This window comes from Diabrotica undecimpunctata, chromosome 8, assembly GCF_040954645.1.
Source record: "Diabrotica undecimpunctata isolate CICGRU chromosome 8, icDiaUnde3, whole genome shotgun sequence".
In the NCBI taxonomy this organism is placed as follows: Eukaryota; Metazoa; Arthropoda; class Insecta; order Coleoptera; family Chrysomelidae; genus Diabrotica; species Diabrotica undecimpunctata.
Window position 1 is genome coordinate 87,051,077 of NC_092810.1, and position 72,089 is coordinate 87,123,165.

General features: G+C 33.1%; 2 protein-coding genes and 1 long non-coding RNA gene across 3 annotated transcripts; 2 read left to right on the top strand and 1 right to left on the bottom strand.

The window, feature by feature from the left end:
• Positions 1 to 12,516: 12,516 nt before the first annotated feature.
• Positions 12,517 to 13,595, bottom strand: LOC140448472 (uncharacterized). The gene is made up of 2 exons (XM_072541555.1): positions 13,068 to 13,595; positions 12,517 to 13,010 (listed from the first exon to the last, which is right to left on the bottom strand). Exons 1-2 carry the CDS (start codon positions 13,456 to 13,458, stop codon positions 12,535 to 12,537), a joined length of 867 nt encoding a protein of 288 aa, XP_072397656.1. The 5' UTR covers positions 13,459 to 13,595; the 3' UTR covers positions 12,517 to 12,534.
• A 26,329-nt stretch (positions 13,596 to 39,924) lies between these two features.
• On the top strand, positions 39,925 to 40,590 carry LOC140448473 (uncharacterized). The gene is made up of 3 exons (XR_011951719.1): positions 39,925 to 40,122; positions 40,397 to 40,459; positions 40,518 to 40,590. It is a non-coding gene; the product is annotated as an uncharacterized lncRNA (long non-coding RNA).
• Positions 40,591 to 40,748: 158 nt separating this feature from the next.
• On the top strand, positions 40,749 to 41,398 carry LOC140448230 (uncharacterized). The gene is made up of 2 exons (XM_072541336.1): positions 40,749 to 40,869; positions 41,097 to 41,398. Exons 1-2 carry the CDS (start codon positions 40,821 to 40,823, stop codon positions 41,396 to 41,398), a joined length of 351 nt encoding a protein of 116 aa, XP_072397437.1. The 5' UTR covers positions 40,749 to 40,820.
• Positions 41,399 to 72,089: the final 30,691 nt, after the last annotated feature.

The window sequence follows — 72,089 nt, forward strand, 5'->3', positions numbered from 1 at the left end:
AGGACCCAGTACATCCCGATTTCAAAATACAACTCTAATATAAAATTCTACAAATAACATCATTACTTAACATGATTTAAAATTCAGACCTAACTTAAGCATGCATACATATATTTTATGAAATTTTATTATCACTAATCATGTAAACATATAATGTTAAATTAACTTTCTTGTAAATAAGCCTATAAAGCTATAATAAAAATTCAATACAGATACAAAAACAAAAAATACATGTGAGCTACAAGAATTTTTCAAATTTAATTTTTAATCAGTTTCTTTTTTTATTGGAAGGAAAATATTGCTGCTTTTCCATTTTTCGCTTCTTTGTAATATCCTTAGAGACTTCATAAAATTTTTCCTTTGCCTTACGCTTTGCTTCTTCAACATCTGTCATAAATGTTTCTTTTAATTGTGTATAACTTTCATCATCTAAGTCAACTAAGCTGTCTATGACATTTTTCAAGTGTTGTATGTCTTGAAGACGTTGTTGGATGGTGTTTTCCTGGATCACATTTCTCTGTTCCAGCTTCTGTGTGATAAATTCATTAAGTTTCTCCTCATGACTTGATTTGATAATTGAATTTTCTCCCAAACACCTTGCAGTATCATCTAAAACAGAATTAGTACCCACACGCTCCTCATACATTCTTACCAAGTGCACATGCTTACACAGGGTATCCCTCACCACATATTCAGCACAATCACACTGGTATCGATAAATACAAATTTTACACACTCTACAAAACAATGTCTTACACTCATTTTCATACAGTTGTCTTATACTTACATTATATAATTTATTAGGATTCCTAAAGGATTTTACCTAAAATTGCCCGTACACCTTCACATTCTTCTTAACTTTCACTTTTTCTTTCATCATTTCTGCTATTTTGTGTGCTTTCGCTATAACCTTGTCTTGATAGTTGTTGGCATTTGGTCTTTCCATGTCTATAATTCTCTTCCACATTTTGATATCCACTAAATCTTCGATTGTGTCCAATAATTTTTCAATTCTCACTGCAGCATTTCTTCTTAGATGGTTCGTTTTTAATAAGTTGTTGAATGATTCGATCGCCATATTGGTGTTGATTCCTGAATTTCTTCTGTAGCAATGGGCCCACATTTTAATCCTCTCTTTATTCTGAAAGTACTACCTACAAAAAAATATACTGAAGGGTGACTTAAAATGTATGATTTCATATATTTATTTACCCTGTCATATAATTTAAAAAATGGCTCATTTGCTTCTTGTAATTTGTCTTGAATATATATTGCATAAGTCTATAAATCGAGCTTCATTAGTTTCGGTAATAATTCTCTTCATTTCATTTTTCAATTCTTTTTTCAAATTTGGATCCTGTATTTTCCTCGTCCTTTGAATGTTCCAACTTCTTACAACATGCCAGGTGCATAACAGCCTCCTTGGTCGATTTCCCATTATCTTCACCCGTGCATTAGAATATTTAGTATCGTCGTCACTCATGAAATGGTTTGGCTGAATCTAGGTCTGCATCTTATTCTTGAGGGCACCTAAAGGGTTTTGAAAATTATTCTTACCAGTCATAAACTGTCACTAGGTACTCATATAATACATAACTTAAAAAGACTTCTTGAACTTGTTGTTCCAATCTGTTTGATAATAGGAATGCAACAGGAAAACCCGCATTTTTGTCATCCTTAATGAGAACTATTGTCAAGTCCATCCCTCTCTTATTAGTTCCATGTGTTCCATCCATACAAATTACGCTAGAGAATTTTCGTAATTTATCTTCCATTACAGAATTCATAAATCCTAAGACAAAATCTTCTTTTTTGAGTATTTCATGTTGTTCTAATAAAAATAAACCACCAAAATTATAGTTTACTCAAAATTTATAGTTTAGAGATAATTCAAGATAATTGTTAAGAGACTGAATTTTTTTTTAATATTTTGATAATCATTACTTCTATTTTTTAAGCTTACTCTGTCAATTACAATATAAATTACATTTTAAAGTAGATAATTTAAAACTCTCATAATTGGAGTTACCTAGTTATAGTACTGAGCCCATGATATGATAGATTTGAGGACAAATGTAGATTCAGAACCTTCTGAAGACAAAACAAAAGAATCTTCAACAACAGACTATAAAATAAAGCAAGTCATGAAAACATAAATGAGAAAAAGTAATCCTGTAAAAAAGCTATAAAATATGCATTCAAAAAGTATTAGGCATGGAGGAAAAACAAAGAAGTGAATGGTATGAAGAAAAATAACTGAAAGAAAAAAACAGAGCATATAAAGCAGCAGTGACACAGGACCAGGTAAGTAAAAGCAGAAGACAAACAGCTATGAAAGGAAGAGAAACAAGTCCACAAAAAAGGAGGGAAGTATAGATAGACAACAACTTCAAGAGTTACAAAATCTAAGTAAAAGAGTAGTGGCAAAAAAGTCCTACATGAAAATAAGCAAATGAAAAACAATATTTAAACTTAAGACCATGATGTACTGAGATTACAAGCATTACATTGACAGAAAAACACGAAATAAAAAGATGGACAGAACATTATAGGGAAAAAATTGAAGAAAGCAGAGATGTTAACCATATAAATTACATTTGACCAATTAGATAACAGAGAAAAAATATCCCAACAATGGCTAAGATTTGAAAGCAAACCACATATTATTAAAAAACTAACAATGACCTGATAAATGGAATACTGTACCATTACAAAAAGGAGAGACTAGTTGGAATACAGAAACTACCACAGAATCATGCTTCTGAACACAGCATGCAAGATACTGTCTAACATAATTTATGAGATCATATGCAGAAAAAAGTTTTAGGCAAGTACAAATGTGATTTCTGACAGCAAAAATCAATAATAGATCAGATATTTTTTTCTACAGTAAATTCTCAAAACAATTAAATGCAATATATCAATAAACGCAATCTTATCATAGATGTTAAAAGTGAATATGATAACCTAAATGGAGGGTAGGTATCTAATCCAAGCAATGACTCAAGGAAAAAATCTTAAACCGCACATATAAATAAGTAAAAAAAAATTAATTGAATTGAATTTGTTTCGAAACTATCTTACCGATTTTTCTAAAAGAATATTGTATACTAGGATCTGAATATCATAACATTTATACAAATAGGACAGCTTCAGTAGAAGGGACATGTGGAAAGGATGGAAGATGAAATACCTTAAAAAATTAATGTCAGCTGGACATAAAACAAGAGGAAGACTGAAGAGTATATATAAGGAACAAATAAAACATTACATGGCACTTTTAAATATCAAAAATTTGACGAACATACAGAACAGAATCGGGAGGTATTCTTAAATAGACAAAGAACCAAAAAAAGTTGTATCAATGATGATAATAAAAAGAAAGTAACTTTAAACTCTATAGTTAGTTAAGGGGTGAAAGTTGTTGATTTTGATAAGTGAGATTTATTACATGAGGGAGGCAAAGGTAACAAAGCAGTAAATTTGACCCATAAACTATCACCACCTCCACAATAAAATTAGATATGTAAAAGGCCAGTAACTACAAACTTAGCAGTTATATTATTTAACCTTTAACTACGGGCTACGGTATACTCAGTACACCAGTCGCACTAAATTGGCCGCTATTTCTGATAAGCACTGGTTGCGCACGTGTCCCTTTACCTAACCTATCTCTGATGTGTCAGCTATAAACCACAACAGTTGTAAAATTGATTGCTGCAGAGATAGACTGACGGTTGGAAAAATTCAGGAGAAGTTTACCAGTGCTGTATGTAGTACACCAAGCACCTAGTTATGTAAGTAAATTTTGTGAGATTTATATTACGTTTATCTACTAAAAAATAGCATTATTAATGTATAGCGACTTATATGTAACAAAAGCTAGACATTTTGCAACGTTTTGAATAAAAGAATTTGTAATTTGTTATTAAAATTTTAATAAAACTTTCATTTTATTATAATAAAACTAGTTTTATGATAATACATTTGATCAAATATTTTATTTTGGCATTTTCTCATAACTTAATATACCGTTATCTATTTGGATATTTGTGAGTACCTATTATTGGACTATTTAACGACCTTCTAGTTGTTTTTGTGGTCTTGTTTTTTCATGTTCTTTCTTCCATAGCAATACGGTCATGTCTCTTTGAAATATTAATTAGAAATAAATAATAAAAATTACAAACGTTGCCTCTATCAAACAACCGGAAGGGCCCTACAAAAAATCTAACACACCAACGGATATTACCCATCGCCTGCTTTAACCTTGGAAAGGTAAAAACCGTAATTTAACATGCGACAATTGGTATACGAGTTATCCGTTGGCAATTGACCTTTTGAAGGAAAAGATAACGATGGTTGGCACACTTAAACGAAATAAAAGGAAACTACCTCCAAAGTTTTTACCAAGAAAAAACACACCAATTGGATCATCCACTTTTGGTTTTCAAAAAGAAGTTACCATTGTATCCTACACACCAAAAAAAAATAAAGCTGTCATTCTCCTATCTACCATGCACAGTAATTCTACAGTAGATCCCGAAACAGGAAAACCAATGATAATTTTAGACTATAATTCACATAAAGGAGGCGTAGACACTGTAGACAAAATGTGCAGTACCTATTCGGTATCCCGAAGAACGCGAAGATGGCCAATGGCATTGTTTTTTCAACTCCTGAATATTGCCGGAATTAACAGCCAGATCCTGTACAATGCTGCCAACATCGACAATCCTCAAAAATATAGAAGAGTTTTTCTAAAAGAATTATCATTGGCATTGATAAGACCTCATCTTTCTGAGAGGGCGGAAATACAGAGTTTACCTCTGGATTTAAAAATATTCTTGAAGAAATACAAAAACGTACAAGACGACCACGATGAAGAACCACCAGCAAAAAAACGGGGGAGGTGCCATTGTTGTGGAAGGAGCAAAAATAGAGTTACAACAATATCTTGCAACAAATGTAATAGAATGGTTTGTAAAGAGCACTCTGTTACAATTTGTGCAAATTTTAATTTAGTAGACGCAAACGAGGAAGAAAACGAAAGTGAATAGCACACATATTCTCAAATATGTTCATTTGTGAATGATTATTTACTCCTAGTTTTTAGATTTATATACTAGTTTTATAATATTTTTAATGTTAAGCTAATATACAAGAATCTCAAGAAGGTTATTTTTAGAGAAAAAGAAGTGGTTGAGTTTTTGTTCTTATATTTGTTGCTAATCTTTATATTTTCGTTATGTATTATTTTTTGTTAAGACATTCTCTTAAATATATGCCTACATTTATTATATCCTCCTGAGACCTGATGTCCAATTAAATGGACATTTACGTTTTATATATTTTTTTGGAAAGAACTAAATTTACAGCGCCGAGTCCCACGGTCCATCGTAGTGTATATACAAGTGACCCTGACAACAGCGCGCCGTATTACTGTGACCACATTATAACTTAGTTAACCTGTTAATCTCAAGTGACAAAAATGGCGGGCAGTTATAGAAAAACAATTGATGGTAAGTAGCTAATTTTATTAGATTATTAACCTAAATGTTGCTTAGTCTAATAACTTAGGATATTATAAATGCATTCATGCGATGTAGTTGTCTTATCAAACCATTTTTAAATTGTTTTTTATCTAAAACGGGGATGTCCTTTTTTATGGACGTCAGGTCCTTAGGCATACATAAAATATTATATTAGACTTTTTTGTTTCAGCTGTGTTTGGTAATAAAAAATATTTAAGACCCGAAGTTGACATTGAAAGACTTCTTGAATGCCTGGAAAATTCAGATATAGACGTTTCAGATTCTGAAAACTCTGATGACGGCTTTGATCCAAATGAAGAATCGTATCAGCCTCAGCAATCAGATTCGGCCCAACATACAGATGATGAACAAGATACAGAAATGCCACCCGAAGATGAATTAGATAACGTGCCACTCAGTGAACGAAAAAAAAAGGAGAACCGAAATACATGGAAAAAAATGGGTGTTTTTGTCCCTCAGCATATAGACTTTACTGGAATTGTCGATACAGTCTACGAGAGGCAAAATTGGAAAGTTGAAAACTATGTCGGTATGTATTTTGATGATTCAGATTTTGAGAATATTTGTAATTGTACAAATATTAAATTTTTGCTAGTATCGTCGTCACTCATGAAATGGTTTGGCTGAATCTCGGTCTGCATCTTATTCTTGAGGGCACCTAAAGGGTTTTGAAAATTATTCTTACCAGTCATAAACTGTCACTAGGTACTCATATAATACATACCTAAAAAAACTTCTTGAACTTGTTGTTCCAATCTGTTTGATAATAGGAATGCAACAGGAAAACCCGCATTTTTGTCATCCTTAATGAGAACTATTGTCAAGTCCATCCCTCTCTTATTAGTTCCATGTGTTCCATCCATACAAATTACGCTAGAGAATTTTCGTAATTTATCTTCCATTACAGAATTCATAAATCCTAAGACAAAATCTTCTTTTTTGAGTATTTCATGTTGTTCTAATAAAAATAAACCACCAAAATTATAGTTTACTCAAAATTTATAGTTTAGAGATAATTCAAGATAATTGTTAAGAGACTGAATTTTTTTTTAATATTTTGATAATCATTACTTCTATTTTTTAAGCTTACTCTGTCAATTACAATATAAATTACATTTTAAAGTAGATAATTTAAAACTCTCATAATTGGAGTTACCTAGTTATAGTACTGAGCCCATGATATGATAGATTTGAGGACAAATGTAGATTCAGAACCTTCTGAAGACAAAACAAAAGAATCTTCAACAACAGACTATAAAATAAAGCAAGTCATGAAAACATAAATGAGAAAAAGTAATCCTGTAAAAAAGCTATAAAATATGCATTCAAAAAGTATTAGGCATGGAGGAAAAACAAAGAAGTGAATGGTATGAAGAAAAATAACTGAAAGAAAAAAACAGAGCATATAAAGCAGCAGTGACACAGGACCAGGTAAGTAAAAGCAGAAGACAAACAGCTATGAAAGGAAGAGAAACAAGTCCACAAAAAAGGAGGGAAGTATAGATAGACAACAACTTCAAGAGTTACAAAATCTAAGTAAAAGAGTAGTGGCAAAAAAGTCCTACATGAAAATAAGCAAATGAAAAACAATATTTAAACTTAAGACCATGATGTACTGAGATTACAAGCATTACATTGACAGAAAAACACGAAATAAAAAGATGGACAGAACATTATAGGGAAAAAATTGAAGAAAGCAGAGATGTTAACCATATAAATTACATTTGACCAATTAGATAACAGAGAAAAAATATCCCAACAATGGCTAAGATTTGAAAGCAAACCACATATTATTAAAAAACTAACAATGACCTGATAAATGGAATACTGTACCATTACAAAAAGGAGAGACTAGTTGGAATACAGAAACTACCACAGAATCATGCTTCTGAACACAGCATGCAAGATACTGTCTAACATAATTTATGAGATCATATGCAGAAAAAAGTTTTAGGCAAGTACAAATGTGATTTCTGACAGCAAAAATCAATAATAGATCAGATATTTTTTTCTACAGTAAATTCTCAAAACAATTAAATGCAATATATCAATAAACGCAATCTTATCATAGATGTTAAAAGTGAATATGATAACCTAAATGGAGGGTAGGTATCTAATCCAAGCAATGACTCAAGGAAAAAATCTTAAACCGCACATATAAATAAGTAAAAAAAAATTAATTGAATTGAATTTGTTTCGAAACTATCTTACCGATTTTTCTAAAAGAATATTGTATACTAGGATCTGAATATCATAACATTTATACAAATAGGACAGCTTCAGTAGAAGGGACATGTGGAAAGGATGGAAGATGAAATACCTTAAAAAATTAATGTCAGCTGGACATAAAACAAGAGGAAGACTGAAGAGTATATATAAGGAACAAATAAAACATTACATGGCACTTTTAAATATCAAAAATTTGACGAACATACAGAACAGAATCGGGAGGTATTCTTAAATAGACAAAGAACCAAAAAAAGTTGTATCAATGATGATAATAAAAAGAAAGTAACTTTAAACTCTATAGTTAGTTAAGGGGTGAAAGTTGTTGATTTTGATAAGTGAGATTTATTACATGAGGGAGGCAAAGGTAACAAAGCAGTAAATTTGACCCATAAACTATCACCACCTCCACAATAAAATTAGATATGTAAAAGGCCAGTAACTACAAACTTAGCAGTTATATTATTTAACCTTTAACTACGGGCTACGGTATACTCAGTACACCAGTCGCACTAAATTGGCCGCTATTTCTGATAAGCACTGGTTGCGCACGTGTCCCTTTACCTAACCTATCTCTGATGTGTCAGCTATAAACCACAACAGTTGTAAAATTGATTGCTGCAGAGATAGACTGACGGTTGGAAAAATTCAGGAGAAGTTTACCAGTGCTGTATGTAGTACACCAAGCACCTAGTTATGTAAGTAAATTTTGTGAGATTTATATTACGTTTATCTACTAAAAAATAGCATTATTAATGTATAGCGACTTATATGTAACAAAAGCTAGACATTTTGCAACGTTTTGAATAAAAGAATTTGTAATTTGTTATTAAAATTTTAATAAAACTTTCATTTTATTATAATAAAACTAGTTTTATGATAATACATTTGATCAAATATTTTATTTTGGCATTTTCTCATAACTTAATATACCGTTATCTATTTGGATATTTGTGAGTACCTATTATTGGACTATTTAACGACCTTCTAGTTGTTTTTGTGGTCTTGTTTTTTCATGTTCTTTCTTCCATAGCAATACGGTCATGTCTCTTTGAAATATTAATTAGAAATAAATAATAAAAATTACAAACGTTGCCTCTATCAAACAACCGGAAGGGCCCTACAAAAAATCTAACACACCAACGGATATTACCCATCGCCTGCTTTAACCTTGGAAAGGTAAAAACCGTAATTTAACATGCGACAATTGGTATACGAGTTATCCGTTGGCAATTGACCTTTTGAAGGAAAAGATAACGATGGTTGGCACACTTAAACGAAATAAAAGGAAACTACCTCCAAAGTTTTTACCAAGAAAAAACACACCAATTGGATCATCCACTTTTGGTTTTCAAAAAGAAGTTACCATTGTATCCTACACACCAAAAAAAAATAAAGCTGTCATTCTCCTATCTACCATGCACAGTAATTCTACAGTAGATCCCGAAACAGGAAAACCAATGATAATTTTAGACTATAATTCACATAAAGGAGGCGTAGACACTGTAGACAAAATGTGCAGTACCTATTCGGTATCCCGAAGAACGCGAAGATGGCCAATGGCATTGTTTTTTCAACTCCTGAATATTGCCGGAATTAACAGCCAGATCCTGTACAATGCTGCCAACATCGACAATCCTCAAAAATATAGAAGAGTTTTTCTAAAAGAATTATCATTGGCATTGATAAGACCTCATCTTTCTGAGAGGGCGGAAATACAGAGTTTACCTCTGGATTTAAAAATATTCTTGAAGAAATACAAAAACGTACAAGACGACCACGATGAAGAACCACCAGCAAAAAAACGGGGGAGGTGCCATTGTTGTGGAAGGAGCAAAAATAGAGTTACAACAATATCTTGCAACAAATGTAATAGAATGGTTTGTAAAGAGCACTCTGTTACAATTTGTGCAAATTTTAATTTAGTAGACGCAAACGAGGAAGAAAACGAAAGTGAATAGCACACATATTCTCAAATATGTTCATTTGTGAATGATTATTTACTCCTAGTTTTTAGATTTATATACTAGTTTTATAATATTTTTAATGTTAAGCTAATATACAAGAATCTCAAGAAGGTTATTTTTAGAGAAAAAGAAGTGGTTGAGTTTTTGTTCTTATATTTGTTGCTAATCTTTATATTTTCGTTATGTATTATTTTTTGTTAAGACATTCTCTTAAATATATGCCTACATTTATTATATCCTCCTGAGACCTGATGTCCAATTAAATGGACATTTACGTTTTATATATTTTTTTGGAAAGAACTAAATTTACAGCGCCGAGTCCCACGGTCCATCGTAGTGTATATACAAGTGACCCTGACAACAGCGCGCCGTATTACTGTGACCACATTATAACTTAGTTAACCTGTTAATCTCAAGTGACAAAAATGGCGGGCAGTTATAGAAAAACAATTGATGGTAAGTAGCTAATTTTATTAGATTATTAACCTAAATGTTGCTTAGTCTAATAACTTAGGATATTATAAATGCATTCATGCGATGTAGTTGTCTTATCAAACCATTTTTAAATTGTTTTTTATCTAAAACGGGGATGTCCTTTTTTATGGACGTCAGGTCCTTAGGCATACATAAAATATTATATTAGACTTTTTTGTTTCAGCTGTGTTTGGTAATAAAAAATATTTAAGACCCGAAGTTGACATTGAAAGACTTCTTGAATGCCTGGAAAATTCAGATATAGACGTTTCAGATTCTGAAAACTCTGATGACGGCTTTGATCCAAATGAAGAATCGTATCAGCCTCAGCAATCAGATTCGGCCCAACATACAGATGATGAACAAGATACAGAAATGCCACCCGAAGATGAATTAGATAACGTGCCACTCAGTGAACGAAAAAAAAAGGAGAACCGAAATACATGGAAAAAAATGGGTGTTTTTGTCCCTCAGCATATAGACTTTACTGGAATTGTCGATACAGTCTACGAGAGGCAAAATTGGAAAGTTGAAAACTATGTCGGTATGTATTTTGATGATTCAGATTTTGAGAATATTTGTAATTGTACAAATATTAAATTTTTGCAAGAAAAAGGAAAACCTTTGAACGTTACTCTAACGGAGGTGAAAAATTTTTTTGGAATATCTATTCTAATGTCCTGTCTGAATTATCCACAAATTAGAATGTTTTGGGCTAAGACAACAAAAGTCAACAGCCTTGCACAAGCCATGACTCGTGATAGATATTTTCAAATCAGGAGCAACTTAAAAGTAGTTATTGACGCTGATGTGCCTCAAGATCAAAGAAATGCTGACAAATTATTTAAGATCCGGCCTTTAGTTGACAGAATACGAAGAGGTTGCTTGACACTTCCAAGATACAATGAGGTTGCTGTGGACGAACAAATGATATCTTTTACGGGGGTGTGTAACATGAAACAATTTGTTCGAGGTAAACCTAACCCAGAAGGATTAAAAAATTTTGTCTGTGCCACTCCCAAAGGATTAATATTAGACTTCGATATTTATCAAGGGAAAAATACATTTCTGCAGAATGATGGGTGTTGGTCCATCCGCAGTTATTAAGTTATCTACAACGTTATTAGAAGGAACACATGTGTTCATCGATAGATATTTCACCACCTTACCTTTACTTGAGTACATGTTAAACAAAAATATTTTTTAACTGGTACAATAATGAGATCCAGAATACCCAAAGCAGTTCATGTAACATCGGATAAGGTGATGACTCGATTGGGTCGTGGTTCATCTGAGCAGGATGTAAGAGCTGATGGAAAAATTAACATAGTCCAATGGTATGATATGAAATGTTAGCGCCAGTTATGCTAGCGTCAACTGCATTGCAAATAGAACCTTCAGATGAATGTAAGCGGTGGTCAAAAAAGGACTTCCGATATATTGAGGTACCTAGACCAAACATTGTTAAAAAGTATAATGAATGCATGGGGGGAATAGATTTAATTGACAGGATGATAAGTTATTATAGAATGGGAGCTAGAAGTAAAAAATGGACAGTCAAAACCATTTTTCACTTATTTGATCTTGCGATTGCCAATTCTTGGATTCTATACAGAGATGACCATAAGCAACTTGGTGATGCTAATAAAACCGTTATGAAGTTCCTGGAAATTAAAATAGCTGTTTCCGAGTTGCTCCTTAAAGACAACATTTCTGAAAATTCTGATTTTGGGAACACTTCAACATTAGTAACTAGAAACAGTTCCAATCCTAGACCATCACTTCAAACTTCTACTAAAAGAAAGATACAACACATTCCTGCAGTGGCATCCGAGTTAAAAAATTCTGTTAGATGCAAGCTTCCAGGTTGCAAGGGTAAAACAAAAGTTTATTGTGAATCATGTGACATATTTTTATGTTTAACGGGAAATAACAATTGCTTTAAACAGTTTCATTTATAATAATTTTGTATTGATGCGATCCTGATGTCCTTTTGAATGGACATAATTTTTTTCATATTTAACAACAAAATAAAAATTTAGAAAAATTTACATGTGTTTTTATAATCAACATCATACGAATTTTACTATTTAATCAAAAAAAAAACAAAAAGAATCAGCTCAGGTCTCAGGAGGATAAACAATATATGTACTAAAAATAACTAGTTGTGGCTTTTATTTGCGTTTTTAGTCGGTGGTGTACAGAATACACCGCGCACGTAGTTATGACTAATGGAGGGGCGCCCGTAGTTAAAGGTTAAAAATGTTTATCACTTTTATAAAAAGGATTGTTACATGAGCAGCCACACAAGATTAATTATTATAAATGTGGTAGGTATTAAAAATTTTTTGGTGTTTACCTTCTTTCTTGAATAAGAAAGCATAATTCTTGTTGTTAGCGTTCCATTCCTGAAACTTTAAGGCTGTTGCTACCTTATCATTTTGATCCCGTTGTTTGTGTATATTATACTTTCTGGATAAATTTGTGACATCTTGACTTGTTAATAGGGCAAGTCTTTCTAGTTTTGGTGTTTCCAATTTTCTTGAATCATCTAAAATTCTGCTGGGTGACACCTCAGACATTAACTTCTCTACAATCGTTTTTTCTTGTGCTTTTGAGAGATGCATGGTTCTTAATTCTTCTTTATGTCCAGCATGTGTTTTCCAATAACTGACAGAAACTTGTCCTTGATCTCTCTGTGTACAGATCAGCCTGGAAGGGCACATTCCTTTAATTTTAATTGATCCACCAGATTTCTCTGTCCTAATTTTATGGTTGGGCTTATATCCTAAAGATAGACAAGTATAAGCTTTAATTATTACAAGTAACAAAGTATTACACCTACCGTTGATATTACTTCTGTTACACTCATAGTATAATATCTTATAATCATTTCCCTTAATCACTCTACTCATTGCATAACTTGTCTCAATTTTCTGCATATCTTTCCATGTCTCATATTCTTGTTTACTAGAAAATTCTAAAGTTATTAGTTCAATACTCACCTGGTGGTGGTCCTTGAGATGTTTTCGTAACTTTTCATGACTTTCACAATGAGTTTCTTGCTCACATAACGGACAAACTATATGATTCATTTTCTTCTTGGATACATCTATGTTATGCATTCTTTTGATATGACGATTTCGTAATTTTACATTTTTAAATGTTTTGCTGCAAAGGTAGGCCCCTGAGAGAATTTCAGAGCTTGTTGAAGTAGATGGAGTACAGGAATCCATAATTTCTTGCTAAAACAAAGACTTGGATAATTAAATATGGTGTTCTAACGAACAGATTCTTAAAACAATTTAAATGAAAAAGTTTTAAATTGAAATTATTTATGTAAGCTTGGAGTTGGAATAAAACCAGCGCCAAACAGAACAAAAAAAATTTTTATGTGCGTTTGGTGTTAAATGAGCCAATATAAGACACATAACCTCACAAATCATATGTCGATAACGATCAATCACAGCAAATGTACCTTGTTATTTTCAGTGTAGGAAAATTAAAGACATTTCAAATAAAACTGTAATAAGTCTGCTTAATTTAATCCTAAAATACGAATATTATCCTCTTCCTACCAATACCCCATTTTCAGTTCAATAAGCATGAAACCCGCCAAATTTTAAATTAAGAAACGCCCACCCACCAATCACAGCAAATGTACCTTGTTGTTTTCACGGTAGTCTCTTGTCGTTCAAATGATATCGTAGCCATACGGCTTCGTGTTCATTCAAGCACTAAAGAGCTTTGGAATCGTCTCTTCGCTTCGACGTCTTCTTGGATCGAATAAATGTTCACTCAGGTAATAATAAAACGCAGAATCGTAGTAAAGGCACTCGGCCAACCAGGTCTAGAAGAGGCTAGTGATGTAGACAACACTTTGTGTTTGCAATTTAGTAGCGATCTTACGCCGGGAGACCAATGACAGCGCAGTAAAACTGTTTGTGATTAGCCGGCCAGAGTGACAATCTGCGTCGTGATTGGTCACTTCTGGCGACAAAATTTATAGTTCATGCATTTTTTTACTGTTCTTCCTTATTCTTCCTCTGATTTTATTTTAAATATTGCCGTTTTTATTACAGATTACACCTAAATATTTTCATTTTCTAGGTTTAAGTCACATTGACCACTATTAGATATTTATATTTTGCAAGATCCGCATCAAATTCTCCTTGTAGCTCTTTCACAATCATTATTTGGTAATCCTCAAAGTACAGTGTAAATAACATATCTTTTTCCACTGTCATTCCCGTATTCCGACATTTACTCGTCCATTACCCTAGAGATTTGTCCAGATAAATTATAGAGAAGGTGATATTTTGTGTATTAAAAAAAACTTAAATATATTTGTTTAAATGGTTAAATATATTTAATGGGAAATATTAATAAATAAAAAAATTTATATAAATATAAATTTTTTACCACGAAATAAAAATACAAGGGTTATTGGCGATGTCAAACGAAAGAGGCGGCGCGGTGCGGTAAAAATTTGAACTAGTGCACGTAGGATAACAAAACATTTTGTATTTAGTTATACACACATAACATAGTTATAAACATAAAAATGTTAAAAACTAAATGTAAACAGTATTGGCGATGTCAACGAACTATAGGGGGCGCTTTGACAGATGATCAGCTGATCACGCACGTAGGAAAACAAAACAGAGCTTCCATAATCTTTGTAGGTGAATCATTGTTGTGTGTAAAAATTATCTGTATTTATTATTTTTTGTTAATGCAATGGCAAATAAAGAAATTGAAGTTAGTCTGCTCGATATTTTGAAATATATAGGAGACACAAAAAAACCTTTAAAAGAAGGCGAGGCCTTGTTAAAGGCTGGCCACGTTTTGTTGTGTGGCAAATATGATATATTATTTCCTAAATACATATAAATAAAACACTTGGTTGTTTTTATATCACTATTATTCCAAAATGGTACAATTTTTTTATGTTTGATTAGCATAAAAAACAAGCAATATTACGATTTGTTTACTGATCGAATAATAAGTAATTTATTTCTAACCTAAACTAACTAATTTTTTCTAATCTAAAGTCTTACTTAGCAGTTTGTCTTTAGTTACTATGATGACATTTAATATATTTACATATTGTAAATGTCCTAATAGTAACTAAATTATACAACATTATATTTACATTTTACTACTGATCACTTCTGTACAATAGGAGAACTTAACTTTAATATGAACATTGGTAAAACAAATATTAATACATTTAAGACTTGTTACATTAATTACAACAAATTAAGAAACTAAAATTGTGGCACTTCAAAATAAAATAAAAGAATGTACTTATGAAAAAAAAAACGAAGGAATGTCATGTACCGTTCGCGTCATAAAAAACTGGTACAACTCTTATAACCAAAAATCGTGTTTTTTAAGTTGTGTACGTTGGTCTTGTCACATGTGTCATTCTAATTTCTAGGGCACCGTTGCCAGTTCAACGAAAATATTATATGAAACCAGCTAAAAACAGAGCTGTGCGACAGACCGCCAGTTTTGAGTGTACTAAAAACTAAAACATCGAGCGTTCTCGATCAGTCAATCACATTAAATTTGTTTAAACATGCATCCTAAAAAATTCCCATATTACTTTTGTAATTTTCCATCATCTCAATTAAATACCCATACGTTGATTTGTGTCATTATAATTTATGAAAATATTTCGATTCAAAAATTATTATAGATAATCAATCTAGACATAACTTTAAATTATTATAATAAAACATTACAGTCGGATATTAGATTGTAACTGTCACGTTTTGAAAAGCGTTTTTTCGCCCAGGATATTTTATAGTTTAAAATACGTAGAATAAAGTATATTTTTTTCACATTTATCGTTCTTAAACTAAATAATCAATTAATTTTGGTAGTTTGCCTGTTAGTAAACTTATTAACACAAAATACAGTTCGTGTTCGGTAGGCCATTGAAGTATAAAATTACAGTAGACGCATTCCAATGTTCCCTGTGCCAATACAGATCCTTCAAACATTTTGGATATTAACTCAACCCTATCTCTGGTTATTAAATTAATTAGATACGGTTTTTTGTTGTTAATGATAAAAATAATACCTATCTACATTACAATACAATTACAATAATACATTTTTGAACGTTATTTTTTTTATTTAGATTTAGTGCAATTCCGTTATCTGTGATGGCAACAACGAATTGATTCACGAACCATTGTGTCCAGTCTGAACACCGGTTTACATTGGGAAAAAAAAGTGTACCAGTTTTATATGACGGGAAGTGTACGATCTTGTAGATTTTTGTCATGAGGAAAAAAGTGCATACTTATTCTTTCCGATCGATAATTACTGCATTGCGGTGCAGAACAATACTTTTTAACATTTTGTTACCTTATTGTGCTTTATTTAATAATATTTAAAATGTTTATAACTATGTCATGTGTGTATAAATAAATACAAAATGTTTTGTTATCCTACGTGCACTAGTTCAAATTTTTACCGCACCGTGCCGCCTCTTTCGTTTGACATCGCCAATTGTTCTGCACCAGCACCGCAATGCGGTAATTTTTTCCTCGTGACAAAAACCTACAAGATCGTTGGGCACAGGAATTAAAAATTGGGAAATCGATATCAAGTGATATGATGGTGTGTTCACAACATTTTTTATCAACAGATTTTTTTTCAAGCAAGTTTGCTGAACAGAATTGCAACATTTATTATATATAATGTGCCTACCTAATCTAACCAAATATATACACTAACATAGATCTTAATTAAAACTTCTATTACAGCTGCAGCAGGGAAAAAGAAACTTTTAAAGAAAGGTGTTGTTCCCTCTCAATGCCTTCCTAAAGGAAAACACAAAAGAAAAATCAATGAGGAACTGGTGAATGCTAGACTAATGCGTAATAAAACACGGGAATTATTAAGGTATTTGTTTTGAGTACACATATATGCCCATAAATAAAATAATCTTGTTTTAGGACACAACTTAAGAGAGAAGTTGAAGAGAAGAAGTGAAAAAAAAAATCTTACTTGCATGGGCGTTACAGTAGATATATTCGAAGCCATAATTAGAAATATTTTACCACATTTTCCAGATATAGAATGTTTAAAATTAAGGACAAAAGTTTAACTTCATTCCGTCTTATTTTTTTTACATAAGTACATTTTTTTATTTTATTTTAAAGTGTTACAATTTTAGTTTCTTAATAGTAGGTACCTACTCTTAATTTGTTGTAATTAATGTAACTAGTCTTAAATGTAATAATATTTGTTTTACCAATGTTCATATTAAAGTTAAGTTCTCATATTGTACAGAAGTGATCAGTAGTAATATGTAAATATTAATTATAATATTGTATAATTTAGTTACTATTAGGACATTTACAATATGTAAATATAATAAATGTCATAATAGTAACTAACGAAATACTGCTAAGTAAGACTTCAGATTAGAAAAAGTTAGTTAGTTTAGGTTAGAAATAAATTACTTATTATTTGATCAGTAAACAAATCGTAATATTATTGCTAATAATAATAATGATATAAAAACAACCAAGTCTTTTATTTGTATGTATTTAGGATATAATATATTATATAGCTCTTATAGATCAGTGGTTCAATAGTAAAAGCAAAAGGTTTGATAGTAAGGTTGCTAGCCTCACCAATCATTGCTCGAGTCCCGTCTTGAGTGTTAAATTATCCAATCATTATCCAATCTACTATGAACAATAGGTGACAGAACACATCCCTATCTAACTCCTTTTTTAGTATTTATTTGTTCGGATAGTTCACCTTTGTGCTCAACTCTTGCAGTACATTGGTCGTAAAGGAGCCTTATTGTAATAATATATTTGTCTGATATTCCGTAGTGTTTCAGTATATTCCACATTATGTTTCGGTTAATCGAATCAAACGTTTTTTCAAAGTCTATAAAATTAATAAAAATATCTCCATTTTTTTCGTTACCTCTTCCAAAATGATTCTTGAAGTGTTTGCATGATCTATACAAGAGTTGTTCGGCTGAACTATATTGAGTTCCATGTCTTCATCATACAATTCTGCACAAAATTGAGTCCATCTATCTGCTACTTTTTTTGTCTTGTAAGTATATCTCCTTCTTTTTCTTTTATTTTTGTAGTTCTTTTCAGTCTTTTTGTTATTGCGTGTAGTATCTGTGTGTCATTTTTTGCTCTATGTGCAACCTTTTGTCAAATCTAGCTCGTTTTTTACTTACCTGTTTTTTTCTTTGTAATCTTCTAGTACTCTTTATGTTATGGGTAGGAAATAATGGATAAAATAAAAACTCAACAATTTATTATTTCTATTTAATAATTAGCAAGTCATCTTTATTTTTTAACAATAATGGTAAATATAAATCAAAATAAATTATATTTAATGTATTAATTAAATTAAATATGAAATTATCATCCCTTGAAACTTCAACAATGAGACAATAATTGTACTCTTGCTTTGAATATATGCATAATTTTGCTGTTTTCAAATTACACAGTGCAAGTCCTAATTGTATTTGCCCATAATAGGCATGTTTAGTTTTCAAGCATATTTTTCTTCATCCACATACAGAAAATTTAAAGTGTTTAACTCATGAATTCTACTAGTTTTACCTTGTAAAGGACACTTTATCTCTATCAAGTGCATCTCTCCATTTTCTTTAATAAATCCATCTGGACTAAATGCCAGATGAGGGCTATTAGAATTAATTATTAACCCTGTTTCATGTAAAATGAAATTATATTTTTGCTTTAAATATTCTTTAGCAACTTTTTCACAATTTTTACCATACCTGGTAGCATGATTTCCAGCGAATTTAGGAAACATTATTTTTAATAATTGTGTTTCCCAGGATGTATTCTTGCCGCAATAATATGTATATAAATTATTCTGTTGCCTTGTATTTTTGCAAATACTCCCAGCTTCACACTGTTTAATACTTACAAATTCGTTATAAAAGTTTATAGTTGATTGTTCACAAGCACTTAATAACATTAATTGTTTTATATCATCGGATACTGGTATAAACTAATTAAACAATGCAGCTTCAAAATCAGTTATCCTTGGCCGTCTCTTAATACATCCACAGTGATTTCATGTGGGACACTATTTAAATTAGTCATTTGCAGACACAAACCGACTAATTTGTTATTATATTTGCCACACAACACAACGTGGCCAGCCGTTAACAAGGCCTCCCCTTCTTTTAAAGGTCTTTTTGTGTCTCCTATTATTTCAAAATATCGAGCAAACTAACTTGAATTTCTTTATTTGCCATTGCGTTAACAAAAAATAAATGGAAGATAATAAATACGGATAATTTTTAGACACAACAATGATTCACCTACAAAGATTATATTATGGTAGCTCTGTTTTGTTTTCCTACGTGCGTGATCAGCTGATCATCTGTCAAAGCGCTCCCTATAGTTCGTTGAAATCGCCAATAGTCACAAATAGTAAATTGATTTGGATAGATCTGAAAAAACGGTGAGTTAATTAAATAAAATGAAAGACCGGTATAAATAGAGTCAAAATGTTAAAGACTTAAAAAGTATAACGATAGAAGATTGAAAGAAGTATGCACACACGAAAGGGATGCAAAAAAAGCAATAAAGGAATGTAGAGAAAACAATCAAAATATAATAGGCAGTAATTCTGTAATTATAAATAATAAATATATATCCTATAAAGAGGAGGCTCTTTATCCGATATACTCTGATGAAACGTTTATTGCATGATTTTTAAAACACTATAATACAAATTTTAATAGAATTGAATTTAAAAAGATCTTTTGAAACAGAAAAACAAAATAACATTGGTAAAACTAAATACTTGATCACGTTTATATGGGATTCCGCCACAATTGACTTAATAAAATTACATTTTATAATTTTTATTTAAGTTTTAATTTCCACTATGGAAATGGTTTTCAGAAAAGATTATTTTCCAATCCAAAAAAGATTATCTATCATTTTCCAAATTGACTTACTTGGCTTCGACCTTGTATGCATTCAAGTCAATTAGGACGGTCAAGAAGACCGTCAATTTACAAAACAATAACCGCCAAACAACTCTTGGTTATAATAACGTCTTACTATTTTTACAATACCGTCTTGTGAATACCATTTCCGTAGTGGAAATTGAAACGTCAGATAAAAATTATAAAATGTAATTTCCATTACAGTTAATTGCGGCTTAATCTCAAATAAACATAATATTTTACTTAGAGATGCCACAAGAAAACAGTTTCAGAATCTTTTTAAATCATTATTTAAAATCACCAATGAGGTACAAAAAATACGTAAGTTTAACTCTAACAATAAAGTAGAGTCATTACATTATAAAGTCAAAGAATATTAACAGCTCAGCTTAGAACCAATCGTAAATAATAATAAACTTAATACTTTTAACTCTTTTAACAATAAAACAACCATCAAAAACACTTTTAACGTTTTGTATTACTTATACGTGTTTTATTATGTAAAGACGGGAAAATGCTAAATGCTGAATGTTTGTTTATTAGATATCGCGAATATTAATGTATAGGTTAATATCATTGCCACTGTCATTGTTGACAATTAGAAAATCATGCAAGACGTAAAAAATCTAAATTTATGTTTGAATGTAAAACCTGTGTGTAAATATGTGTGAATTATAATGTTAGATGTAAACTTTAACGATGGCGAATTGATATAAAAATAAGACGCAAAGATTGATATTATTGTGACCTGATTTTTACTTATTCGATTAAAATAATTCTCAAATAGATTATTTTATCGTAGAGTTATGTATGTTAAATGTAAGAATGCAGGGAAAGAAACCTATTGGAAGACCGAGAAAGCGATGCACCTAGAGCCCAAAATGATCTTCTAGATTTATATGGAAGTTCAATACAAAATCAGTGCAAACTCATTGCTTGGTAGTTTTTGGGGTCGCTGAACACTAATATCATGTCGGAGATGGTGTGTGATGCACCTGGTGCCTAGAACGGCCCGCATCTCCTGGAATTTGTGCATCGGAGACTGATTGTGTATCGAATTTCCACTAAACTTTAGGAGAAAAGGCTCGTCCTAGGGGAATTGCATCGTACACCATCGCCGTCATAATATTGGTATTCATTGACCCCAAAAACCCCTGACTAACGAGTTTGCACCGTAATATCAAATTTTCCCAGAATGTCCTTCATATTAACAAAAGCAGCTCGAGCCTTTCCAATTCTAGTTTTTATTTCTTCTGTGATGTCATTGTTGGTATTAACGCTTGTTCCCAAATATTCGTTATTGTGAATGTACAGGTTTGCATTCAATCTTTGTTTTTTTGAAATAATCATGAATTTCGTCTTCTTGACGTTCATTGTTAACCCTTTCTCTTCACTAGCTGTGACTACTTTGTTTAAAATGGCTTGCAGGTCTTCTACTGTCTCCGCATTACAACTGTATCATCTGCGTATCTAATATTATTAATTGGTTGGCCGTTAACTTTTATCCCAATATCTTCTTCCTCCAATGCTTTCTTCATAATTTCTTCCGAATAGAGATTAAATAGCATTGGTGACAGCACACATCCTTGTCTAACTCCTTTTTTAATTTAAATTTCATTTGTTGTGCTATTTTCGATGCGTGCGACTGCTTTCTGATTATAATACAGAGTAGATATTATTCTTATATCGCGAGTGTCTAACTGTTTAGCTTCCAAGATCTCTAAAAGTTGGTCATGCTTGACGTTATCAAACGCCTTGTAATCTATGAAACAAGCAAATACATCTTGATTCACATCCAAACACCTCTGTGTCAAGATGTTAAAGGCAAATAATGCTTCGCGAGTTCCATATCCCTCCCGGAATCCAAACTGAGTTTCTCCGATATCTTCTTCCAATGTTCTGTAAATTCTATTGTGAATTATTTTGAGGAATAATTTTAAGGTGTGGCTCATCAGACTGATCGTCCGATGATCACTGCACTGCTTAGCATGTGCCTTCTTGGGAAGAGGGACAAACGTTGATCTTAGCCAGTCTTCAGGAATTATACTGTTTTCATAAATCTTGTTAAATAAGTCTACTAACAAGTGGATTCGATCTTCGTCTATCAACTTTAGTATATCCGCTGGTAGCTCGTCTGGTCCTGGATCTTTGCTATTCTTTGATGACTTCACCGTTGCATTACTTCTTCTTTGCTTATTTCTGGACCTGTCTCCTCTGGAAAATTATCACAAGGAGGCTGCATTTGATCGTCAAATAGTTTTTCTATGTATGTCTGCCAATGTTTTAGTTTCTCCTCTGTTTCCATTATCATGTTCCCTTGTTGGTCTATAGGTACTGTCTGCTTCCTGTTTCTATTGTTGATCATTTCTTTAACTTTCTTGTGAAGATAGAACGAATCATATTTGGCTTCCAAGTTTTCAATCTCCTTACATTTGTCTTGTAACCATTGTTTTTTTAGCGTCGCGAATTTTTCTTTTGATCTCTATGTTTAATACTGTTCTTCATTTTCGCCTTTCGATAGTCTTCGAGAATTTATCAATAACAAAATTACGTCACTCATCCATTCTTTCTGTTTCTTTGGTTTTTCTCTCTTCAGAATATTTATAGCGGGCTCCAGCACGTTCTTTTTAATAATGGCCCAGTGTTTATTAATGTCTAGTTCTGGTATCTTCTCTGTCTTTTTAAGTTTTTTAAGATTGGCCTGAATGCTTGTTTCTACCTGATGTTTAATTGTTTCATCATTTAAACGATTGATATCTATTATTTGTTTGGGCTTAGGTGTTTGTACTCTTTTAAGTTTTATTCGGAATTGTGCCACTACTGGATTGTGATCTGACCCTATATCTGCTCCTGGATACGTTTTCACAGATTCGATTGTGTTTTATATCTGTTGTTTATGGTTATATAATCTATTTGATTTCGTATAATATAGTCTTTAGTGTCTCCAGGAGATTTCCACGTGTATACTCGTCTTCTTGGTAGTTGATAAAATGTGTTTTTAATTATAAAATTATTTTCCTGGCAAAATTGCAACAGCCGATCGCCTTTTTCATTTCTTTTGTCATTTGAGTAGTATAGAGGACTTATTCAATAGTTAGTCAATTATGACAAGTAGATAAAATAAAATAGAATAGAAATATGTATGTGGGCTTTAAATTTGTATTAGATATTAAGATTGCATAGACCAGCTTCATTCTGATGTTAACTGTATGGGTCATTTTTAATAAAATAAAACAATGTAAGATAAATGAATGACAGAACAGTGGCTTAACAAACTCTCTCAGGAACACCCGCAAAATTGTAAATGGGGCCCCCTTTAAAAAATCACTAAATGCGACTTGTGTAACAAAAACTTATAATTATGTGATAGTGTATTGATGCACTGTTTATAACAACTAACATTTGTAATGTTTTTATTAATTCTAATTTATTTATTTTTTATTTATTAGAGGTTCTATTAAAGTCTTTATTTGTACTAATTTATTTTTACAATTAATTTATTATAATACGTGCGTTACAATTTAAAAACGCGGCGCGCGATCTTCAGATATTAACTGTCCCTCCAAATAAAATGTTCCATTTATATACACAAAATGCCGTTATCTAGAAGGATCGACGACCTTCTCCATTAGAACGGGACCCCATCGAATAGACTGGTATTTCGGCGAAGGAACTAGAAGGCGGTCGGCGGCTGAAACTAGTTTTTCAACTGAGCGCCGAAATAACTAGAACAGAAAAACAACTCTTTTACAACTTCCAGTTGTATAAAAATGACAAGGGACGGTTTTCTCTCCGCACCAGTAACTATGCGGATTGCAACAGACTAACACCTGGACTTCGGTGTCTCTAAAGATCTCCTCCACCATACTTCGGATAACCCTCCAATCTAATTGGCGGCACTCTAACTTTGGCATGGCTAACTTTTGCACGTCGGACTCTATTACGTGCTCTCTCAATTGAAGTAAGTCTTCCCATACATCTCGGTAGGTAGGTTAGTCACGGGCAGTGTCTTTTGTTACCAGGTAGAAAAGGTAACGTGATGCTTATTGGAGTTTCAAGGCTTTCCCAGGAGCTGACACTTGGCATTGAAGTTCTGCAACTCGACCGAACTTCCTTCGAAAGACGGATGCCAACCCTGGTGCGTCTTTGATACTGGCCGGGATGGTAAGGGCCAGCGAGTAGTCATCCTTGCTTTTCTTCAGTGGTAACACCATTTCTTGCTTTACCGGTACCTCCATAGACACCCATGAATTCCTCAAACGTGAGGTCAGACACATCTTGGACTTGGTTTACAGCCACTTCTTCATCTACGTCGTGGTCACATTAGAAAGACGCCAGCCGGTTATGGTGTACTATCATCGGCTTTCCCCTCGAAATCTTGCTTATTCGGTAGATGACATCGTTAATCTTCTCCATGATGAGGTATGGACCTTCCCAAAACTGCTGCAATTTGGGAGAACAACATTTTCGCTTCTTGGGATTATAGAGCCAGACTTTGTCGTTCTTCTTAAAACAACCCTTTTCGGCTTGTGTATCGTACCGTTTCTTCATTCGGTCGCTAGCAATCTGAAGGTGGGAACGAACCAACTCATGTACATCGTCCATTCTTCTTCGTAATTCGATCACATAATCTTCATAGTGTTGCCCAAATGCAAGAACAAGACGAGACTTAGACAGTCTTGGTCTTGGTCTTGCGCCAATACACCTGGTCTTGGTCTTGGTATTGCACTCCCGGTCTTGGTCTTGGTCTTGCAGCAAGACTCTTGCAAGTCTTGCAGTTACTCATTAGCCTATTGCTATTTATTAAACGTTACTAGGGGAGTTTGAAGCCACGATCTAAGCGATCCGTGCCTATGCTCTAACTAACCCAGCTATCTACCATGCCCCACGAAAGTCAATCAAACATGGTTAAAACACAAAAAACCAAATTAAAGACATAAACTTGACTGTATTTTAAAGAACATTTTCTATCTAGAAAGGTATTGATGGACCTCCACCATATATGAAATAGAAATCTTAAAAAAGATTGGTACGTGGCAAAAATCCACATACAGGTATCAAGGGCACATATTATTTAGGTGATAAGATAACAAACTATAATCCACTTATTAAAGCAACATAAATGTTATTAACAATCTTAGCTCTACTTTTATATAAAAATCTAACTTAAAAAAAATAAAGAATAGGTAAGAAAGCAATGATAATCAAAAGAAGTTATTTTAAATTAAGGAGATATCTACTTAATAAATACATTAATTTACCAAAATAAATTAGTAGGAACATTTTTTTAGGAACCAGAATTTTGGTTTTTCAGGAAGAAATATTTGTAATTCTTTTTTGTGAAAAGATATTAGATGCTTCCTTAAACCTGAAGTGTTTCTGTTTTTCATTTTTATTTTAACCTTTCTATGTAGGCACAATTTAAACAAAACAATTTGGGATGCATGAATTATTTCGAATAACTCATCAAATTCGCTTTTAGGTCTTTTAGATTTATAATTCCAACGCTTACTTACTCCGACTAAAACTATTTGAATCTTTGTCTCCCATATCAAACTGTAAACTTTTTAAATGAAGTTTAGTGATGTCGAAAAAGTAACACTATAAATGTCCGTTACTATTCAATACCCTAAGTATCTAATAACAAACCGAGAATTATATATCGTTACTTCGTTATTCTATTCTAAATATTTCGGTATTTTGTTTACACGGTAAGCGACATTATCTGTTATTATTAGCAGGAGATTTCAAACAATAAAAGTTTTCCGAAAAAGAACGGTTATTGGCGTCTTTTGGGAATGGCCCTTTAGGTTTAGATGGCCCCTGCTGTAGTATTTTTTTTTTATAGCAAAATCTTCAATATTGTCATTATACAACCCCTTACCGGAACAGTGATAAAATTCATGGGAACTAAAAGCATTTTTTTAATTATTAGTCTATCTACCCAAATAAAAATGAAACGTTACCTGGAACTACAATAAGCGTAATTAATCTGCTCGACGTACAATTCTACTTCTGGGTTATCATTTTCATTTTGAGTAGGATTAGTAATTATTGTTTCCTGACAAGACCAACTGAATCTATTGATGCTTCACCAGCTTCACTAGGCTGCTGTTTCAATTCCCCAGTCACAAAAAATGAAGAAATGTTTGGTAATTTTTGTTTTTGTTCGGATTTTTGAGCACGTAGCTTTTGCTTTTCTGAACCACTTTTATATTTCCTCTTAGAACTAATTCTGTCTCCTGCAGATATATTACAATCAGATTATCTTACCGTTTATCTGTTGAGAGATTGTCCAATGATCACATAAGTCATCAATAATTGATAAATAAGTGCGTACCAAATTGATGCAACTAAACCGTAAAACAACACAAATAACACAAAATGCAAACAACCAAACAAATATAAGGATATAATACTACTGCCGAATATCGTATCGAAATACTAATCGTAAACAGAAAACGCATTTCTAGATCTAGAAAAATATTGTTCTAAATTCGCAAAATTGCAATTCTCAAACCTTCCAAATGTTTCTATAGTCACTTACAAAGCATTATAGTTTATAGTCGTCATCATAAAAGGTCGGGACATCGGAAAGGAATAGTTATGTTTATGGGAGTAGTAGATATGAAATGATAGTTGCCGAAATGCCGAATATGCCTATCGTTATTCTAAATATTTCGGTATTTTGTTTACATTATCTGTTATTAATTTCTCTCGTTACTTTTGAAAAAGCCGCGCTCGTTCAGCAATTTTGTTTAACCGAATGATCTCATCGCACACTTAGCAGAAACAATTTATAGTCTCGAACACCGTCCAAATTTAACTGCGAACATTCTTTGTGTTCGTCCCAAAAACCGACAGGCCGTGGTTCCTGACGAGCAACGAACGAACAGCTCACAAACGGTTCGCGAACAGTTCTGCTCGCATATGTGTACCCACCAAATTTAAACTTACAGGTTTTATGTTAGTTAATGTTTTTATGTTTATGTTTTTAAGATTTCCAGGCACTGCTTAAAAAACGTTGCGTCTGCAAGCGTAAAATAATATAAAATAACACATTTTTACATATATTAGACGATAAGATGGGTCCCCTGATATATTGGGGTCGTCCCGCAAGCTTCATGCCGCGGGGGCCTCTGTTACGCCTCTGTGAAAGAAAATACATATCAGTACAATTCTAATCTATACATCAAATGTAACTTGATAATGTAATTGTAACATAATGCATAGATTAGGATTGTACTGATATGTAAGTATTTTCTTCCATTCATTTGTCTTACATTATTTTAGTTTATAAAAAATGACTCATACAGTTAACATCAGTGTAAAGCTGGTCTATGAAATCTTAATATCTAATATAAATGTAGAGCACACATACATATTATGTCTATTCTATTTTATTCTATTTACTTATTATAATTGACTGACTATTATTTACTTAAATAATAATTGTTTGTTTGTTTTTTCATGTACACATGTATTTATATACACCATGTACTTTAGCCTTAGTTTCTTGTAAAAGTTTATAAACAGCGAAACCGGTAGCCCAGTCTCTTTTAGCAACTTTAATAAAAACTTATAATGGATTGTGAGTAGAAAACTTATTTCTCTAACATTCATGCATTTTCCTTGTTCAATAATACAATTTTCATTTCCACATCATAATTTATGTTCAAAAGATGTTTTAACACTATTACAAATCGAATGCAACAAGTTACATTGAGATCAATCCTCATCCAACTGCAAAAATTTGGTAGGTTTTGGGCTTTTTACTTTTACTGCTTCATTGCCTCGCCTAATTGTTTATGTTAGCGCTTGTGTGCTTATCTTATGGTAATCTAGTATCTAGTCGTAACTATTGAGATAATGGAGGTCATAAATATTAAGTATAAATAATATAAAGTATCCCAATTAACCAAATGAATTATAACATCTACGTGTCATTTTCTAAGGGGTGTGCATGTCTGAAGCCGGAATCAGGCTGCTCGTGGAATGGCACGCTTTTCTGGTTTACGTTGACAAAGAGAAACAGAAAATCGATAATGACGAGTAGAAAAGAGACAACGGTTGGCACCCCACGTTACTGTGAAATTAGTAAATATTTGCTCTTTGATAAATGCATTCAACGTATCCCAAAATGTATTCGGACCATTCCGATGGTAAGTATCAAGGGTTAAGTCCATGCCCGGAAACTTATCTGCATGCCCTTGGAACATTCCCCCATCACTTTGACCCCAGCCAGTTAATAAAGAGAAATGACAGCGAAGATGATATTGATGACACGCTGATGTAGCCTCTTAAAATAAATGAATCTCTCTCACGAAGACTTCAACCAATCATTTATTGTGTCATCAATATTAACCCTCCTTCCCACGGGTGGGGTCCATCAGTACAACTATAAATGAAATTGCTTAATTTTTTCAATTTTTTTTTGTATTTTTTTCCTACACTCGGTGTACCTTTTAGTGGCAATGAATAGTACACTTTAGCATAATTTGGTGAAATTGTACGAATCCGTTCAATCGCTACCTGTAAAAGTGTCCTGACAGACCCCACTCGTGAGTGGGCGTTTCTTGTTTTTGTGCTATGGCTTGGCTAACATTGCAGCTATAAATGCATTTATTATATACTAAGATTCAATAATACGAATGCAGAATTTCAGTCTTCTCGTCGTTTGTTTCTGAAGTCTTTAGGAATTGCGGTAGTCCAGAATAAAATGAAAATACGAGCACCAAATATGCGTATACCGAGAACATCACGGTTACTTGCTGCAAAATTTTCTGGAATTGAGCAAACGACGAGGGATGACCCAGCCACAGGAAAATGGGGATGTGTAAGTATTATAAAAAAAGAAAAACTAGATATTTTTGCCAATTTTGTAAAAACTGGTTATGTATGGAACATATAAAAGCGTGTTGTGCTGACTGTGTAGAAACAAAATTAACATTATTTGACCCCCTCTATTTTCTGTTTCAAATTTTAATTTTGGATATTTAGTTTTTACTTGTATTACTGTAAGTATATAGAGTAATAATGTCGTCTTTTTTTATATTTTTCTTTTGTATTTTGCCGTTCATAATTTTTTTAATAAACTCCTTTAAAAAAATAATGGTGTTAGTTATTTCGCAGTAAACTATACCAATACATATTGATACACACATTATATGTACATGTAGGTAGTACAACGTTATATCAGTAAGTTTTCTTAAAAATATTTAAAAAAAAAATTTTAATGAGAAATAAGATGTTTAAAATTTGGTCCTGATAGACCCCATCCGTGGATTTGTGTCACAAGAAAGTCACCAGTGGAAAGGAGGGTTAATTCGAGAAATGGTAGCCGCACCGTCTTTCGAAAGTTCTGCGAATCTTTGGCAACAGTGCGTCGGCAGTACGTGACACTATCAAAGACGAAGGCACAATATTGTGATAATTAGAGTTCGGATCGGATTTAAAAGCATAAAGAAGCGCAAAAAAGCATAAAGATTTTATGAAAATATTTTATTATTTATTTATTTTACAAAAAAGTCAGGGAAAATCAGAAAGCAAGAGTTTTTTCAAAATAAAAAACACGTCAATTTGTATCGGGAGTGGGACGAATTTTCATGCAAAATTCATGCCCTCAAATGTAACCCCGTACTGCCACGCATCAACCCCAAGTTTTTTTTTAAAATAGCAAGTGTGGTCCAGTGCCACTTAATTTTAAAGGTATTTTTTTTCTCTACGCGATAAATTTTTTTTAATTTACGAAATAACTTTGAAGATAATTTTGGCTAATTTAATAACAAAAAATATAAAATTTCATCAAATTAACCAATTTACATCTACGATGATCAGTGATCAGCGGATCAATAACGTCTTCTAACAAATTTAAATAATAAGTTGTTCCGTTAAGATTTCCTTAAAAAAATAATGGTCCAATAACGTGATTTCCTAAAATGCCAACCTTTACATCTAGTTTCTGAGGTTTTTGTGTATGTATCTCCATGAATAAATAAGGATTACTGTTACTACAATAACGACAATTAGGTCTATTAATTTCATCATTTAACATAAAAGTACACGCGTCGGAAAAACACGTACAATCGATGTTGGTTGTTATTTATGATTTACTAAATTCTTCACAAATTGACGTCAACGATCAGGATCATCATCGTTTAATTGATGAAGTAATCGTATTTTATAAGGGTGAAATTTATAGGATTTTATAATTCGATAAACACTAGATGATCATAGACCAGATGCACGAGATAATTGTCTGATAGGCTGTCGATTATCCATTTGTCAATGACCCAATACCGCCACTTCAATTGCTTCATTTCGACGGTCTACTTCATACTTTTAGTTGTTAACGTCACCTATAGCTTCAAACTTATCAGTTTAATGTATTGGTAACTTATGTTTTTTTTTAAGATCCTTGCCGCAGCCTTAACACACTGATTATTTTCATAGTATAGCTTAACTAATTTTATTCTTTCTTTACTAGAATATCCCATTTTTGAATCCACCATTGCACTGCATAAATTTAGAATTTAGTTGAATATTCTTTCTTTTTACTTGAATACGATAAAAGTTGTGACTTCTATGAAGTACATGTTTGCCACAAATTTTTGAAAATATTCAATAATTTAAAATAACGTGCAGCAATTAGTTTAAATCGAAATATGTGGAGGATGGTTGTTCATAGGCGATCACGTATAGTTTTTCTACAATAAAATAATTAAAAATTATATTTTCTGACTTAAAAAAGAAATTCACGTAAGTTCAAATTTATGGTTCTACAAAAACATTATTGCTATAGATCCTAGAACGTGTATATCTGTGGAATTATCCTTACCTAATAGGTAAGCCGCATGATTGTCTTGGATCTCCTAGTTCTGGCAGCAGATGATTCACATAAAACTCCTTCACTTTTGGAAATATTTTAGTTGTACAAAATTGTTGATCCCTCGGAATTTTTTCAATTATATTTCCCTGTGGCGTCCAAGCTACAAAATAACATTTCTCTCTTTTGACGATATGTAACTTACCCTGAATCTGGTGATAGTAGTGAAGATAAGGAATTTTTTCTCTACAGCTGCTTCAGGAGTCATAGATTTAATGAAAGGGGAACATTGAATTTCAGTGAAAGCATCTTCACCCACTAACTCGTCTGGATTCGCTCCAAGAAAACAATGTTCTTCAAGAATAAATAATCCACATTTAATTATTTTACAATTCATCTTGGTCTCAAATGTTTTTATTGCAAAAGACTCATGTATTTGTCGATATTCAGTATTTTCGTTACCTTTAAATTTAGAATATAACAAACCGCAGACTGTTCTTGACCTAGAAGTGGTAGATTTTAATTTACAAATTTTGCCAAAATGTGATGCGATGATTTTTTTCTGTCTTTCTTCAAGCCACTGAACTGAAAAACACTGACTCGGTTTATTTTCTCTGTATCCATTATTTGTTCTTTTGTGTTATTTTAATTACTTAGAAATATTTTTTTTCGCCTCGTATTCATCAGACTCCATTTACGCTAGACACTATTTAGTTTAGCGGAACGTTTTCTTAGTTAATTCATTTTTTGTATATGTTTATTTGTAAAAATATTTCGCCATTCGCTCAAGGGATTTTCTGTAATTATAGAGTAATAGTCCGGCCCAGCATTATACGAAATTGCAGCAGCTTCACAGCTCGTCTGATATGATCCTCTCTTTGAAAAATTTACTCATTTACCGCCAACTAAACTGAACTATTACCACAGCCAACCATCCCAAGGTTGTATATGTTAATCCATGAGCTTCTAAACTTTGTTTAATACCTTCTATAATAATGTCTGCTTCCATTGCATTGGATGTTGCAGTCCAGTTTTTAACACAGTTGTGTGTAGGTACTCTATTATTTTTATTTATGTGAAATTTACAAAAATTGCAGTATTTGTTCCGTACTCCTAAATACAAAAGTTTACCAGTGCGATATCCAATGATGCAAGCCTAGAAGAGTATAAAAAATACTAGTAACAAATTGTACACATCTTATTGATCATGTGCTTGATTAAATTAGTAATAAAACAATAAATGTATTTGTAACTCCAGAAGCAGCATTATAATTGACTTTATATGATTGCTTAGACCTAGCTCCGTCAGCTACTACGGTTATATAAGGAATACCATTTTCCTCAATTTCCCATAAACTTGTTGCTAGTCTTGCTTCTTCGTGACCAGCTTGTCGCATAACTTTGAAATTGTTAGATCTAATTAGTTTTGACACATTGTCGTTATAATGACTATACGTGTTTTCTGCCATTACAAGGCATGTTGATGGCAACAGATAATTCTTGCAACGTGGAAAACCCATTTCCAGTTGACACAGTTCCCAGTGTAATTGCTGAGTTAATGTCCATGTCTTAGATGTCACATTTTGAGGATTTTCAGAATATATCTGCTGTGTAACATTACACATTTTAAATTTTAGCGTAAAAGTTGACATAAAACCTATTTTAATTTCTTGTATTACTTCCATATTTGTAATATTGCAATTGAATAGATTATGATTTTCTGAACTAAAAATTTGTTGAAAAAAATAACCAATGTCTATTATCCTTCGGACACTTACAGGTTCAGACAGAATACTAAAATAAATTGTTAATTATTAATTAATTTATTTATCTAAAATATTTTTAATAAATTATTTTAATTAAACACTACTTCATTCACTATGAATCAACACTAACGAATTCCAATATCTTAAGGTCGGTACACATATACGAGCCAAACGGTATGCATACGGTATGCGAACGCTATATTCGTTAATGTGTAGGGCAGAAAAACCGCTTGCGTACTGTTTCATCGTGACTCGTCGCGAACCAAATTGTTGCGGTTTATTCCACGACTTCAAAGGAAGCTCGTCTTTCAGTTTGGACGGCGCTTACTAGACGCAACGAACATTTTTATTGTCTCATCAAATCGACATTGTGTGAATGACGTGTTCCTTCCTAGAGAGACGTGAGAAAACAGTAAACTGATTATTGTACATATTTTTATTTTTGTGAAACAAGCAAAAACAGAAACATAAATCAGTACCCAAATTATAAATAAAATGAATCATTTCGCACATGTGTGTTCGTTGTTGGTTTGTCGCTTTCCATGGATCGAGATAAGTATGCGATCAGTACGATGTAGAATATTTTTCAAGGATCTGTACGCGTACGGTACGTATACCGTTTGGCTCGCATATGTGTACCCACCTTTAGAAAATAATACACTACTGCATGAACAGATATCGATACAGCAGATACAGAGATAATAACAGAGCATATCACTTACACAGAAAACAGACGTGCAAGTGTGATGGCGGTGACTATTTTTCTATGTTGCCAAATCACTCAGTTAAGTTCGATTTCTAGTTACAGATAACCGATTTTAGTAATTCCCATGTAACACAAAATCTAGGCATAGGATAAAAAAGTTTATTTGAAGAAAGTGTATTTTTTTGTTTTTCTTAATGGCGGTACAGACTCGTTTTTGTAATATTTTATTTAATTATAGAGTAATTTCCAGATACTAACATATTTCTCAAATTGGGCTCTGTACCGCCATTCTCTATTATATTATGTATATGTGTACCAAATATCTCGACAAAATATTTAAAATTAAAGCTGCAATCTTGTAACGCGTTTTCCGTCTTGATGACGCGCTGATGTAGCCTCCTAGTTCTTTTAATCCACCTGTAATTTTTACGGGAGATTTTAATTCACATAATATTGCCTGGGGTGGGCCAAACACAGACTACTATGGCATAACACTTATGAAAGCTCTTGACCGAAATAATCTTGTATATCTCAACAATGGATCACCCACATCCATAGGAAATTATTTACAATTTCATTCTGCTATCGACCTGAAAATTTGTTCTCCCTGTATAAAACATTTACTGTATTGGCACACAATAACAGATCTTTATGGGTCTGATCATCTACTATGCATTACACAAATATATATGGCACCCAAAGTTAATAAATCACTATCTTGTAGAAAATGGAATATTAAAAAGGCAAACTGGGATATATATTATATGGAGTTTCAAGAACAGTTCAATAAAACAGAAGTTGGTGATTACAATTCTTTTATAAGAATAGCTAAAAATGCAGCAAATCAATGTTCAAATAAAAATAAGCAATGGTGGAATGAAAAATGTCAATTTCTAGTACAGGAACGAAGAAACAGTTTGCATAAATATATGAACAATAAAACCTTCAAAAAAATAAAAAAGATAGTTGGGAAAATTATTGTAATCGGTACCTCTTAAGAATATATGGAAAAAGGTAAATAATTTTAAAAATCGAAAATATTCTAATCAAAATCAATCAGATCATGATGAATGGATTGCTGAATTTCACAGCAATTTAACCCCTCCATATGTATCCCCTGACCCAACCTTTCTTGATCGTGCAGATATAATAGAACATAGTATTAGTGGACATTATCTCACCAACCAGTTTTCACTTCAAGAATTAGACATAGCACTCAAAAAATCTACGAATACAGCTCCAGGTTCTGATAATATACATTATCCTATAGTGTTTAATCTTCCTAGATCAGGAAAAATTTTGCTTCTAAATCTACTAAATGATATTTGGTTAAATAAAGTCGATATACCTTCACAATGGAGGAATTACATTTTAGTTCCTATACTTAAGCCAGGAAAGCCAAAAAATCATGCATCGTCATATAGGGCTATATCTTTGTCATCATGTGTTCTGAAAACATACGAAAGAATGATAAAATCACGACCAGAATTTTTTTTGGAATATAATAATCTTATTTATAGTTCTCAATTTGGATTTCGAAAAAAAAAAAGTCGACATATGAAAACCTGGCCAATATTATTACAGATATTCAAATATCACTCTCCAATGGCCAGTCAACATCAGCTTTATTTTTAGACATAAAAGGGGCATATGACAACGTGAAATTAGATATATTATATAAAAAAATGTGTCAAATGGGAATTCCACAAATTCTATATAATCTATACAGTAATAGAAATTTATTTTTCAGAGAAAACCACTTATTCTCTGAATGCAGACAAACATCTATGGGTTTGCCACAAGGTGGTATATTAAGTCCTATACTTTAAATAATTTACTTAAGTGATCTAATTGTTGACATCCCACATAATATATCGATTTTGCAATATGCTGATGATATTGTTATTTACACTCGCCACAAATCCATCGAGATAGGCCATAATCAACTCAATTCTGCAATAAGAAATTTAGACAATTGGATTTTCAATAACGGTTTATCAATTTCAGAAGAAAAATCAGTATTCGTTGGTTTTGCAAGAAAAAGATTTCGGTGTCCTCACCAAATAAAATTATCGAAATATTTGTTTCCTTACAAATCTTTCACTAAATTTTTAGGAGTAATTTTAGATTGTAAATGAAATTGGAAAGAACACGTAAATTATATAATCAAAAGAACAGAAAATAGTGTTAATTTATTCAAAACTTTCGGTCACTACTCCTGGGGAGGGGATCCAAAAATAATGTTACTATTTTATAGAACACTCGTCAGATCTATTTTAGATTACGGATCTTTATTTTACCATTCAGCAGCAGAAACAAATCTTATAAAAATTGATAAAATAAAAAACAAATGTCTTCGACTCAGTATTGGATACTTGGGAAGTACGCCTGTAGACGTTATGGAAACAGAAACATGTGAACTGCCACTGAATCTTCGGAGAAGATTTCTATCTGACAAATTCGTGTTAAAGTTAAGAAGTCAGAAATCAAAGTTATTAGTTAAAATATGCAGTTTAGCTGGTTTGATTTTCACATCTAAATATTGGGATAAGAAAAAAATACCGTTATTAGTTGAAAGTTTTATTACCAATGTACACAGATATGAAGAACTTTATAAATCCAATGGAATCCCTGTATGGAATTATTCTTACGAAATGTTTCTTTGTCCAGTTAAGACCCATATTAATGTTCGCTACTTGTGTCAAAACAATATTATTATACAAAAAGAATATTATCGAGATTGTATAGTAAAATGGAAAGAATATGAAAAAGTTTATACTGATGGATCTAAATCGGAACATGAAGTTGGCTGTGCAGTTTATTATCCTTCCAAAAATATTAAGCTAATATACAAACTGTCAGATAGAGGGGTATAGTTTCAAAATGTACAATCTCCATGTTTCCTAAATTTTCAGTAATCGATAAAAACGGATAGCCTATTTCATATGAACAATTAAACTAATTTTTCTTTTCTATTACATTTATATGACAACTACGAGTTAATATACAAATTTTTTCTTTAAACTATTCATAAATAACTAAGTAATTCTAGAAAAATATCTGAACATTGTACATTATGAAAATAACTAATGGAGTTTGTCCACTTTGAAAATAACTTACGAACATCATTTATTAAACTTATTTATTTTATTGAGATAATACACATTTTAATTATTCAAAAATAGTTAATTAAATGGAAAATCCATCATTTTCTTCGACGTTCTCACACAACGTTTCATCGTTGACAGTTCCATTTTCTGGTGCTGCATTGTCTTCTCGATTGTCTTCGATAATGATGAATTTGTAAAAACTTAAACGGGAATCACTTTTCCAGTCCTCTCCAAAATGACAACATAATAAATTATTAACATCAACCTTTTTTTTGTTATTGACCACGACATTATGTTTCGGAATTTTGGCAGGTTTCATTCTTTCAATGTTCTTAGTTTTTTTTGTTATTGATTTTCCCACACCAACATCCGTTTTATAAGCTAACTCACCGCGGACTAACACTGTGCCTTGAGAGCTTTTAGTTAAAGTAATCCTCTTCGTTTTTGAGAAAGCAAAATGCCATTGTCCTGCTTGCTTGTTTCATTTTTCCAGTCATATATTTCGACTAATTCTCCACCCCAATGAACAGTACTATACTTTGAAAACATCTCCAGATATTCATGTGGTTTTAAAAGTATCTCCTTTTTTTTAATATCCTTTTCGATATTCCCAAAAACCCGGTCTGGAGGCATGAAAGAATGTCCTCTCACTGGGAATATTACTTCAATTTTTCTAATTTTATCTTGTCTAGAAAACCCATAACAACACATAGATATGAGTGTCGTGTTTTTGTTTTGGCCTCCGCATCCATCATACATAAGCCTGATAGTATGAATATCGTCTCCAAAATTAGCCGATTCAAGAATGTAATAAATGCAGAAGGCAACCTCGTTCGAACCCTTCTTGTACTCGTTTTCGGTCCAACAGAAAGAAGTAACATTAGATGGATTTAAATTACTTTTGGAAGTTCCTCTGACAACGGTAAAATTGTACATATAAAATTGACGTAAATAATACGCCTGTTGATCCGGAATCTTAGGCAAAACTTGATTTTTCTGACAGTCAAAAGAAAACGTTTCTACACCTTCATCCCGTTCTTTTAAAAGGGTGTAAAATGCTTTGGACCTCAGCGTATGTACCCTTTTTTGGATGATTAAGTTGGCTTTCATGTCGTTATCATGGCACGCTTTTATTTTCTCAGTCAATTGTAAGCATGTCGAACATGCATCGGTTCTAGGAGAACCAAAACCAAGGTTATATTGTGTATTAAAAATTTTCCTGAAATAGCTTTCTTTTACTGGAAAGTTTTCATTTTCTTTTAAGTACATTTTCCACATCGACTTTATATTCAAAGAAGAATCCAGATATAACCGTTGGCTTTGTCCCCGGCAATAATGAGATTCAATAACGCGGAATTTGTTAATAAAATCCATAACAGCACTTTTTTTCAACATGTACTTTTCCAGCTTTCTATCGCCACCTCGATTTTCCATTGCAGGAAGGGAAGTTCTATAGAAATTTTTTGTAACTGTATCAATTCGTCTCCTTGTATACCCAAAACTTCCATGAAAGCTTTCTTACACACAGCCAACATTCTGTTTTCGTTAGTCAGAATATAAAATCGTGTTTGAAATGTTTTTGCAACATGTTGCGAATTTTTTGGGCGTTTACGCTGTATTGGAACTGTTTTGCAATATTTCAACAGAAAATTATCTTGAAATGTTTTCTCCTTCGTCCCATAAAATTTAGAGTGGAAACGTATTATTTCGTTCATTTGTAGTAACGTACATTGAAAAGCACCACTTTTGTGTCCACATTTCGGATAAATTGGGAGCGAATGTGGACTATACCTAAAATAAAATCCATGTTTATACAAAGATATACAAAATCCTTTGATGCAACTTACCTCAATTTTTTTTGCTGAATTCTTTTCCATGATGTGGTAATACGTTGTCTTTTTCGTGCTTTATTACTAGCCACAGGAGTAACATTTACCTCCATTACACGATTTATTATTTTAAGAATTCGAAAAAATATGATACTACTTTAATAAACAAACTGTGCTGCTTCACAAATCACATGCAATTAACACTAACAATGTATAATGTAAAAACACAACGTTTTTAGCGCGAGATTTGTTGACCGAACAGGATATTGCACGCTTTGAAATATTCGCCACTATAAACAAGAAAAACCCATTGGAGATTGTACTCTTTGATTTTAAATATTGGATAGGAGATTGTACGGTTTGAAAATTAAATGTCATTGGAGATTGTACGTTTTGAATTAAAGTCTAATTTTCTGCCCTCAAAATTTATTGGAGAATGACTATTTTGAAAAGAGTTTTTTTATTGTTTTGATTCAGGACTAAAAACTCAACGTAATGCGACATCTTACTCATTTTTTCTGAAATATGGAGATTGTACACTTTGAAACTATACCCCTCAATGTCAATGTTTAGTGGTGAGCTTATTGCCATAAAATTAGCAATTAATGTGTGTTTAGAACAAGAAGAGGATAAATTTGTCATATTTATAGACTCTAAAAGTTCGGTAGAAAAACTTAATAATCTGTGTTTGAATCCTAATTTAAATTACATCCTTCTTGATATTTTGGAATTGTATCAAAATGTATTAAGTAGAGGAAAACAAATTTATAGGTATAGAAGAAAATGAAGAAGTGGACTCTTTAGCAAAAGATGGTGCGAAAAATGGAAGAATACTTAGATTAAAAATACCAGAATCCGATTTTATTCCAATTTTTCGAAAGGAACTTACGGAAAAGTGGCAGACACAATATAAATGTGGAGACAAAGGACAGTTTTTTAAGAATATACAACCAAAAATACGGGACAAACCATGGTTTGAGAATACACGTAATCGTTCAATTATTTGGATAAGTCGAATGAGATGCAATCATGCTCTATTTCCAGTGTATAAACATAAAATAGGTTTGTTAGATAATAATAAATGTCTATGTGATGAAATTGCCGATTAACAAAATATTCTTTTAGAATGTCCGTTAAAAAAATAGAATTTGATAATTTTTATCAAAATTTAATATCTTACAAAATAAAATTTCCAATAAATGTTTCAAATCTATTTACAGAGGATAATAGTATCTACAATATCATATTCGCCTAGTGAGAACAATAGTGGCGAAACTCGAAAATCAAGGATTTTGAGTTAAGTCCATCAACCGACATCTAAATATGCCCTCTTTCATGTGCAAGATCGGCGAACAATTATTTTATTTCCTTACTACTAGAGGACAGCCACGTGTCTTTAGGGTATTGTGAATTTGTCAAATATTTTGATGCATTAACGACGAAGGTCAGTGCTTAAATTTTCTTCGTTGGGAAAGCAACGAAACTTCACATCAAGACTGGCGAATCTGTAATTACGCCGTGATTGCACGTATTCGAACAATTATCTTTAAAAATATTAGTGTAATAGTGGCGAATGTGCACTTTTGTCATACATGTTCTGAATTCGGAGTGTAAAATCTAAATTAAATTAAAAAAAAAAGAACGACGAACCTGTAATTTCGTCTATTACGTTGTAGGTAAGTCAAAGTTTTATTTATGTGTGGGATATTTATTTTGATTTTAGCCTTTATTGTATTACAGTTTTGTATCATATTAAAATATTATTACTACTTTCACTGGTATTGCATAACAGGGACTGTTAAAAATAATTTAAATCAGTATTACTTCGCTGTAATATTAAATATATAAAAATAAATCTAGTTAAATTTATTTAAAAGATAGTACCGTAATGTCGAATTAAATTATTTTAAACTCAAATTTAAATTATGTTTATAATATTATTATTTTTAGGTCTTAAAGATACGGAATCATGAGCGGACGGTCAGAAAAAATGCTAACTGCTCTTGGAATATAGTAAGTTTCAGTGTAATTTAGATTTAAATTTTTCTATGTTGTGCCCTTTTGCTTTTAGTGTAAACCGCGAAGGCGAAAAGCCAAGTTTTAGTCAAGATTCTTCCAACCAAAATATACATAAGATGAGTCACGACGAATAAAGTAATTTTGGAGTACTAAAACAAACAGATGAAAAAATCCAGGCTGTTCTGGAAATAAAGTAAGTTTTAGTTGTTTATTATATTAAGAAACCTAATATTTTGTAATGAAGTAGTTTGCTTTTAAATTTATTTACATAAAACGCTTTTTTTAATCTAAATTTTGTTTTATTTTTAGTGTAAATTGCGAAAATCAAAACAAAATTGAGAAAGATTCACCTAAAATGGATGATCTCATAGCAACTTGCTCAGGATTGAAGCCAACAGAGAAAGGTAAATGTTTTATTTTATCCTATTTTAAATAATATCATCTTTTTATTACCATTGCATTAACAATTTATTTTATTCGTTTCCCAATTTTAAGCTGACAAAACACTTTATGATGGTGTTTTATGGTAGATCAAAAGTAAAAAATTGATGTTGATAAAAACACCTATGATGACAAAGACTAATTTTACTGATTTTAAAGGAAATTACTAAATTACCTCTTTTATTTATAGGGGTAGAACAGGAAATTGAGAACATTGAAAACGAAGGTTCAAGAGACTCCAGCGATTCAAGTAGCTCCGATGAGTCCTCATCTGAATCATGGTGTTCCAAGGGTAGTCGTTGTAGCAGATCGTCTTCTACGAAATCATTGAGCTCATCAGTAGATGATAGTGATAGAGACCCAGATTTCAATGAAGAAAGTAATGAATCCGAAGAATGCACAGGTTCAAACAGAAACGTTGGAAGAACGAGAAAGAGGAAACGAAATCCAGAAGGCTGGAAAATAACTATTGTAAAAAAATTAAGAAACTGAAAAAGAATATCAATCTCTTCATAATGGTAAGTTAATTCCAGCAAGGAAAATACTTTCATCGTGCAAAAATACTTGCAGGCTAAAATGTAGTGTTAAGTTCACCCAGGAAGATAGGGAAATACTTTTTAATAGTTTCTGGAATTTGGGAAACTTAGAGAATCAGCGAAGTTTTATTGTAAACCATATGCAACCTATCCAACCAAAATACAGACACGTTCTAATCGAAAGGCAGAAAGAGCGAGGATTAAACAAAGGCTACTACTTTGAAAAAAATAATGAACGCAAGCAAGTTGGCTTCTTATTTTTTAGGGGAACTCTTGGTGTAAGTGAAAGATTTATTAGAACTGTCAAAACTAAAGATAAAGGGGGTTAATTAGAAACCGATTTGCGTGGAAAAGGTATACACAAAAATATTTCGGAACAAATTAAAAATGATATGAGACCCCATCTTTCATCAATACCAGCTGTGGAAAGCCACTATACCAGGGCTAACACACAAACAAAATATATTGAGGGTGGAAAGACAGTGAGTGATTTATACAATGATTATGTAGACTTATGTAAGGCACAAAACAAGAATTATGGCAAAATATCTATGTATAGATATCTGTTCAACTACGAATTCAACATGTCTTTTCACATTCCAAAAAAGGACCAGTGCCTTACATGTAATACATACAAGAATTCGAATCCTGACGAGAAACTTCAAATAGAGCAAAGCTACAAAACACATATAATAGAAAAATAATTATCGCGGTATGAGAAAAGTAAAGACAAATCAAAGATTACCCATTTATTTCAAGTTGCCTGCTTTGATTTGCAGGCTGCTCTACCCATGATACTATGATTAAGAAGATAAGATATTGCGCATAAGTCGTGACGTAATTGGAGAGTTGCACTTTCGTAATGTCAGTTTTTTGTATGTGTCAATAAATAATATTTAATAAATAGTTTGGAGATATCCTTTTGTGTACGATTATTGTAATTATTAAACCGTATTTTGCTAATTAAATAATTTCATCACAGAATGCATAAAAATCCCATTTAACTTTAACAAGAATTCAAATTCTACTCTCCAATGACGGCATGCGCGAACACCGATTTTGTGCTACGGGAAGATCCTATCTTGTTAGTCATAGTATCATGGCTCTACCTGTTCCAAAAGGGGATGTATCATCTTTTTATTATAAGTCGCGGTTAAACTCCTACAATTTGTAAGCTGCAGCAAGAAGCTTGGGACCAGTTGACTGCTTTTTTTTGGCATGAGGGAGGGGCCAAACGAGGAGCATCCGAAATTGGGACATGCCTTTTAGAATATTTAAAAAAACAATCAGATCTTGCTAATTCAGATGGTTTAGAATTTGTTTTGTATTCGGACAATTGTGGAGGCCAGGGTAAAAATAAATTCATTATAACAGCATATTTATTTGCTGTGGCAAAATATAAAATTAAGAGCATTACTCACAAATTTTTTGTGGTAGGACATGGTCAAAATGAGGGCGATGCTAGCCATTCGGTTATTGAAAAGGCAGTCAAGAAATTTCTTAAAAGTGGACCAATTTACGTACCAGCACATTACTCGGCAATCATTAATTCTGCAAAAAAGAAAGGAAGTAGATTTCAAGTGCACGAAATGGCACACCAAGATTTTTATGACATTAAACATTTGACTCAAACCTTAGTTAATTCTTCGTTTAATGAGAATTGCGAAGGTAAAAAATTTAACTTTACTGATATTGCAATGGTTAAAGTTGAAAGGCCGCATTTAGATCGTTTTTTTTATAAAACTTCTTATACAGAAACTCAGTTTCAATCGGTCTTAGTTAGAAATAGCAAAACAAGAAAGCGACTGTGCACTTTGGATGAGTATTCTTTGGTTCCACTCTACCGAGAACCAATTTCCATTTCTAAAAAGAAGTTTGATGACTTGCAAAGTCTCTTACAAAATAAATCAATTCCTTCTGTCCACAATCATTTCTTTAGTAGTTTGAAATATGAAACATAAGTGAAATGATAAATTTAATTTTACTAGTTCTTTTGCTTACTTTAAATTTTTTTACCATGTATATCGTTTGTTGTTAACAGAGATTATGTTAATTATTACTTAAGATTTTTTTGACGTGACAACGTCTTAAATTAGGTTGTGGCTCGGAGTCACTCATGAAAAAGTGTAACGCCCGCTCACGTCTGTTACGATGAGTCACCGAACGAGAGAGAGGCCCGCCGGACCGGCGAATGCCTTGCGTCTCTCTCCCACTCAAAAATGATCGGTCCGCTGAATAAATAAATAAATAAACAATAACAATAAATATTCTACCGAGAAAAAGACGTTGTCACGTAAAATTTTCGCCCGTAAAACCGACTTTACAGGCAACCGATTTTTTTATTATTTTTCTATGTATGTCAATTGTACTTTAGTTTCATTTTGTGAATAACTCTTTGGTTTATACAATAAAATATTTTGTTTGATGCGTTTCATTTATTTTTAAAAGTTTTTTTTTAATTATTTAAAACAAAAACTAAACTAAAAACATAATGAAGTGAAAACTTCTAGTGTATAATGTAGTGTATAGTGGCGAAACAGCCAATTAAATATCCTCGATCATGCAATAATGGCGAAACGCAGAAAAAAAAATAAAAAAAATTACAATGTCCATCTTTTCTTCAAATAAAATTACTTCTACTAATTGGTTTAAATAACAAGAAGCAGATTGTTAGAAAAATTCTACAAAATGATTACCTATTAGGCAGTTATACTATTCAGCAATTTCATCAAAACTTCAAATTAGATTATCTCTAAATGTTCATTTTGAAGTTTCGCCACTATTGTTCTCACCAGACGTATATTAGTATGTAAAATCTACTAACATTACTTTGTAAGCAGAAAAAAATCAAATCAATAAATGAATAATATTAAACAATAAAAAATAATAATAAAAAGAAATTAACAATAAAAATAAAAGAAAAGTTACAATGTTATATAGACTTATATAAAAAAAAACAATAAAAATGAAAATAAGTAACCAAAATATTTAGGCATTTACTAACACACTAAAATTATTGTATGCCAATTTAACATGTATATGATATTAATATGTTTATAATGTAAACAATGGAAATGGAAGATAGAACTATGAGAAAACATGACTGGCCTTTTGGCTTTGCCAATGCCATTAACCTAAGAAAAAAAAATTATTTACATTAAATATTAATTTGTTTTGTTGTATAATTCACTTTTGCCATAATTATGTGACCTATTTGATTTAAAATGGATTCAGTAGTAGTAGTAATATTCATGGATAGTATGACATAAAATATATTTTGTCACACACAGAAATTAATACACTTCCTAGTGTCATCCTGTTTTCTAAGAAAAATGTCACAAACACTCCCAAGCTAAGACTATGTGATGACAACCTAAAACGTGTAACATCAATAAAGTTCTTGGGCATGACATTCGAAGAAACTGTAAGCTGGAAACTTCATGTAACAAATTTGATCTTATCTTGTCATAAGCGATTAAATCTTCTAAAAACTGTGGCCAATAAAGAATGTGGTGCGGATCGCCAAACATTTTTGATGTTATACAGAACATTAATCAGATCAAAACTAGATCATGGATCTACTGTATATTCTACAATAAATAAGACACTGCTAAAAAAACTTGACAGTCTTTACAATCTCTCTTTACGTATAAACTTTTCGCACAACACCAATCGAATGTATTTATTGTGAAGTTGGTGAACCGTCCCTAGAAGACAGAACACTTTATTTAAGAGTATCATACGCCGCAAAACTCAGGTATAACTCAAAAAACCCTACTAATCAAAATTGTTTCACAGAAAAGTTCCCAAATCTCGTCATAAATAGCCTAAGAACTGCCAAACCCACGTTAAACTACGCGTTCCTAGAATACTTTCCCTCCATATTGTTCTCAATTTCTCCATGGCAAATAAAGAACCTTCAGTGCCTAGTCAGTTAATTAAATCCGTAATTAATGATATGCTTCACCACTACCAGGATAATACATAATACACAAATGCATCTAAATCAAATGAAGGTACTGGTGCTGCAGTCATAACCCCCCGAAATCGACAAATAAATACAAATTCCCTTCAGAGTACTCCATTTACTCTGCTAAACTATATGCTCTATACCAGGCCACCCTTGCTGTCAACGTATCCAATAATGAAAATTATTATTGTTGGAACTTTGTCCGATCTCCACTAATTGTTGAGGAGGCTTATTAAATTCCTTTCTCCAGCGGGTACAGTACCAAATATTTTGGGACCATGGACTGTTAAAGAGATTCCCTCGATATATGTAAGCAGACTTCATGGCGATGGTTCCTTATGTGTTTGGTTTTATCGGGTTGTACTTAGAGAAAAATAAAGCGTAATCAATCGATACTACACATTTAACAACTAGAGAATATTTACAAAACCAATATTACTAATTAAAGAGTTTGCTTTACCACATTGTTCATTATTATACCGTTATTTTTGGAACGGGCGAATATAGCGAAAAATAATGCACTTTTCACTGCATTTTTGAGACGAAGAGGGCGTAGGTAACAAGTACCGCACAGAGCCGCACGTTCGGCTAGCAACTTGACAACACAAAAACACATCTGCGATTCCTTTTGCTGGAACCAATTTTACCTAAAAAAAAAAGTAGTTAGTGGTTAGAACCTAACACCCATATAAGGCATTTATGAGACAAATATTTTGTAGGCAAGAAGTACAGTCTGTCACATAAGATTCAAGCCAATATTTGTGAAAACGAAAATTAAACCAATTTTAATATAACTTGTTGTTTTTACATTATTCGCCCCCGTTGAAGGGCTGGCTTTAACACAAATAAACATCATATTATGACAAGAGAGCATAAAGAAGAGAAAATACACTACAATTATTATCTTATACTAACTTAATTTAAATCGTCATTGGGTAGAGGACACAATTTGGTAATAGAGCGCTTGAACACTCCATCTTTAGTTTTGACCGAGGCAATTCTTACTCGGCAATCTTTTCCGGGAAAGACCTCAATCACTCTTGCTAGTATCCAATAAAGAGGAGTGTTGCCTTCAGTTAAGGGCGATTTTAAAGTCTGTTCAAATAGTCGATAGACCATTTTTTCCAAAGCAATTGTTGGAGTTTGGACAAATGTTGCTATAAATTTCTGTTTTCGGGAATTTGGATCACATCTTTTTCAGGGAATGAAGTGAGAGATTGTCCACTCAAGAAGTGTCCAGGAGTAAAATAAGTAAAATCATAAGGGTCATTTGAAAGGGAGCAAAGAGGCCGGGAATTGATCACAGCTTTGCGCTTTTATAGCACTTTCCCAAATACCACTAAGATGAGGAACTCGAAGAACTATAGTTTTCCAGCGAATATGTGACGAGGCCAAAAATTCTTTAATAGAACGGGAGCTTTCCTTCTCCTTTAAAAACTTATAGAGTTCAAACAACTGGTTACGAGCACCAAGAAAGTTCGTGGCGTTGTCACCGAATATTGTCTGAGGGAGGCCTCTACGGCTAATAAAGCGTTTTAGAGCTAGAAGAAATGTCTCTGTAGAGAGGCCGGAAACGACTTCAATATGAACAGCTCGAGTCGACAGGCAAAAAAAAGAGCAATATACGATTTTATTAAAGGAGCCTTGCGAAGATTGGAGGCCTTTATATGAAAAGGACCGCCAAAATCTAATCCGACATGGGTGAACACTCGAGAGGAGTTTAAACGTTCTTTTGGTAAATCTGCCATAATGTGGGTAGCGGGTTTGGCAAGAAACTTAAAACAAACCATACATTGGTGAATGACCTTTTTGACTCGTAGTCCATTTAAAGGCCAATATTTGAGACGAATTTGGGACAAAGTATTTTGAGGACCTGAGTGACAGAGTCTGACATGTTCTCTGTGGAGAATGAGATGAAATACACGATTTTTTGAGGGGAGGAGGAAAGGGTATCTTTGATCAAAGGTAACGTCTGAGTTTCCAAAAAGGGATTTAGGGGTAAAACTCTATTAGATAGAGTTTTACCTTTCTTAAGCTCAGACATCTCATTCGAGAAGTTGGAAAACTGGAGCATCTTAATAATCTTAAGTTCAGCCTTTTGAAGTTTGCTGACTTTAAGGGCATCAGTTAACTTGCGAGAAAGCGGCTTAGCATTATTAAGAAATCTAAACATACGGGTTAAAATTCTTACAACCTTTGAAAAATTAGAGAACCTATCAGAAAGTGAGGTGAAAAAATCTATTTGATCATTTGGAGCGTGGAGAATGACTTTCCTTGCTTCAGGCAACTTGGAGGTATAACCCTTTGGGTTGTATTTCAATAAATCCAACCGAAGTTGATTTAAAAATGCAGGATCAGGAAACCCTAAGGAATAGTTTATTATTTCAGAGGGTAGCATTTCTCGGTAGAGTATGTCGGCAGGATTCTCTTTGCATCGGACGTGCTTCCAGTGAGCATTAGGGGAATAATCTAAAATTTGTGCAACCCTATTTGCTACAAATTGAGTCCAACGAGAAGGATGTGAACGAAGCCAAGCAAGAACAATTTCTGAATCCGACCACATATTTATAGAGTCTAATTGAGATAATTTTTCTTAAACGATATTAGCCATCTTTGCTGTGAGTTTACTACACAATAGCGCACCCACGAGTTCCAATCTTGGAAGGGTCAAGGGTTTTAGCTGAGCAACGCGACTCTTAGATCTTAGAAGGGAACGAGACACCTGTTCTGATTTGTAGGTCACACGTAAGTAGATACAAGCTCCATAAGCGTTTAAACTTGCATTCAAGAATGAATGAATCTCAACACCAGTAATTTCTTGACTTAAAAAGAGACATCTAGGTATACTTAAGTCCTTAAAATGAGAGAGTCTGCTAACAAAACTGAGCCATTCATGTAACGTATCTGCATCAATGGTATCGTTTGTTTAGGGTGAAATCTGGAAGAGAAATTGAAAACGTGTCAAGAACAGGATTTCAGCATAAACCTAAGACCTTATTAGAGCAATTATCTGGAGCTATGGCATAAGAAGAGTTCAAAGTATTTATGTAGGGAAATACATGCTGTTCCGAGCAAACTAGTTATTTCCTTGCGAGCTCTGGGGAGAGTTTGCTCATCATTAGCACCGTAGAGAATGTCATCAATATAGCAACTATTTTGAAGAGCATCACTGGCCAGGGATATTCAGTTTGATGAGTATTTGCCAGTTCCATTAAACAGCGAGTAACTCTGAAAACTGGCGCTTTTAGTTCCGTATGTAACTGTTTGCAGTTCCAGGCACTCAATATCCTTTTCCCAGGAGTCACGCGAAAGTATGTTTAACAGAAAGGTTTAATCAGGATTGATTTTAACCTGTCTGTACATATTTTGTATATCACTTGTGAAAACAAAGGAAATAATCGAAAGCGCAGTAAAATGTCAAAAAGTTCCGGTTGAAGGGAAGGAACTTTGAGTAGGATATCATTGAGGGAGTAACTACTAGAGATTTTCATTGAACCATCGTAAACAACACCTAAGTTTTTGTTGTTAAGGATTCTTCCTTTAATACACATTAATGCGGGAGAAAATATGTATTTTCTAAATTTCCATTAGTAAGAGAGAGAGAGAGAGAGAGAGAGAGAGAGGGACTATTCTAGCATGTTCGAGAAGAAGATATTCACTAATGAAATACTTATATTGAGCGCATGTATATTTATTTTTTAAGAGCCTATTTTCTAAATTAATAAATTTCTTTAGAGATTTTTATTTAATATTTGTTCAGCCAATTCCTCATCGGGCGTTAATTTACTAACGTGGCGAACTTCTTCAATTTCGGACTGAACAAAGAGAGAAACATTTGACTAAGAAATTGCCAAGTTTGAACTCCGATGAAAGACATGAGGGGGACGTGTACCAAAAATAACATAACTTAAGTGGGTGTTCTGAAGAATGGGAAGATTTTTTCCTAAACGTATAAATCCATCAGTCAATAATTCGCTATAGATATCACCAGCTAGAAGCAAATCAATTTTACCGGGAACAGAGTACGAGGGATCTGCGAGAGTGAGATTATTATTATAGGGAAAAAATTCTATGTTAATCATTTGCTTTGACAGTGAGGTGTTTTCGGATATGGTTGATATCTGTAACTGTTTAAAATAAGGGAGGTTTAACTTCTCAACCAAATTACGAGGAATGAATGAAGTTTGACTCACATTGTCTAGGAGCGCTCTGGCATGCATAGGCCTGCTATCTTTAGAATACACTGTCACTAAAGCGGTAGCCAGCAATACAACGATTTTAACTAATAAAGCAGAGAGAAAGGTGGCTGTATGAGAATCTGCAGTGTTTTGTACTTCTAAGGAAGGTTTGAACGAACTGGTAGAAGCTTTATATTGGATATGTGCATTATAAGAAGGCGGAGTAGATATATGAGCGACACGACTGGAAGAACTTTAAGAATGTTTAGGAGCTTGAGCGATGCGATCAATCGGCAAAGATTGCCTATTCGTGTTCCTACAGGAACAGACATTTTCAGAGGTACTATACAAGAACGAGTGATGTCTTTTCTTACATATACCACATGAGCGTGAAGAGTTGCAGTCTTGAGAAAAATGTTTATTACCCAAACAATTCCAACAAAGTTTCTTAACTTTTACAAAATTAAATCTTTCCTGTAAAGAGAAACATTTAAAATCATTACACTGATAAATTTTATGTGAATTACTCTTACAACATATACAATTAGTATTCGAAAAAGAATTTGTAAGTCAACTGATGAAAACAAAGATGTTTTTAATTGAGGTTTATTAAAGTTTATTATTATCAGAAACGTTTAATTTTTCTTGTATATCACATTTTATCTCAAGAAAACTAAAAAACTGTGAGAGAGTAGGTTAAATAAAATAATACAATAATACAATAAAATAAAATAGGTTAAACTATTTCATATTCAAATGACCTGTTCGTCGCGAAATCTAATTTTTGTAAAATTTACTAAAAATACTTCGATCAATAGTAAATCCCAATGTTCAATAGATACAGACATATTTTTAAGAGTAAGTAAAGTTTGTTTACATACAGTTAAAATTCTCATAATAATTTTGCGTTACTTTTAGCTAAAGATGGAGCCTTTAACAATTATTGGATATGTAAACTAATCATACGCGATTTATTTTCATATCGATTCTTGAGCGTGTCCAAAGCGATCCGAAAATTTTCTTCTACAATTTCTATGTTTTTAATTAAGTGTAAAGATTCATTTTTTAAGAAAGATTTGAGATATAAAAATTTTTGCACATTGCTGAACTCCACATTATTGATCATTAGCGTTTCAAATAACTGATAAAACGCGTTCTATTCAGCTAAGTATCAAACCTTAGCAGTGGCTACAGTTGGCGGAGTAGCATTTGAGCTGAGCGAGTGGGATTGTAATTTTACAGCCTTCATCTAATGCTGCAGTCCAGCTAAAGTAGAAAAGTATTTTTTCTCCATAAGCACCCTGTCTTCTGTTTCGAAATCTGTTTCATCAATTTATTCAATCTGATCCATCACCTCTTCATACTTCAGATAACATGTTTTCAATTCGGTGTGTCTGAGGTGAAACTGGAGACCGTCAGTTTCTGCATCTGCTTTTTCTAGTGGCCAGTTTCCTATTCTGATAATCTTGGCCTTCAGTGGTTTCCTCTTCTTCTTGAGATCTTCCATTTCGACTTTAACAAAAAGTAATACTCCAAAAATAACTGCCTAAGGCCGTGCAAACACCGAAATCTTTGGAGAAATTAATGTTTATGTTATAAATATATATAATAATACGTGTATGACACGGCGAGAATAGAGTAAGTAATGTTTATGTTATAATAGCAACATGTATAGCACACGGCGAGAATAGAGTCAATAATATAATATTTATATTATATAATAACATGTGTAGCACATAGCGAGAACGTTTATAGTTTATTAAAACGCGGTAAAAGTCTTAAATCACACTGATAGTTTATTTTGCAATTAAATTTTTCACACATCCGGTAAATGTCTACAAATAAATTGTTAAAGAGATAGTCTTTGGGTAAAGCAGTTCACCCTGTACATAATTAGAGTTGTAATATGGAAAAATCTCTCCCAATTTGTGCAGTAGTTTCCAGCAATAGGCAGAAACACCAGATAAATTACTTCTGTCCTTTTGTTTTAGAGTTTATCGCGACACATCAGTCTTTTCGAGAGTATTTTAAGCACATTCATATAAATATGCGAATCCAAAACACAATACCGTCGAGGTAAGGACAAAAAAACAATGGTGGAACTTTATCTGATCTCCACCAGTTGTTGGGAGAAAGCTTATTAAATTAATTTCCCCAGCGGGTGCAGTACCAAATATTTTAGAACCATGGACTGTTAAAGAGATTCTTTCGATATATGAAAGCAGACTTCACGGCGATGATTCCTTATGTGTTTAGTTTTATCAGGTTGTACTTACAGAAAAATAAAGCGTAATCAATCGATACTACACATTTAATAACTAGAGAATATATACAAAACCACTATTAATAATTAAAAAGTTTGCTTTACCACATTGTTCATTATTATACCGTTATTTTTGGGGCGCGCGAATATAGCGAAAGCTAATGCACTTTTCACTGCATTTTGAGACGAAGAGAGCGTAGGTACCAAGTGCTGCACACAGCCGCACGTTCGGCTAGCAACTTGACAACACAAAAACACATTTGCAATTCCTTTTGCTGGAACCAATTTTTACCTAAAAAAGGTCGTCAGTGGTTTTAACCCAACACGCCTAATAAGGCATTTATGAGACAAATATTTTGTAGGCAAGAAGTACAGTCTGTCACAAGATTCAAGCCAATATTTATTGTGAAAACGAAAAATAAACTAATTTTAATATAACTTGTTGTTTTTACAATAATTATATTATACTCACAGACTCTATAATTTCCGTACAGTCAATCCAATATGTCTACCCAACTAATCCTTTGGTCATCAAGATAAAACAAGAAATTCATACCACTCAACTGAATGGAAAAAATATTATATTCTTCTGGATACGATGTGCGCGATATATGTGTTAAGAAAAGTGGAAAGTGTCATCGGCCAAGCTACGCGATAGTAAAAAATCGATAAAACATTACCAACCTGGCCCACATTACCAACAACTCGGAGAGACCAGCACTGGGTCATACGCGATTAACTAATAGCCATGTGTTTTCCAACAAACAAGAACCAAGATATGACAACTTTGAAGAAAAGTTAACAATCAACCATATGAGAAATATTTAGCATTAACGCCAAAGCGCATGTTGTACAATGTACCCAAAAAACTGTGATATTTTAGGTATACAGTGCAATATGTCAAACCTAAAAAGTTTCCTAACTTCAATTAATATTCTAAACGCTATCTAAACATATAAATGTAATACAAATTATTGTTCGCTACTATTGTTTCGCTAATAGCCAATTTGGCTGATGCAATTTTTGTTAATAAAAAAAATTGAGCGATTGTGGAAATTGGTAATCTTTTATTAGTAGTAGTGTAATTTGGTTTATTTACTAAATCTTTTCTTGCAAAGCTCGATTGATATCCATTATCGAGAAGACATCTCGCGTGTACAGATTGTCCACTTTTAGAGTAAATTGTTACCAGCACTGTGGCTAGCAAAACTTCGTTTTTTGGATTGAAAGTCGGGAGACAAGAGATGAAGATGAATTTTGACTTTGTGTGTCTGAGAGTAGACAATTTTTATTTGCTCAAGTGAGTAGAAGTGTTTGGAGATTCATTATATGAATGTGGAGAATTGTTTCTTTGAGTGACGGGCATTAATACTCCTTTGTGGAGCATATTCTCCTTGTGGAGAATACTTGGGGCACATTGTGAGAGGTGAAAAGTACGAACTTTTAAGAAATATCATGCAGGGCAAAATTAAGGGCAAAAGAAGTGTGGAAAGAAGAAAAATATCGTGGCTTCGTAATCTACGTGAATGGTTCGGGTGTAGTTCGATTGAACTTTTTAGGCGCGCTGCTAACAAAGTCGCAGTGGCCATGATGATTTCCAATCTCCGCTAGGAGTGGCACGAGAAGAAGAAGGAGCATGAAAATGAATTTAAGAGATATGTGGTGCACTATGGTGAGTTTGTGAATCACCCTGAATACTTGAGAGTGATTGAGAGGGTTGTGGTGCATTAAACCGTGTTTGTTGTCTATACTTAACTGTGGCGAAACTTTGATTACTACCATGTGAATTTGAAGCACTTTGATTGCTTCGAGTGGGAGATAATGAATTATTTTCATGAGTAAGAACAATTATTTTCATCACGCAGAAGTGTATTATGCTTTTTACTGCAAATTTTACATATGTATTTAGAGATACACAAATACTTGAAAGGACAAAATATCCCTGATGATTGGAATGTTGGACACATCAGCTCAATATTCAAGAAAGAGGATAAACGCAAATGCTCTAATTTTAGGGGAATAACTGTTATCAGCTCAGTGAGGAGGTTGTACGGTCGAATAATAAAAGAAAGAATAGAATCAGAATATGAAGACATAGAAGAACAAATTGGATTTCGTGTAGGAAGATCGTGCACTGATAGTATATTCGTTCTGCAGCAGGTAATCGAAAAACGGAAGGCAAGGAACTTATCTACCCACCTATTGTTTGTAGATTGAGAGAAGGCATACGATACGGTACCTTTGAAAAAACTGTTTCAAACATTGACGAAAGTAGGCCTCAGTAGAGAGTATGTGGATGCTATCGCAAATATATACAAAAATATAAGACGTGTCGTTAAAGAAGGAAACTTTATATCTAAATCATTTTCAATAACAAAGGGCTTAAACAAGGATGTTGTCTATCTCCGACCTTATTTAAAATATATATTCAGTCATCGCTAGAGCAGTGGAGGAAACAAGTATTCGGAATGGGAATCGACATAGGCGATGGTAAATGTCTAAGAACTTTATTTTTTGCAGATGATCAGGTATTCGTAGCGAATGATGAGGAAGACATAGACTACATGTTTAGAAAACTAAAGAAAGAATATGAAAATTGGGGCGTCAATATGAATATGTCAAAGACAGAGTATCTTTAAATAGGAGATGATGAAGAAGATCAATTATAAACACAAAAACATGTAATGAATATAAATATCTCGGATCTATAATATCTAAAGAAGGCATTACCAAAAGGGAGATCGAAAACAGAACGCAGCAGAGAAAAAAAGCGGTAAACATTCTAAACTCTCTACTAAGTTCTAAAGATATTAGACAAGAAACAAAATTGACAATCTATTGAATCTAGGTAGAGCTTATTATGACCTATGGGCAAAAGTTTGGCAGATCACGAAAAAGGATAGAAAAAGAATAGAAGTAATAGAAATGGATTTTCTAAGGAGAGCGTGTGGTGTATCAAAAAAAGATCATATCAGGAATGAAGATATTAGAAGGAGAACAAATACTGTATATTCCAGTGTGGAAAGAATTAAAACGAGATAACTAGTGTGGTATGGTCACGTGAAGCGATTGAATGAAGATAGATGACCAAAGAAAGCTTTAAATTACATACCACAACAAAGAAGAAGGGGAAGGCCTTCAGTTGCCTGGGAAAAAAATGTACGGCACATAATGAGAGATAGAACCATCAAAAAAGACGAATGGATGGACAGAAAACGATGGCGGTCGAAATGCGAGAAGCGGCAGAGGCTGTAGAACCTCGCTTATTATATATATATATATATATATATATATATATATATATATATATATATATATATATATATATATATATATATATATATATATATATATATATATATATATATATATATATATATATATATATATATATATATATATATATATATATATATATATATATATATATTGTGACGATTAGGGTTTATAGAAAATAATTTATAAGTTATATACTACATAATATTAGATATTTGGTTGTTTTAAATAAGTTATATACTAGAGAATTTAATAAAAATATATTTATGTGAGGGCATTTTTAATAAATTAGCATAATAATTGTAAAAAGTTGTATTTTAATATTGTAAATATATATAAGTGAGCCATGTGCTTAGGCAACCAAAAATACTCTCGGAGATTGACAGATATTTATACTCTGAAGTGACGTTTAAAAATATTTACGAATATAAAGTGGTTTATAATAATATATTGTTTGAAATGTGTATTTTATTAAATTAGAATGTTTAGTTACTAATTTAATTATATATTCTGATCTGAAAAGCCTAAATGTAAACAAAATTATTAATAGAAAAGAATGGAATTCTCTGGATCTCCGGAGATGGCCATGTTTGCGAAATGGTTTGTTCCAGAACATTCAGACAAGTATTTGATAGAACAAATTGGAACATGATCTCTTACGAGATGGTTCTAGAATGTCCAAAAGATATAAATACCCGTGATTTGGATTCAAGATGGCAGTTTTTGAAAGTTTTTAGTCAGAAAAGTTTTAGATAGTGCAGTCAGAAGAGTTTTAAGAAGTTTTAAGTTTTTATTCAGAAGTCAGGCAGTTTTAGGAAGTTTTTAGTCAGAAGTCAAGCAGTTTTATAAGAAATATGAAAGTTAGTTGGAGATAGTCCAATTGTTTAATATAGTGAGTTAAATGAAGATTAAAAATAATGCATATAATTTAATGCACATTTATAATTATACACAAATAATTATTGAAGATAAAAAAAGGTATATTGGAAGAAATTAAATTATATTATGGTTGGAGATTAGTATAAATCAACTTATAATAATTGGATATTGGTATATTGAAAAGAAGAATAAATATAAATGCTGTTTGCTGGTTTGGATGGTGGTGTATATATGCTGGTGAAGAAAACTATATCTTAAATTGGTAGAAGCTCATAATTGGAAAAAGTAATTTCACAAAAAACAAGGATAACTGAAGTACGAAGACATTCAGTGGTGATTAGAATCTATATACTTAGTGGAAAACAGTTCATTTAGGCATTCAGTGAAAGAAAGGTACAAAATTTTGTTAATATAATTTAGTTAGTGTCATAACAATTTCAATTTTGAAGATAGTTTGTTTAAATTTTAGATTGTCTATAGAATTTAATTAGTTTTATAAGAATATCAGTTTAAAGATAGTTTTATTTAAATTTACATTGACTAGGTTAGATATATATGTGTGTTTCATAATAGTTATAATAAAGATAATTTAAAAAAGTACTTACAAGCTAATTCTTTGAGAACCGCGATAAAAAACCTATATATTATATTATTAAAAATACTCATTGCTCATAATTCAAACAAAAAACACATCATAACAATATATATATATATATATATATATATATATATATATATATATATATATATATATATATATATATCTGGGGCCTGGTTCACTAAGGGCGGATGTCACAAAACTAAAATTTTACAGGGGAGCCCAAATACCATGATTTAAAAGATACTATGTACATTTTACCAAAGTCTTTGTCAGGAAATAATACATTATTGTATAGAAACTACACTTTATTTTTAAACATAAAGCTAACATACAAATGAAATGGAAAAAGTTAACACAAGCTACAGAAAAAAAATGGCGACGGACATAGTCTAAGTCCTATGAAATAACTATAAAATATTATTTTTATTGGCTAGGAAACATTGCATAATGAAAAAAACATACTAAACTAAAAAACAAAACATAAACTTTAAGAAAAATTAGAGAAACTGTTTAATCATCTTCTTCACTCTCCTCGCCCTGGCCATGAGGAAGATTTCTATAGTATTCTCTTAAGGTCTATGGTATCCATTGTAGAAGATCTTGCAGGTGTCGATATTTCTGTGTGGAAATACGTCTCAGACTATTTGATAAAACAGGAATAGTGTCAGGAATAACCAAAACCTTTCGGGGTTGCCTAATAGGGTTCACTTGTTTGAAAGCGGCATCATCAAAACCAGTTTTGTAATTTAGGAGTCCTGGAAGCTCCTTTTTAAATTGCAAATGGACAACTTTTGATAAAAGGAACTCTTCACTGTTGCAATTCTTTTTCCCACCGACAAATGGAGAAGTAGTAGTTTTTCCTAGACTGTCAAATGACAAGAAATCCTTTAACTCCATTTCATAGACAATGAATGGTTTTTTATGACACGAAAAACGAATTAGTTGTGCCCAGTCATGAGTGTCACATATGTCCATAGTTTTTGTGTGTCGTTTTTTATGTTCTATAACAGAATGTGCCACATCCACTTCCATGTGGGTATGTCCTCTTAAAAGAAACTTGTGATTCACAGTTTTGATATGCGGAAATTTATGCATAACATATGAGTAGAAAAAAAAATGTTAATGTTTCTATTTTGGCCAGGACAATTATCTGGCCAAAATATTACTTCTTCTACATCCTCCGGTAAGACTGATAGCCATTTAAATAAACCAGAAGTAATTTCGTTACTTCCTCTCTTACCTGTACTTTCATTCCATATCATACAATGTGTCTGACCCAGTGTCATGTCACAAATTGTAAAATTTAGGATCCAAAGTTTTAATTTGTAAAAGCTCTGTGCATTGGTAAGGCAAGGAGTGGGTAAGCACTTTTAAAGGTCCATTGTACAAACTCTTTCCTTAGAACCCTCTAATCTAGATCTAATTTTGTCTTCTTGTTTACTTGTATATCTTCTTTGTGATTCATTTTGATGGACTTCCTTTTCTTTTAAAATAATGTCTTTTTCTTCTGCATCTGTAACATCCAATAAACATCTCTGAATTCTATCACAATCGTCACAAGTATCTAGGCTAGGTAATTTAAAAGCAAGGTTATATTCTGTAACAAATAAGAAACGATAGTATGATTCTTTAATAATATCCGCAGAATTAACATTGTTTCCTTCACAGTACTCTTTGTATAATTTTTACATAATTGTGATATTTAGGCTTGGGTCTAAGTATTTTTTGGTGGTACTATTTTGAGCATAGTGACTTTCGGTGACTGGAAAGCTCTCAATATGTCTTTTTGCAATATCCTTTGCTTTCTGTCCGACGGATCTAGTTGGCTTATGTTTATTTTTTTTATCAAATGAAGACAAGGATGTATCGTCATGATTCCGTATACTGTTTCTTAAAAATTTCTCTCCTATTGACAAGGTATTAAGAAACATCATTTTACACACATTATATTTCTTAGTGAGAGATTATTTCATTTCTTAGTGTAAAACGATATTCGTAACTAAGCTTCCGTCGCCCTATTGCCCGTCTTGTCTATTATTTCTTGGGCGATTCCTGGAAATAGGAGCAGAATTGACTGAGAGAGCAACAACTTGTTTTCGCTGATCCCAATTGCGTAAGGCCCAAAATTTGCTATAAATTTTGTTACGATCCTCCGCACTCAGTTTATCATAGCATTTCTTTCTGGTGGTTTTAGTGTCTTTTTTTCAACAGTCTGGCCTCCGCAATTAACATATTTTTCTCCCGTCACTCTCTTTTCTTTTCTTAAGTTCTTTTCAAATTGTTCTGGTATACATTCCCGTTTCCTGGATTTAAATTTTTCAGACTTATTTGCTTCGTCTTCTTCTTTTATTACATTATTATCTACTTCTTTATTGTCCATTTTCATTTTTTGAAACAAGTTTCGAACTGCTTTGTTTTTTGTTTCATTCACAAAACTGTCATCTTCTTCTTCTCCACTGGGAAAATACTTTCGATCCGTCTCATTATCAGAGGAAAATGGTTCACTGTCAGAAAAGTATAGTTCATTTTCTGAATCACACTGTACAATCCTGTCCGTATTGGAACTAGTAGTCTCTCCAAAAGCGTTGTTTAAAAACACAAAAATACAGTTAAGGTTAAACCAAATATTAAGTGCCTTTAAGATAAGATTTGTCAGTGTTCTGCTTTATTATTATGATATTATAGCATGTTTTCCACATTTTAACAATACTTTATGTTTTGTATAAAACTTAAGAGGTCGCTGGTTAAATGATATTAGATAAATTATAAAGTAAAGTAAAAACCCATCGAGCATTAAAAACTAAGCGTTACTCTTGTAGAGTTTATAAGCAAAATAAAACAAATAAGTACCGTTAGTAACGATACGTAGTAAAAACTCTTGGAGAGGTTTAAAAAGTCCGATCTCCAGAGAATCCCTTTTATAGTTCCAAAATTCCTTATTTACTTTAATTTGTCGATACGTTTGCTTTATATCGCAAATAAAACAACAACGAAGATATCGAAAATTAAGCAAAGAACGAGATGCCCTTTTAGGGCCAGTATCAAAAGCGTCGATTAGTGACACACCTCGAACGTCATATAGATTGGCGTCGAAGCTAGTACGAATTTTGGATAAAAGAAGCGAAAAAAAAAAATTTGTTTTTTGAAAACTGTGTCAGAGTTATAAGAAATAATCGATTTAAAATCGGATTCAGAAACCGGCATCATATGTTGAGAAGTAACAAAATCTTCCATGAATGCAACATATGTCTCTTTGAGATTCGGAAGTTTCCTGAAGCGATTCTCTAGCATACAAAATGAAGATATGCATAATAATAAAGAATAAGCAGCGAATATAAACAAGAGAAAAAGATAAATAAAGAGGATTGGGTTGTAAATGGTGGAATAACAGAAAATCGGCTTGTTAATTTTCGAAAAATCAACAACTGAGAAATATCCTTCACGAGCTTCGTCGTGTTGGGACAAAACTAACAGGTGCCTACTCTTTTCGACTTCCCAAAACCTTTGTAGAAAATATCTATGTTTGTATACATAGAAGTAACGAAAGATGTGAAATAAAATATAGAATAAGTCGTAGAGACTCGCCCTTATAGAATATAATTGAAAATGATTTCTAAGACCACAGGATGATTTGGTTCGCCAAGAATTTTGACCAGAATTTACGAAATGAAAAACCAATTCAATCCCTATGAGTATGTCTATAAGATCTGATTACTAAAATGCGTGATTTGGTAGATCACGGAAATAAAATTGGCTGTGGAGCCTGTATCTAGCAGGATACAAATTATAAGAATGATGCGAAAACATATTTGATCTGTATCAACTATGTGGAAAGAAATAGACGAGGACATTAAATGTGGTTGTGTAGCAAAATAGAAATGTTAGTATTTGAAGAAGTGGTTGTCTAAAGGAACAAGATGAATTTGAGCGTTGGTTAACAAACAAAGCAAAACGCGAGACCGTGATTCGCTAACCGTGTGATTCGTCGTTTCGAATGAGGTGGAATCAGGCCACGTCACAAGAATTATGTGGATTAACCAACGAGAAAAGTTCTTGAAGCCGTTTAGTCCCAAAATACGAACATTTATATGAATGGTGAGAACCGGAACACAAGACACATTTAACACCTTGATTAGTTACCTTAGGGTGCTTTGTGACACTAACGAAACCACAAGTAACAGAGATTTTATCAAAATATTGAAATAAGACAGCGATTATCAAAAGCGAGTAGAAGAAGACAATAAATTCAATCGAAACAAGGTTGTGAGATTTATGAAAATCTACCCTGGCTACGAATAATGATGAAGGCGTGTGGTTTTGATACTTGAATGCGTTTCATAGGCCTCCTTGAATCTAGAGAATGCCGAGTATGGCGCGAAAAGTTGCATTTGTTCATTTTGTTGAGCATTGTAAGATACAAGCACGAAAGAGAGGACAATGCAAACATAAATTAACAAATCAACACGAAGAGAACATCTAGATTTAAAGAAGTGAACGTTTTTAAACAAAATCAATTGCAAACAAGTAAGAATATCGATAAAAAAAAGGTAAGTAGCGAAAGGTATAGTAACAAAGAAAATCAAAAGATATGTGTTTAAGTTAACAAACAAGACGTACAGAATGAGTTGGAAAGTAATGTACAAGTAGAATGAAAATAACACAAAACTTAGAACAAAAACAATGTAAAAAATGTAAAACAATCAATCGTAAATGTAATACAGTAGACTCCCTCTATAACGAGAACTGAAATGGCAGACTAATTACCTCGTTATAAGCGGATCTCGTTATATCCAACAACAATAATATTGTGCATACATATGAATATGTAGTTTTCTAAAACAGTAACTTTCTATAGTGAAGCCATTCGGAGCAATATAAGATGCTAATAAATATTGTTTGAATAGCGTTTTTAAAACAAAGTTGTTTATTTTTATTGTCAATGAAATGCATTAAAACAAAAAAGAGTTGTTTACTTTTACTGTCAATGATATACGTTAAAACAAAAAATCTGTATTCTGTAAATATGTATAAAGCGTTTAAAGTTATTTTGTCATTTTTGACTGCTTTAAATTGTCCAGTATTCTATCTATCATATTTTCTAAAGATGTGAAACAGTTTTATGCTTCTTCATTTGCGTTTTGTCCTTGGATAAAGTTTCTGACAACCTTTAAAACACTTTCCACATCTTGTCTATTAGGACCCATATTATTAGGTGTGAATGGTCAACCCAATACAATGACACTTGTGAATCATAAATTTTATATTTCCGACTAAGAATCATAAATTGTAAGAAGTTTATTGCGGGCGGCCCGCAGTTGAAAAGGGTATTTATTTATAGCTACGGCCGGGCCAAAACGTAAAAAACACGTTTTTCAATCTTATTTGCTCTCGTTATAAGCAAATTTACCTCGCTATAAAGATTTCAATAGAAATTTCACGGGACATCTAATGTACCTCGTTATAAGCGAAACCTCGTAATAACCGTGTTCGTTATAAAGGGAGTATACTATATATATATATATATATATATATATATATATATATATATATATATATATATATATATATATATATATATATGTATAATTAATGTATGATATTAATCAAAATATATATAAAAGTATTTTACCTACTGAAATTATGAATTATAAAAATAGAAATAAATTTAAAAATTGCTGTATAAATATGATCCAATTTATGTAAATTAAGTTTAGAAATAATGCAGAAGGATCGAATCAAAGTTAAATTGGAAAGAAAAAAAAAACAATTAATTAAAATAAATTAATTGAAACACAATGAAATTAATTGAATCAAAGTCAATTGAATCAAAGTCAAAAAAATTATTATTTATCATCCGGTCGAAGTGGCCAAATGTTTTGTATAAAACTTAAGAGGTCGCTGGTTAAATAATATTAGATAAATTATAAAGTAAAAATGCGATATTTTGTTTGTGAATAAATTAGCGACAAAAAGCAGACACAACTGTCAGTAAATTAAGAAATTAACTGGTCTTATTATTGATGTTTGTACAAAGAATATAGACTTACCCCTTGAAATATTGATGTGTTCTTAGCCAGGGAAATCTCGTTGATACCGCGTCGGGGCGCCCGCCGACGCTCGATGGCGAGAACCTATAATACACTAGGTCCGTTTGGTTCCGCTGTCTGTGGAGGAAGTCTTGAGATTGCAGGTCAGAAAAGAACCTTTTGGCCGTTGGGTGGAAGAGGGTACATCAATAAATCACCCTATTGTATTATGATTTTGAATGCGATAATTTAAGTTAATTGAGACCGTAAATCGAAACCGTACACTTGTGTGCATATTTGTGACACAGAATACAAAAGAGAAGTCAAATTCTCCGTACTTAAAACATAATAAATGAGACAACCAGTTTAGCAATTTTACAGGAAGCAATATATTTTACCAAAGTCGTTAGAATACATAGCATTGAATTAGATCACATTACAGTACCGTGACAGAAAAATATTAATAATAAAAATATGAAAAGAAATACTACCTATATACTTTCCCAAACACTTTACATTATGCATGTTGTGTTAAAAATGTGAGACAGACCAATCGAAGATATTAAAGTGGAACTTTCTAGTAGTAAAAATTGCCATAAACATGCTAGAAATGTGATGGTCTAAAAATAATACGAAATTATAATTATTAAAAAATAAAAAGAGGGCCTATTGTTGTGAATTTATTAAAAGGTTCAATATTTATAACACTTACGGATTTAATTTATTTCTTTATTTATATTAACTTATCTGACAATAATTTATTATATCCGTACGTAACAAATTCGCGAGCGCGGATCTTGAGAATTAACTGGCCCTCCATATAAAAATGTCGTATTTATATACGAAATCCTGATATACTAGAACAGCATCGAAAGATCGCATTGTCTTGCATCGAAAAATCGAGAAGCATCTAGATTGGAGGATTCACCATAATTTGAACCTAGATCCTTCGCCAAATTTCTACAACAAAACAGAATTATTAGTCATCATATATTTAGGCCAGTATATATTTATCGTAACATTGCCCCCCTCTTAAAAGATGGTTCCTCCTGGAACCTTGTCGGGACTGGAACCGGAACTGTATGCTGGTATCGGCAACTGGACCCTCTTTTACAACTTCCAGTTGTATAAAAATGACAAGGGACGGTTTTCTCTCCGCACAAGGTACTTAGCGGATTGCAACAGACTAACACCTGGACTTCGGTGTCTTTGAAGATCTCCTCCACCATATTTCGGATAACCCTCCAATCTAATTGGCGGCACTCCAACTTTGGCATGGCTAACTTTTGCACGTCGGACTCTAGTACGTGCTCTCTCAATTGAAGTAAGGCTTCCCATACATCTCGGTAGGTAGGTTGGTCACGGGCAGTGTCTTTTGTTACCAGGTAGAAAAGGTAACGTGATGCATCTTGGAGTTTCAAGGTTTTACCGGGAGCTGGCACTTGGCATTGAAGTTCTGCAACTCGACCAAACTTCCTTCGAAAGACGGATGCCAACCCTGGTGCATCTTTGATACTGGCCGGGATGGTAAGGGCCAGCGAGTAGTCATCGGGGAGCGCGAGTAGATCTTGCTTTTCTTCAGTGGTAACACCATGTCTTGCTTTACCGGTACCTCCATAGGCACCCATGAATTCCTCAAACGTGAGGTCAGACACATCTTGGACTTGGTTTACTTCCACTTCTTCATCTACGTCGTGGTCACCTTCGAAAGATGCCAACCGGTTATGGTGTACTATCATCGGCTTTCCCCTCGGAATCTTGCTTATTCGGTAGATGACATCGTTGATCTTCTCCATAATGAGGTATGGACCTTCCCAAAACTGCTGCAATTTGGGAGAACAACCTTTTCGCTTCTTGGGATTATACAGCCATACTTTGTCGTTCTTCTTAAAGCAACCCTTTTCGGCTTGTGTATCGTACCGTTTCTTCATTCTGTCGCTAGCGATCTGAAGGTGGGAACGGACCAACTCATGTACATCGTCCATTCTTCTTCGTAATTCGATCACATAATCTTCACCTGCTACATCTTCTCCAGGTTTACATCCAAACTCGAGATCACAAGGTAGTCGCATTTCGCGTCCGAATAGGACTTTGGCTGGTGTCTGGCCTGTTGATTCGTTAACAGCAGATCTGTAGGCCATTGTGAAGAACGGAAGGTATTGGTCCCAGTCTCGCTGATGATCGGACACCATCTTTGTCAAATACTTGCCAACTGTCCTATTCATTCGTTCTACCATACCATCCGATTGCGGATGATACGCGGTAGTTCTTGTTTTCTTCATGCCTAGTCTATCACATATTCCTTGGAATAGATCGCTTTCGAAGTTCCTGCCTTGGTCACTATGGATCTCCAAAGGCACTCCAAATCGGCTGATATATTCTTGGATCAACTTATCTGCAACGGTGGCGGCCTTCTGGTCTGGAAGTGCGTAAATCTCGACCCACTTAGTAAAGTAATCCATTACTACCAACATGTACTTGCCTCCATTTTCACTTTCTGGAAATGGCCCAGCGATGTCCAAAGCTATTCTTTCAAACGGGCTTCCAACATTATATTGTCTCATAGGAGCTCTCCTTTTTCGGTGAGGCCCGTTACTCGTAGCACAAATAGTACATTTCTTACACCAGTCTTTTACGTCGTCGGAACTGTTCATCCAATAAAACCGTTCCCGAATTCGCTGAAGGGTTTTCTTTACCCCAAAATGCCCTCCCGATGGACTGTCGTGTAACTGACGAAGTACTTCGGCTATTCTGCTCTTTGGGATCACCAACTGTCTTCTCTTCTCTGAACCGTCATCATTTTCCAGGACTCGTTTAAGCAAGCCATCTTCGATGATAAATGAGTTCCACTGGGCCCAATACGTCTTAACTACTGAGCATAGGTTTGATATTTCCTGCCAAGGTGGTCGACGGTTTTCCTCTTTCCATTTTCGGATTTTCTGTATAACTGGATCTCTCTCTTGTTCTTCCCTTATCTTAGTAGGCGTCCAGTCGTCGTTGACAATCGTCGTTCTTAGCACTGCTGCTTCCTTGGATTCCGTTTTGTTGCAGTGGGAACACTCTGCTGGGCATGGCCTTCTGGAAAGAGAATCAGCGTTTCTGTGGCTAACTCCGGCCCGGTGCTCAATCTTAAAATCGTATTCTTGGAGTCGTTCGATCCACCTGGCTATCTGACCCTCTGGATTCTTAAACTGCATCAACCACTTAAGGGCGGCATGGTCGGTTCGGATTAGAAACTTTCTGCCATAGAGATATTGATAGAAGTGCTCTACTGATTTCACTACTGCCAGAAGTTCTCTTCTCGTGACGCAATAATTCCGTTCTGGTTTTGAAAGAACTTTACTAAAATATCCGAGGACTCGTTCCTGTCCTCCTTGAATCTGAGACAGCACTCCTCCAATTCCCACATTACTTGCATCCGTATCTAAGATGAACTCTCCTTCTGGCAGTGGATACCCCAAAATTGGTGCTGTTATTAAATGCTTTTTCAACGTTTCAAAGGCATTTTGGCAGTCTATATCCCAGCGGTATTCTCTTGATTCCTCTGTAAGTCGCGTTAATGGCTTAGCGATATCTGCAAACTTCTTAATAAACCTCCGGTAGTAAGTACATAGTCCAAGAAAACTTCTCACTTGATGTTTGTCAGTTGGTTTTGGCCATTCCTTAATGGAATCGATTTTTCCCTTATCCACGGCCACTCCTTCTTTACTGACTATATGACCCAGATAATTGACTTTACCTTGAAATAGCTGGCACTTCTTGGGGTTTAGCATCAATTGGGCAGCTTTAAGTCGATTAAAAACGTTTTCTAAATTCCTCAAATGATCTTCGAATGTCTCCCCCAAGACGATTATGTCATCTAAATAAACCAGGCATGTTTTCCAAGATAACCCTCTCAACACATTTTCCATAAGCCTCTCAAATGTCGCAGGAGCATTACAGAGTCCAAATGGCATAACGTTGAATTGCCACAATCCAGATCCTGTGGTGAAGGCTGTCTTTTCTTTATCTACTGGGTCCATTTCTACCTGCCAGTATCCAGACTTCAAATCCAAAGTAGAAAACAATTTACTTCCAGCCAATGTGTCCAATGTGTCATCGATCCGAGGCAGAGGATAACTATCTTTCTTGGTAACGTTGTTCAGCAAACGGTAATCCACACAGAACCTCGTCGTTCCGTCTTTCTTCTTAACCAGGACCACCGGAGAGACCCATGGGCTCGTAGAAGGTTCTATCACCCCGTCTTTCTTCATTTCCTGAACAATCGTTTCAGCTTCCTCTCTTTTCGCCTGTGGTAATCGTCGAGCTGTTTGACGAATTGGCTTAGCATTACCAGTATCAATTTTATGCTTAACAACCGTAGTTCTTCCCGTCTTTCCTCCTTTCGGTACGAAAATATCACGATACTGCCGAAGAAATTCCCTTAATTTCCTTTTCTCCATCTGATTTAGAGACTGTCCTGCAACTGCAACCATTTGGTCGAATTTATCGTTGGAATTATCAGATGTTGTCGCCTGACGGATTATGGATGTCACAGGTACACAAGTTCCTACTTTTGTCTCTTTCTTTATGGTCACTGGGTAGTCGTTGACATTGATAAGTCTCACAGGAATTTCTTTAGCCGAAGTCACCAATTCCTTTCCAATTATGATTCCACGGCCAACCTCATCGTCGTGGTTCCAAGGCTCCATCATAACAGGTCTCCCTTCGTCTACAATTCCCTGTAGTCGCGCTACTATGATCGTTTCGCTTCTCGCAGGCACGACTGTATCTTCTGTAATGGCTGCTTGCACAGTGTTGTCATTATGTGGATGGAGAAATACCTCCTCGTTGCCAACTTTGATTACCTTATTCTTAAAATCCAATTGGAATCCATGCATATTCATTACGTCCATTCCTAATATAACATCCTCTTCGATGTCAGCAACTATAACAGTATGGACAAACTTTTCTGCCCCAATTCCCAATTGTACCTGGATTTCTCCATGAATGTTGGCATTTTCACCTGTAGCGGTCCGAAGTCGTAACCTCGTTGGTAACAGTTTCTTTCGGCTGTTTATAACTGTCGGGCGTATAATGGTTCTGGTCGCTCCGGTATCCACCAACAACGTATGTCTTTTACCATTTATTTCTCCATCTACATATACACTATCTTCGCGACATTTCAAAGAAGCTATTAGTATAAGAGGGTCTTTGGAAAAGTTCCGGGTCGAAGCTGCTCCCCTAAAGCCGACTCGTTCTGGTTTTTCCGATGGTGAGTTTCTTGATTTTATGGTCTTCGTTTTCTTGCATGTCATGCTTTTTATCAAATTAAAGAGCTGGTCAAGTTTATCTTCATCTCCTTCCTCTTTTACAGTCCTAACTTTACTGTACCCGCCAGAGGCCTGCGTAGCTGACTCGTATTCGAGGGCGGCGGATAAGACATCAACCAGCGTCTTGTGACGAGCTAATCGTAGTGTTCTCTGCATTTCATGATCACGAAGACCATCAATAAACGTTTGAACGGCCAATTTTTCCATCATGTCTTCGGGAGCTGTTGGATAAACATATCGTACTAATCTGGCAATATCTACCTCATATTCTTGAAGAGCCTCCTCTTTCTTCTGTCTACGATTTTTAAGCTGTGACTGATATACATGCTCCAAATGTTCGTGGCCATATCGCATATTTAACCTGTTCTTCAGTTGTTCGAAATCATCGGTCTCCTCTACGGCTATGGTCTGAAGCACATCTAAGGCATCTCCTCGAAGAGCGATAGTCAGGTTTACAGCCTTTTCTTTTTCAGACCATCCATTTGCTCTTGCGGCTGATTCGAACTGTTTCATGTAGTTGTTCCATGATGATTTTCCGTCGAAAGTTGGGACTTTAACATGAATAGAACCTCCACTTCCTTCAAATTTCGGCCGTGTCTCCAACTTAAATTTCGTCTCGTCTTCTTTTGTCTCCACTGTAATTGGATTGTTTCCTCTCTCTGCTGTCCCGGTTTCCTCCATCTTCCTTTCTATCTCTTTAATCTTTTCTTCGAAGGCCGACATATCGGCAGCAACTTGGTTTTTTAGCGAAGACATTCTATTGTCGAGGGCAGACATCTCAGAAGTTACTTTAGAGATTTCCAAAGAGATATTAGCAGAGACTTTGCTTTCCAGCGAAGAAATCTCGTTAGAAACTTTGTCTTCCAAAGAAGCGATGTCGCCGGAAACTTTGTTCTCTAATGATGCGATGTCACCAGAAACTTTGTTCTCTAATTTCGAAATCGACGAGATCACAGCATCTTCAAATATATAAGTCTCTGGATCTAGTCCTTCTTCTAGCAAAGCGTTCTTTAGTCGTTGGACTAACTCAGCCTTTTTTCCGGTAGAAGCTAATTCTCTGTCTTCAAGATGTCTTCTTAAATTAGTCACTGTCAGCTCATAAATCGTCGTCATTTTCACAATTTATTTTACGTATTCACTTGTATTATTATTATAAGTCTAATTTATGTTCGATCTCACTTCTGGCACCATTTGTTGTGAATTTATTAAAAGGTTCAATATTTATAACACTTACGGATTTAATTTATTTCTTTATTTATATTAACTTATCTGACAATAATTTATTATATCCGTACGTAACAAATTCGCGAGCGCGGATCTTGAGAATTAACTGGCCCTCCATATAAAAATGTCGTATTTATATACGAAATCCTGATATACTAGAACAGCATCGAAAGATCGCATTGTCTTGCATCGAAAAATCGAGAAGCATCTAGATTGGAGGATTCACCATAATTTGAACCTAGATCCTTCGCCAAATTTCTACAACAAAACAGAATTATTAGTCATCATATATTTAGGCCAGTATATATTTATCGTAACACTATCATAAAAATTCTTGTTTGATTCATTACGCATATATTGAAGCACACTGTATAACTCAAAATATTTTAAAAATTTGGGAAAACTGTGTAATACACATTATTGTACTAAAGCAACAAAGCCTGTTTTTAAGGCATTCAATTACTCTTACTTTCTGATGGGATTATAGGTATGTACGTGATTGTACGTGATTTGCAGAAAAAATTTAATACACTGAAACGTCTTCAATTTCAAATGTTTGGCTACTGTTTTCGTCGCTTTTAAAGCATTTAGAATTTTTAGACCTCTTCCTGTTCCTCCTAAATTCATTTTTGATACTAAAAACGTCTAAAGCTAGATCGGCTAAACACAGTTTACAACACATAACCTCAAACTATTTGACAAGACAAAAGGCGGTAGTCCACATAGCTACCTCGCACTAGGACAACTGCCCATAGTTTCAATATTTTGTGGACATCCACCTTTTGTAATAAACAAAAATAGGGTGATGTCCAAATACGCCTTATGTGCACCAAGTAATAATTGGACACCCAACGTTTGACAAAACTCTAAAATTGTAACGGTTGAGATTTGGACATCTGGTTATGGTTCTCTGAATAGAGCTAGCTCATTTTCAGGGTACGATAGCCCCAAAAAAGTAAAATTAGCCAAAAACGTGACATCCGCCCTTAGTGAACGAAGCCCCAGATATATATATATATATATATATATATATATATTGTGACGATTGGGGTTTATAGAAAATAATTTATAAGTTATATACTACATAATATTAGATATTAAAAAGTATTTGATTATTTTAAATAAGTTATATACTAGAGAATTTTATAAAAATATATTTATGTGAGGGCATTTTAAGAAATTAGCATATAATAATTGTAAAAAGTTGTATTTTAGTAGTTATGATTTTGTAGATATTTTTAAGTGAGCCATGTGACTAGGCAACACACTATACCCTCCATTCCTAAGTGTCATTTTAAGAATTTTACGAATATAAGTGGGGTTATATTGTTTGAAATGTGTATTTTATTAAATTAGAGTGTTAGTTACTAATTTGAATGTTTATTCTGATCTGAAAAGCCTAAATGTAAACAAAATTATTAATAGAAAAGAATGGAATTCTCTGGATCAGCGGAGATGACCATTGTTTACAGTCGAACATTATCAATATAATGATTATGGCGGTGGATCGAGCAGATATTTTTTCGAGAACATATATATGAAAGTAATGGAACAAATTGGAACATGATATCTTACGAGATATCATGTCCTTCTAGAATATCCAAAAGATATAAATACCCGTGATTTGGATTCAAGATGGCAGTTTTAGAAGTTTTTAGTCAGAAGTCAGGCCAGTTTATTATGAAAGTTAGTACCTAGACACATTTAATTAGTGAATAGTGAAGTAAATTGTTCAGAATTTTCAAGAAGTCAGTCAGAAAAGTTTAGTAAGAAATATAAAGTTAGTTGGAGTCAGTGAATCAGGTACAAATAGTCAAATTGTTTAATATAGTGAGTTAAATGAAGATTAAAAATTATGCATATAATTTAATGCACATTTATAATTATACACAAATAATTGTTGAAGATTAAAAAAAGTATATTGGAAGAAATTAAATTATATTATGGTTGGAGATTAGTATAAATCAACTTATAATAATTGGATATTGGTATATTGAGAAGAATAAATATAAATGCTGTTTGCTGGTTTGGTTGGTGGTATATAAATGCTGGTGAAGAAAACTATATCTTAAATTGGTAGAAGCTGATAATTGGAAAAAAATAATTTCACAAAAACAAGGATAACCGAAGTACGAAGACATTCAGTGGTGATTAGAATATATATAGTGGAAAACAGTTCATTTAGGCATTCAGTGAAAGAAAGGTACAAAATTTTGTTAATATAATTTAGTTAGTGTCATAACAATTTCAATTTTGAAGATAGTTTGTTTAAATTTAACATTGTTTATAGAATTTAATTAGTTTTATAAGAGTATCAATTTAAAGATAGTTTATTTTAAATTTACATTGGCTAGGTTAGATATATATGTGTGTTTCATAATAGTTATAATAAAGATAATTTAAAAAAGTACTTACAAACTAATTCTTTGAGAACCGCGATAAAAACCCTATACTTATATTATATTATTAAAAATACTCATTGCTCATCATTCAAACAAAAAACACATCATAACAATTTGGCACCCAACGCGGTGGCTCTCTATTTAAAAGAATTAGTTTGGGAAGATAAGTGCTCTCATATAATTAAATTAATTATCAGTAGAAAGAAAAAATTATAGATTTTATTTTTAATTATATTTGAACAAGTAAAGTCTCAAAATGTCTCAAGGAAAGAAAGGTACAAGAAGCAAAAAGAATGAAGAAGATGTCGAAGTAGAAACACAACCTATACAAGAGGAGAGTTTAGTACAAGCTCCACAAGATACTGCAGAAATGAATCCAGAAAGAGAGGAAAATGTCAATATGGCAGCTTTGATGTCATTAATGATGCAGATGAACAAGACAATAGAAGAGAATACGAAAAAAATGGAAGAGAATTCAAAAGAAGTCAAAGAAGACATAAAAAAAATAGAACAAAA

Coding starts and splice junctions, on each gene's coding strand:
- LOC140448472 (XM_072541555.1), bottom strand. CDS start 13,458: ATGGATTCCTGTACTCCATCTACTTCAACAAGCTCTGAAATTCTCTCA. Junction 13,011..13,067: donor TAACAGAAGTAATATCAACG/GTAGGTGTAATA, acceptor GTCTATCTTTAG/GATATAAGCCCAACCATAAA.
- LOC140448230 (XM_072541336.1), top strand. CDS start 40,821: ATGGATGATCTCATAGCAACTTGCTCAGGATTGAAGCCAACAGAGAAA. Junction 40,870..41,096: donor ATTGAAGCCAACAGAGAAAG/GTAAATGTTTTA, acceptor TTTTATTTATAG/GGGTAGAACAGGAAATTGAG.